At 37.9% G+C, this 72089-nt stretch overlaps 1 protein-coding gene and 1 long non-coding RNA gene across 4 annotated transcripts; one reads left to right on the plus strand and one right to left on the minus strand.

The window, feature by feature from the left end:
• Nucleotides 1-11239: 11239 nt before the first annotated feature.
• Ywhaz (tyrosine 3-monooxygenase/tryptophan 5-monooxygenase activation protein zeta) lies at nucleotides 11240-38095 on the minus strand. 3 transcript variants are annotated; one of them, XM_058585645.1, is made up of 6 exons: nucleotides 37966-38095; nucleotides 34024-34328; nucleotides 16899-17022; nucleotides 16180-16343; nucleotides 16004-16099; nucleotides 11240-13433 (listed from the first exon to the last, which is right to left on the minus strand). In XM_058585645.1, exons 2-6 carry the CDS (start codon nucleotides 34315-34317, stop codon nucleotides 13374-13376), a joined length of 738 nt encoding a protein of 245 aa, XP_058441628.1. In that variant the 5' UTR covers nucleotides 34318-34328; nucleotides 37966-38095; the 3' UTR covers nucleotides 11240-13373. The 3 variants fall into 3 exon arrangements, with proteins under 3 accessions (XP_058441628.1, XP_046320593.1, XP_046320592.1); XM_046464637.2 differs by lacking the exon at nucleotides 37966-38095 and adding an exon at nucleotides 37058-37332; XM_046464636.2 differs by lacking the exon at nucleotides 37966-38095 and adding an exon at nucleotides 36580-36834.
• Nucleotides 38096-43231: 5136 nt separating this feature from the next.
• LOC124106952 (uncharacterized) lies at nucleotides 43232-47938 on the plus strand. The gene is made up of 2 exons (XR_006856243.2): nucleotides 43232-43772; nucleotides 46921-47938. It is a non-coding gene; the product is annotated as an uncharacterized LOC124106952 (long non-coding RNA).
• The last annotated feature ends 24151 nt before the right edge of the window (nucleotides 47939-72089 follow it).

A 72089-nucleotide genomic window follows, 5' to 3' on the forward strand; every position in this document is an offset into this window, starting at 1 on the left:
AACAACATGGGTTCAAAAGAGCAATTAGCAAAACCATTATCTTTGGATCCCAGCTCCTTACAAATCCCCTTCTTGTTTGAGGAGGATATTCGACTTTAAATCCCATCATCAGAATTCTAAAATGAGCTCAGAGGCAAGAAAGTTGTCACCTGTGCAAGTGCACAGGCAATCAGTCGGAGGTGTGAATAAGGCCTGATCTTCTCTCCGATGGCCCATGATGAATGCTTAGCATTATGTAAAAAATTCTTTACAAAGATAGCTTTATCCACTTTTACCTATTATTCACAAACATAGATCAAAAATTCAAACTTTTTCCTAGCTATCCTTTTCATCTTTATCCCTGAAACATCCAGTTCTCCTAAGAGGCAACCAAATATATTTGTTTCTTAAATATTCTTTCACAGATTTTTTTTTATATAGGCCATTTTATTTCTTTTGCTTTTTTTTTTTAAACAAGTGGTTCTCGTCTAACTTATTTTACTTAATATATTTTGTAGGTTTTTTTTTACGTGAAAACATAAAGAGCTTCCTTCTTTTTATGGCTCTGTATATAGATAATTTCAAGTCATGTGCTCTTTTTTAAGCAAAGCTGTACTGAACAGCTTTGTGTGTATATTGGCAGCATACCCTCCTAGAGGTAGGATAACTAGTTATGTGCTGTAGAAATTAGATATTGCCAAATGTTCTCCCAAGCAGTTTTATCAAGTGGTACCCCAGAGGGATGCCCAAGAGCACTTTCTCTTTACCAACTACGTGCTTTCAAAACTTTGTGATCCTTGACAACGTCTCTCTGCCCTTATGGATGTGCAGCTTAGGCCTAACTAGACTCATTTCCTTTTATATCTAATATGACCTCCCAGTTAGTTTAAAACCAGATGTCACTTTCTGGCAACTAATGAAATATAACTTTCTGGGAAAAACAAATCAAATCTTTCCTGTAAGTTATACCCAGGCTATCCAAATAGCCATTACATTTTAAAGTATGTTTTATTCTTTATTTAACCAAATTCCTACTTGCAAGATCACATGGCTGTGTGTAGGATACGGCTCTGCCATGTTCTCCTAACACCGTACACGTAGCCACATGGGCACAGACTTGGGCCATAGTTTATTTATTTCTTTTTTTTTAGTTGTAGATGGACATGATATCTTTGTTTTATTTATTTATTTATTTTTATGTGGTGCTGAGGATCGAACACAGTGCCTCACACATGCTAGGCAAGCGCTCTACCACTGAGCTACAGCCCCAGCCCTATGTGAGTTTTGACAGAAGACCCTGTGATCTTCCTACAATACAGAGGCAGGGAGGCCTTTGAGGAGCTACTAAGAGAACATCTTGAACTTGCCTCTCATGTCCCTATGAGAGGGTTTCTCATTGCCTCACAGGTTCAGATGAGGTGTGGGACCTTGTGCCCAGCATCCCTCAGAACCGAGTTGCAGGACTTAAAACCCCCTTGCTTCAGGCTATAGGTGGCTCCTCTGAAAAAGAGGGCCATACACCTTTGATTGCAGTCAGCCAGCCTCTCCCTATCATTATTATTTCAGTGTCAACTTTTCTATGGGGAGGCAAGGATTTGGAAGCTGGCCCTTTTTCTTCTTTTTTGTGCTGTCTACATAAGTATGATAAACTGAATCTAAAAGTAATTCGTGGTATCTTTTTAAATCACTCAGACCTTGGTTTTGGTCCCGCCTTATGTTTTACATGTGACTTTCACACTCCGTAGCACTTCACATTTTATTATGCATTTAATAAAAAATATTCATACCACTTTCTTTAGGTCAGGCACTTTACAAGGTTCATTTAATACTTTCAACGACCCTATGAAGTAGATGCTATTCTCATTTTAAAAATGAGGAAACTAAAGCCTGAAGTGACTAAGAAACATGTCCAAAGCTGGGAAGGATAGTGCAAAACTGTAATCCTAGCTCTCAGGAGGCTGACCTGAGGATTACAAGTTCAAAGACAGCCTGGGCAATTTAGTGGGACACCGTACACATAGCCACATGGGCACAGACTCTCAAAAAATAAAGGGCTGGGAGTACTTCTGGGTTCAATTCTCAGCACTAAAAACAAACATAACACAAACAAACAAAAAAAATCCAACAACATAGATAACCTAGATCACATACTTCGTGGCAGAATCAGGACACAAACCCAGTTTGCTGTCGGTACTACAAACCACAGTTCTGCTGTCACAGAGTCTGCACCTGGGGCACTTTTTCTTAACTGCGTCTATACAACATATCAGCATCACCAGGATCAGCTCATTTGTCATGCAGTCCCCTGGGCTCCAAATCTATGCTATAAGAATCACTGATAATGGGTCCAGAAGTTCCTAGACACCTTGCAGCAATGATGTACCTGGAGGACAACAGACAGACAGGAGACTGGGTTTCTGAAGACTAAGGAGCCACCATCCAAATCCTCATCACATCCAGACTCTTGTATTTGGAGAAAAATGATTCCTATTTGGCTAAGCCACTGAAGTTGGGTTTTTGTTATATGTAGCTGATCATAATCCTAACAAATGCACATTGCTTTAAATAGAAATGATATATATATTTATTTACAATCTGATTTTCTGGAGCAGCACTGAAAAATAGAATTATAATGTAAGCCACAAGTAATTTAACATTGTCTATAATCACATTTTGAAAGGTAAGATTTTAGTAACACATATTAATCCAGTAACACATCTTTATCAAAACATTATTCATTTCAACATAATAGAAAAATTATAAGTGATTATTTTACATACTTTTAAAAAATTTAGTTATTTGTGTGCAAGTTATACATTTTGTTCATGGCACATCTCAATTTTGATTGGTCACATTTCAAACCTCAGTGGCTAAACACAGCAGTTGGGCTGATGTACCAAACAGTACAGCCCTTAGCTCCTTATCTTTGGCCTGTTTCATTCCGGTTCCTCAAATGTGACTGTACTGTATCGTCAGGGGAGCTTATAAGAACTATGTCTGAGTCCTAGCTCAGCTACTGTTATACAGCAGGACTGAGTACTGCGGGGAACTGGGAATTTCTTTAAGTTCTCTGTGTAATGATAACAAGCAATGAAGTTTGGCAATCACTGCCCTTGAGTTTTTATTTCATGAGTCTCATTATCAGTCTGGAAACAATTGGGAGTTTATCTCCAGACTGTCTCTTTCCACATCGGAACTAGCAGACTTACGCTGGGTCCCATCTGTGTCTGCTCCACCTCTCATGTACACACACTCACTCTGGGCCCCAGAAGTCTATTTGATATCACTGAATTTTAACAGGGAAATATAACTGTGATTCTAGTACCTGATCAGACTGTACCTAACCATCAAAAAGATGTGCTCTACAGTTGCAAAGAAAACCTAGGTAACAATAGAATCTTCGGGCCATGAATACATGAAGATGGATATGACTTCTGCTTGTGGCTGAAAAAGACAAAACAAGTCCCCAGGGAGGTCAGGGATCAGAAAAGCCCAGCTCTACTTCATGCATGTGAATAAGGGCAGGTGCCAGCAATGTGCAGCACAGATAGCTACCATAAATCTGGCTTTGGGTTAGAGCTACAGAAGCCAGCTGTTTGTCTATAACATCTCTTCTAAATTAACCAGTAACTCAAAGTGAGTATTATCATTACCCTGTGAAATGCTTGTATACATTAAAAAAAGCCATTAAATACAAAACAGAACAAGTTTATTCTAGAAATAAAGTCTTGAAAGCAAATAACTCCAGTGAGGTTCACTCCTTCCAACCCCAAAATACTTTTTGAGCACTTATCTGAGTAAGCCATGATATTACTTGATTGCAAAGTAATAAAATGTAGGCTTTTTATTAGTAAGCAGCACAGCTGTAGAGGTGGGGGTTAAAGGTTTCTTCACAAATTCTTGCTCAGTGTCCATTCTGTACAAGATTGTAGGCTGAGTGCTGAGAGAAGAATGATGAAGTCCTGTCTTCTGAAGCTGAAATTGTACTGGGTACAACACCTGGCGGGGGTACCTGCAGCATGTTTGCCTCGAGGGGCTGGCTGACAGCTTCATCATCAAGAGCCACTGCCTGAGGTAACTGCAACAAACGGGAAAAGTCCCCTGCTGGAAAGGGGTGCAGGTGTGGTGTTGGCAGTTTAGAAAATGTTGAATAAATAAGATATCTTCCATTTTCTTGAGAAGTAATTTTTCTTTAACAGCATTAGTACCAGGACAGAGATATCATGTGCTTCCTCTTGTGATGCTCAACACTACTTCAGTGAGACTCCTGAAAATCAAGTGTGTGACCTGAACTTAATGACAAAATATCAGGGTGGGATTGAGACATTTGACAAATTTACTGGCCCATACTCTTTGAGAACACCAAGAGCATGAAAAACAAAACCAAGAAATTCTTCCAGAATAATGCAAACTAAAGACTAAAAAGACATAACAAAATATAACTGGAGCCCATGATGAGATCTTGACACGAGAAAAACATTCTTTTCCCCTCTTGATACAAAAGGTATCTGGTGGTACAACTGGCAGATTTGAATAAGGTTTGTAATTTAGGTAATAGTATTACAATGGTATAAATTTTCTGATTTGGGTAATATAATTTGCAATTTGCTTATGAGAAAATAACACTGTAGATGTAAACAAGTTTTGTAAAAAATTTTAAACATGGAAGACTATTTAATTCCTGCTCATATAATTCAGAATATGCAGCAAATCCAAAGATAGTCTTTAACCCCAAATAACCTGAAATAACAAAAGTATGTGTCTTTTACTTAGGAACTCTCTAGGACACGCCAAATTGAGACATTTTTCTTAATAAATAAGACTTCATACTCTGGAAAAAGTAAACTTGATGTTTTGTGTCATTAGGTAGAAAATATTTTCTTTCCTAGGAAAAATAAAATTCTTCATGGTTAGCATTTTGCTTTAAAGTCTTTTGAAGGAAAAGAAAATTAAAAAAATCAAGTAGGGAGTGGGAATGTTTTTCAGTTAAGGTGGACTTTAATCGTATTAAATGACTTGCCAAACTGTTCACTTACCTATGAAATTATCAGTTACCAGTGAAAACATTATTTTCAGTATTTTTAAATTTTGGTTTCTATTCTTTCATCTTCTTAATAATATTCAACATTTGTTTTATAGTGTTTTTTCCTGTGGCTCTTCAGTTCAAGTTCTTGGTGTGCCAATCCTTCAGAGTTCAGTTCAGATTTTTATAATTCTTTTTTTTTAACTGTGATCTGAGACTGTTTTACAAGTGGGGATGAAAGTGTCTAGTCCCATACTGTCTAGTCCCATATGATAGTTAAAAGAGAAATTCTTAACTGCATTTCACATTGCAGACCCTCTTCTGTGTGGTCTACTGGATACCAGGACTTTTGGGTAACTTGGTCTCAAGGTCCTCACCTTGCCCACTCTTTCCTCTTCTGACTGCTCTCATTCTACCTGGGTGCAATGAAGTGGGAGCAGGAAAAGGCTAACTTGACTGGAACTTAAGAAAAATGGGCATAGGACTCTTCCAACAATGACAGATGTTTAAGCTGTTCTGCCTACTTTTCACCAGTTCTTCAGAAATTTTTGCTGATTTCTCTTGGAAACCATCTCCTGCTTCTCTGCTTTCTGCTGGTGCATCCCATGAACTCTTGCTGTAGAGGATCTCATCCAGGCAGCTCTCTAAAGCCAAGTTCTTTTTCAGATAGCAATAAGCTGTCTTGATCTTGGCCTACTATAAATATATCCACATTCTTTGCCTCCTTGGCTTTTAGGAGGGTAAACCAATTCTGATGCAGTTACTTCCCATACCACCATCTGTATGGCCAGCTAACCCCCATCTTTTGGCTTGAGACTTTCTCATTGGTCTGACATCCCCCCATATCACACAGATTACTTTCCAGAATAGCGTGTGAGGTCCTAGTGGCACATCCTCTCCTTTCCACCACTGGACAAGCAGACGATGGAGAGAAATGCCTGGCACTCTAGAGCTTTTCTCTGTAGAAATTTATTTCCAATCTTTTGGACTCTTCAAGTTTAATCCTTTATAAGACACTCTAAGTAGGAACTAAGGTTTTCTGGGTACCTTTCTTGCAATCCCAGAAGAGACAAAAACAAACAAACAAACAAAAAAACCAAGGACTATTTCTGTATGTTTAAGGATCAAGTAGAATTTGTATTTTTAAATCTCTGAAGTCTAAATTAGATTCTTCCTTCAAAAAGCAAATCGAGTTAAACAGAACTCTTGAAGAATCTCAAAGTATTGAAAATCTCAAGATTTGGCTACATGCAGGGTATGATAGGAGATGCCTAAGTGATTTGAAACAAACTCACTTCCTCAAAAGGTTCAGAAGCTAGGAAGAAATCTCAAGACAGGCTGAATTTGCTGAACTGGCTTTGCCTAGTGTGATGTGAAACTCTTCAGGTCCCATAGAAATAGACCAAAGGTCTCTAAAGATGTTTCTGGCTTCTTCGTTTCATATGGTACTTTCTGATCCATTTAGCATTTCATAATACATCCTTCATATCGCCATCTCTCCCCAGCCCCCTGACCAAAATTTCCAGGCCAATTTGGGGGCAAAGAAATAAGGTAGCAAAATTACATGTTCATTTTCCTGTCATAAAAAACAAACTCAGAGACTATTTTCCAGGTATTTAATGTCAATGTTATTTTTACTATTCAAGCAGGCCTTCAACTAATTTTTTTGGCCTGCTGGGCTTTCTTTTCATTTAGTTCTTTTCCCTTCAGTGAACTAAACTGAATCCCTGGATGCTCAGAACATGCCCTGTTCATGGCATGATCTCTTTCTCTAAGGAGCATTTGTAAGCCCCCCAGCTCAGCCCCAAGCTGAAATCATTACTTAAAATTATTGCTAACATATTTGCCCATGTCCTCCTGCCTTAGCCTGTCACTTCCTTTTCACTATAGGCAACCTCTAAATTAACAAAATAATTTTAAACATTTAAATAGTTATACATTACAGTAGACTGCATTTTGATATATCATACACAAATGTAGTATAAGTTCTCATTCTTTTGGATGTACATGATGTAGAGTTAAATAGGCCATGTAATCACATGTGCAGGTAGGGTCAAAACGTCTCATTCATTCTACTGACCTTCCTACTCCCATACCTCTTTCCCTCCCTTCACTCTCCAATCTAATCCAAAGTACTTCTTTTCTTCTCCCACCCTTATTATGAATTAGCATCTGAATATCAGAGAAAACACTTGGCCTTTGGTTCTTTAGGATGAACTTATTCACTTAGCATTTCTCTAGTTCCATCCATCTACCTAAAAATCCCATTTCATTCTCTTAAGGCTAATACTCCATTGTGTATATCCACATTTTCATTATCCATTCACCTTTTCAAGGACACCTAGGTTGGTTCCATAGCTTAGCTATTTTGAGTTGAGCTGCTATGAACATTGATGTGGCTGCATCAATGTAGCATGCTGATTTTAGTCCTTTGGATATGAACTGAGGAGTGGAATAACTGGGTCAAATAGTGCAACCTCTAAATTTTAAACTTATTTTTCATCACTTTGGTTGAAGAAATGTTTTATAAGCAAAAGATTTTATTTTTGGATTTCATAAGGATCATATTGCATATACAGTCATTTGGGGTTATTTTTTCACTCAACATTGTTATTAATGTTCAATCATGATGCCAACTAGTTATAGCTGATTCATTTTCACTGTGGAAAATTATGTTACCGAGTAAATAACCATCCATTTTCCCTTTCAAAGGACACTGGGTTATTTCCAGTTTTTTTGCTGATTCCAACAGTGCAGCTGTCAATGTTCTTTCATTATTTCCTGGTACACACAAGATTCCTAGGAGACATACTAAGAATTATTGGAATGTGAATGTTCACCTTTACAAGGGATGTACCAATCTGCTGGGAGCCATTAGCCAAGTAGGTATGACAATTTCCTTGCCAGCGTACCCCATGTTGCAGTGACACTGAATGTACGTGACCTTGCTCAAGGACCAAGGCAGATTAGGGTGTTCCCAGTTTTAAGATAATCGTGTTTAGGGCGTTCCCAGTTTAGGTTCCAGGTTTAAGGTTTAAGATTATTCCTGCTGGGAATAGGGCGTATCCTGCTGCCTGAGTTCCCCTTGAGTTCTCACGGGATTCAGACAATATATTTTGGAGATAGAAGCCCAGTGGAGGGGGATTTGGGAAGAGAACGTGGATTTCCCCAGAACGTGATTGTAGACGGCTGGTGTGAGTTTGGGAATAAAGAGTTGCTGTTTGAATCTACAAGCTGTGTGGTGGCTCGTGATTGTGTGCCCAGCCAGACTGCGGCATTTGTGCCCAGCCAGACTGTGGCACCAATCTTAACTCCTAGCAGCAATGTGTAAAAATCTAATTCCACTACATTTCCAACAGGTGATATGGCCAAAATACACTAACCTAATGGAGGTAAAACTTGGTTTGCATTTCCCTGGTTAAATCTCTTTTCTGTTGTTAATGGGGATTGAACCCAGGGACACTTTGCCACTGAGCTAAATTCTGTTTTTCTTGAGACATGATCTTGCTAAATTTGCTAAAGCTGGCTGACCTCAAAATTCCAATCCTCCTGCCTCAGCCTCTGGAGCCATTGAGATTACAGGCATGTGCCATCCTCTTGTCGTCTCAATTGCCTTTTCACTTTGATACCTTAGTATGTAGTTTAGTTTCAAGATTTAGAATTTATCTATTCTTTTCTAGCTGGTGCTTTGTGTGTCCATTTTAAAAACTTTTCTTAACACTTCAAATTCAACAAGTTATTCACCTACATTCTTATGAAATCCCAGTTGGATTTTTTAAGTCTTTCACCTGGAATTGAATTTTGTGCATGGCATGAGGTAAAGAAAATACACATGGCATTAATTTTTTGAAAATTTCCCAAATTGTTATCTTTTCCCTTTCAACATAGGAAAAGTTCTAAATAGCATCTGCTCCCAAACTAAACTAGGTGTATTCATGGTTCACAAACTTGTAGATTATTTCTAGTTTTAGAATTAGCCTTTTTGGCTCAAAATGTAAAGTCTGGCTCATATGGACTTCCCTGAATGTCATCTGCATTCCCTCTCTGCTTGCAGTCTTCAGCAGTGCATTAATATCCATGAGACTTCTGCTAAAAATAATGCACATTCCTGGGCTCTAACCTAAAATATTAGAATCCTTGAAAATGGAAATAGGTATTTCAAACAAGTTATTAAGTGATTCTAAAAGCATTAGAAATGAAAACTACTGTTAGAAGGGAGAACATAGTCCACTTCTTCACAATCTGAGTCCCCGAACATTTGAGTTCACACTGTTTTCTTAAATCGGTAGCTTCTCTTGATGCCCTTATACATGCTCTACTGTCTATGTGGAGCGCATTCATTCTGCAAATAGTAAACAAAAACATATATTTCTGAAGAGCTTTAATGGTGGATGGTTCAAGTCAACACCCAGTTCTGTTAGAAAATATAAGCACCTACTGAAAACATTAATAGGGCTATAATTTAAGTGCTGGGATTGAAATTAATGCTGAGAAGCCTTTGATTATATTAGCCTACTTAAGTTCGGGCTTTCTGAAATGTCATGGAATAAACTATGATCAAATATTTGAATCTCTGGCATCACCTAGGGTTAAGTATGCTTGAATATATTCATTCTTCATTTCTGCATCCCAAAGTCACATATACTTGCATGTCCAGCATGATTGAACATCCTCTCTCAAAATTGAATAGTTATAGTTATACAGGATGGGTACAAATATCTTCCAAATGCTTGGCCTATCAAGGATTTATTCCAGTAACTTCCAAATTCTAAAACACTTTGGGGTTCATCGTCAGCAAACAGACTTCAAAGCATTCAAATAAGTAGCAAAATCAGATTTGGATTGACACAGGTAGTATTAGGTTAAAATAGATGTACTCAATTACCACCTGGTTAGCCAAGTTCTCTTAGAGGCCTTTCATGGAGTTTGTTAAAAACCAAAAATTTACCTAGACCCAACAATCTTATTTTTAGGTCTTTTAACATTTATAGGGAGTTAGAATTAACTAATGATATTGTGCTTGTTAGAAGTAACACTAAAGATAAAAACATAGATTTACATTTGGGAAAAATGACCCAACTAGCCATTTTCCAGTACTTGGTCTCATAACACATTAAGACTGTATTTCTAAGCTACCATTGTAATTTCCTATATGATGTATATATGGCATATCCTACAGGAATGTGATAAGCTCTAAGTAAAACAGCATCAGATAAAAGTTTTTAACACATTGCACACTCTCATGCAGTGATTATGATGCACTTGCATTCAAATGAATTACTGTTTTCCCCCATACACAAATCATTGAAATGATGCTGTTAAATGCTTAAGTCTCTAAAACTTCTCAGATTTTTAAGAACACCTCACCATTAAGTTTCCAGTTATTCTGTTTCACTTTCAAGTTGAGGTGTGACCACAAATAATACTAAACTGCATCTTCCAAATTAGTCTTGATTAGTTCGAAAATATTTGGGGCTCTTGTGAGACTGCCAACTATTTGTAGGGAAGACAGGGAGGAAAAAATATTGAGCCCTTAAAATTAAGTCACTTAATATTTAATTTTCTTATCCTCTCCCTCCCCAACTCTTATGATGTATATAGAATAAGAAATAACAAAGCTGCCCCTAGACAAGGGCTACAGGAAATTCCTTCCTTTTCCCTAAGTAGAGCACTGTTTTACTCTCCTAGGACAACTGTGATCTTTCTTTTTAAAAAGAAGTTCCAATACTTCACCCACACAAAACATATCACTGGATTTTTCAATTTCCTGGTGTTACCATGTTATGTTAACAAAAACAGACATAAAGCCTTGATTTGGGACAATTAGGGAAATAAGTTATATAAACAAATTTATTACTCAAATTCCAAGGGAAAAAAATCTCAAGTTGGAAATCATTCTTCATTTATTGGCACTACTATGTAGAAAACATTAAATCACTATTATCAGTGAAGTACTATCACACTTATTTCAGAAATGAACTAATTTAGATGACTAATGCCTATAAATAGCTAATAGGCAAACTTTGAAAAGTTTTATATTTATTTATAATTTACTTGAATGAGATCCCATCCTTAAGTCTACTAGATTAATTCTCCTTAGCTATAAAAACAATTATTTCACCAACCTGGCCTGGGGAGTCAGGAGAAATCAACAGGTAAGGTAGGAACTGTGAAGAAGATGCACTGTTTTCCCAAATGCATGAGATCTTTTCTTCTGGAAATAAAAGACCCCAAGGCCTCCATTGCACTTTTATTTGAATGTACTATTTGGGAAAATAGTCCCAAAAGGCCGGTATTTCCCAATTTAATCTGAGATCATAATAAAACAAGCAACAAAGCAGTGTTTGGGATTTCAGTTTCTCACCCTTATCACCAAGACTCACTGCCTCCCATCATCAATATTTATTGAGCATTTACAGTGTACTAGGCACAATAGAACATACAGAAAACATTGTCCCTGCTCTTGAGGAGCTTACATTCTAAAAGGGGGAAAAAAATACAACTCTTTTAAAATGGAATTTTTGTTTGGTGTTTTCTGTAAAGTACTGAGGAAATATTCTGCAGGGTGAGCTTTGGGTATAACTTAGCCCCATCATTATTTAAAGAGAGGAAGAGGAAAGATTTTAAAGGCAGACAATGACAGACCATTCAGGATTGGTAGGGTTTACAGGGAGATAAACACAATCTCATCAACTAAGGAGAGATGTGCTGCAGTAAAGAGGATGTGGGAAATAGTTGGTGGGATGCAAGCAAAGGAAGCAGGGTGGGTATCTTAGACATTGAGTGGAGCCAGAAAGATCATGCGGCCTTTTCCCAAGTACACGGCCACCAAATAGGAATGGTTGGTGACAAGACAGAAGGCTAAAAAAGAAAGGTAATCTTGTGCACCTGACAAAGGATCAAAATTGAAGGCAAGCCATAGAATATCAAGAAATTCTTAAAATCCAAAATGATTTGGAAGCACAAAACTTTCAGTTAATGCTACCCAATGTCATGATGGGTCAAGAACATTGTGGCTTCCTAAGTTAGAAAATGCCATATACCAAAATTTTGAATGGAACACAATACTTTTTTCCAATCAATCTCACCCTCCCCCAGAAAACAATTTTTTTTCATTTTTTGGGGGGAGGAGGGAGGAAGGGGAACATGGGACATGGTTGAGAATGGTAGTTATATTAGTAGTATTCTTATAAATTTTGCATTTAAACTTGGTAAAAGCCCATTAGCTGCCAAGAGGGAATAAGGAATACATTTCCAAGAATGTACAATTTACTTTAGAGAAATTTCAAAACCAAAAGACTATAATTTACATGAAAAGCTGTAGAGAAGGTAGTTGAAAAGTCCATTCATAAAACTTTTATTCCACTTACATGAACTTAATACACGGGTTCTTAACAATTATGCTTGGATTGTTCATGAAAATTTCATAAGACATTAAACAAAGCTAGCCATCATCTCAAGTTATTTCCCTGTTAACTATTTTTACAGCACATGCATGTTAGGCAAGTATCAAAAAAAGAAAAAAAAAAATCACAAAAGCAAAAAAAAAAAAAAAAAAAAAAAAAAACCCTAAAAAAGTTAAATACAAGGGGTTTGTTTTGTTTACTGCTGTGCTTGATATACATGAAGTAATGGATATCAAGCAATTCATTTTTACTGCATCTTTACTTTTACATTTGTTCTTAGGTTGCCTAAAACATTTAAATACAAATAAAATGTGTAGCAAAAATAATGAAAGCAAACAGCAGGTAACTTTACAAATAATGGAATGTGAACCGTTTCTGCCCTTATCCAGAGTAAATTGGGTCACAACTTTGTCTAAAGGAGCACTTCTGCAGCTGTAGTCAAAGTTGTGTACACTGAGATTGACTATTCCACAGAAACACATGATTCACACATGTAGGATCCATGGGATATCTGTTTCTACTACAGCCTTGTAAGTGCTCCAATCCTTAAAGTACCCACAATAACTACACCTGTGACTGGAACCAATGATCCCTTTTATTCCCCACCAGGACAAACCAATATGTAGGCAGTTTTCTTTGCTTAGACATGGAAGCAGTTTTAACACTGGCCCTTGTGAAGCCACAATGTACCTAAAGTACTATGCCAAACATTTATAACTCGTATAAAAATTCCACATCCCCATATTGGCCACCTCAAGATGAAAACAGATAACTCCCTAAATGTTAACTGGCTCTACTCCCCTAATATTAAACATAAAAACCACATGGGAAATATAGAAATTCAAATAGAAGTAACATAAACCTGTCATAAATCGTAAACAAAAAACTATTTGTGGGACAGCATGGATGACAAATGGTCTACTGTGTAAATTTTAGAATGAGGCAGACAAAAGTTGGAAGGCCGGTTAATTTTCCCCTCCTTCTCCTGCTTCAGCTTCGTCTCCTTGGGTATCTGATGTCCACAACTGGTTTAAAAAAAAAAAAAAAAAAAAAAAAAGGAGGAAAAGGTTTTTCAGCATGTTTCAGTTTGGAGAAAAGGGAAAACTTTCATATGTATGCCAAGTCCTAGCATGTAACCATGTGTTTTAGTTGATGAGCATTCTTAAAAAGGTAGCTCTACTGAAAGCAGCTTCAAACACACTTCAACATAATACATTTATTTCCTCCTTACTCATCTTTGTAAGCATGATACATATACAACACAGTTGTCTTCAAATAACAAAGTCAGATGTAGCAAACTTTTGTCATTCATAAAAGGTGAAGTAGAATAAATCAATTAAAACAAAAAAATGAAGTATCAAAAACTATCAAAATATCTTGTCCAGAAGAAAAGCCCCAATCTGAGATGTATATATATATACTTGTTGAGTGCAACTAAAGCAGAATTAACCTAACTTGGCCCATGTTCAAGGAAATAAGGCTGTTTACTCTCCCCTCATAGAGCTTTGACTGACCTCCCACTCCAAAGAAAATCCTACATCATATAAAAGTCCAATCAGTATCTACTCTGGGTTAACTGCAAATTTAGCTTTTCTAACATTTTTAGCTTAGAAAAACATACCATCTATTTATATGACTCAAAATAAATGCTGAACCAAATAGTATGGTCAGAATCAAATATTCTAAGAGGCAAAAACAAAACTTGTTTCATAGTGTTGTAGATTGTTATTAACATTTTCACTATTATTACGGTCCGGCAACAGGTGAAAAAAATTCCATTAATTCATTTATTTATTAATCAAATATATCTCTGGCCTGGAAATAAGACTACTTCCAAGGTCACACAGCTAGCCAAATGACCTTTTGTAACTTGTGCTCCTGTTATATCAATAGGAGTTTCGCAGGACATGATGAAACTGTCTCTAAGGTCTCTTTCTAGTTCTAGCCTTCAAGGAATTTTGAATTTCATGTATAAATGTTAAAAACTTGACACAAGATAGTTCTCTGGGATAGTATGTTGATAATTGTGGTCAACCAGATTCAGACTCAAATACTAGGTTAGGTTTGTGCAAAATTTCTTCAGTTGAGGATTGATCAAATCAACCTACAATTTTATCAGCTGATGACAATAATAAGGCTCAGCGAAAACATAGTAAATAGTGACAATCAGAATGGGAACATTGGCTTTCTTCTTATTCAGTTGTTGCAGTCAGTATACATTTTAAGCTATCCCGACACCAAAATTCAGCTGCCATGTGTACATTAGATTAGGCCCTCTTGAAAAAGTAATGAGAACACAGAACAGTAATTCAGGTTCCATCTCACTTCCAACAAGAAAAGAACTGTTAAGCTGCCTCTCAAAAATAAATTAATATTAAAATTAGCTAATAAAGTGAAGTGTTTCTTTCATTTGACATAAAGATTCTTTCAGATAGGCTGGGTTGATTCACTGTGGTACTGGGGATTGAACCTAAGGTCTCACACATGCTAAGGAACTGCTTCACCACTGATACCCAAAGCCTTTATTAAATTTATTTTGAAGACACAGGGTCTTGGAGAAGTTTCTCAGGCTGGCCTTGAACTAGAAATCCTCCGGCCTCAGCCTCCTGAGTAGCTGGGATTACAGATGTGCAGATACCATGCCCAACTCACTCAATTAAATAAAATACAGTGAGTTTATAGGTAGCTCCAAATCATACTCACTCACTAAAATAATTGTAGCTATTTAATTGGCAGTGGACTACAATGAAGTTGGAACTGAAACATAAAACAAAATGTAGTTCCCAAGAGAAATGCCTTAAAACTAACAAAACCTAGCAATTCTAGACTACTATGTCTAATTTCTACCCCTCTACCTGACACATAGCAGATACTTGGTAATTTTTTTCACCTGAGAATCAAAACTTCAAATTTAATATTTATCTTAAGAAGAAAAATGGAAAAATCTAAAGAACCAAGGATACATATAAATTAATTGCTATCTGTGGACTTCATTTGGATCCCATTCAAATAAAAAACTTAAAAAAAAAGAGAGACCACTGAAAATGAATTTAGATACTTAATATCACTTAAGGAACTACTGTTCATTTTTTGTGTGATGGTACTGGGGTTCTTTTTCTAAATATGAATATAATTAGACAATTATAGTCTTCTGTAAGTCATTTTATTTTTTTAAAGTAAGAGACTAAGCAAAGTAGATTTCCACTTGGATTCTGCAAAGTGCCTGAAAATTCCAGCTGATGTTATCAGTGCCTTATTGTATTCTATGCAAATATGGAGGCAACTTAATAAGAATAACTTTTGAAGAAATTTTAACAGTCTCTATTTTTGATATTAAACTGTTCAGTGAGTAATATGAAGACACTCAAGATTTGAAATGGAAAATGTCATTTAAAAGTTAAAAATCATAGATTCACAAAATTTTGAGGACTAAAAATTTTACAATAGATCTGTAACTAATGGAAAATGTATTTCCGTTTCTTATTATATACTAAGAGTTTTCTTCATATGGGCTTTTTTTTTTTTTTTTAAAGCCAGGAAAAAGTAAATTATTTCCTCATTCATATTAATCATTAATGATGCTATTTGTACTTACTGTCAAGTTGTCTCTCAGTAATTGCATTATTAGCGTGCTGTCTTTGTATGATTCTTCACTTAATGTATCAAGTTCAGCAATGGCTTCATCAAAAGCCTGTGATTTAAAAAGAAGTAAATTTCAGTGCTCAAATAATAAAGATTGGTAAATCTCCACATAATAAGTAAAATACATACTGTCTTTGCAAGAGAGCAGGCTTTCTCTGGGGAGTTCAGAATCTCATAATAGAACACAGAGAAGTTAAGGGCCAGACCCAATCTGATAGGATGTGTTGGCTGCATTTCCTTTTTGCTGATTTCAAAAGCTTCTTGGTATGCTTGTTGTGACTGATCCACAATCCCTGGATAATAAAACACCAAAATGTACTGATAAAGTAGTCTGCACTTAATCTTTACTCCCTGAACCAAACCTTTTATTTAATACCCTGTATGTTGGCTGAAACATAATCTGTAATGACCTCAACTGAACAAGACTTAAAAAAAAAAAGGTGGTGGGGGTGGGGTTGGAGTGGAGGGTCTTTTAGATCAGATTAGCTATTTGTTAATCTTGAAACAAAACAACCTTGTAATCTCACTGTTCCATTTTCAATACTTAGTTTGTACTGCTTCTCAGTTATGCTGTGGCCTCTATTATTTTGAACCAATTCTGGAAAACCATCCTTGTACACAAAATTTGCTTTTCAGAAAGCATAATTTTAGAATAGCAATATTAAGCAATAGATATATATATTCTCGGCACTCAAAAACAAAATCTGCCCAAACATTTCTGCTCATTATTCAGTGCTCTAAAGCAATTAAAAAACAACAAAAAATTGTTTTTATTTCAGAAGGCAACTATTTCCACACTACCACATTTATACAAGTTCAGCCAAAGGTTTAAAACAAATACAACATACCTTTCTTATCATCACCAGCAGCAACCTCAGCCAAGTAACGGTAATAGTCTCCTTTCATTTTCAAATAGAAGACTTTGCTCTCTGCTTGTGAAGCATTGGGGATCAAGAATTTTTCCAAAAGAGACTTAAGAAGAAAAGAAACAGAAACAGACATAATTAGAATAAAACATTTACAAAACAATGTAACTGCATTTCTTAAGCATATACTGTTGCCTAAGAACTTTCATACCCAATTACTGTCATTAAGATAGCTGAGAATGCAAAGGGTTCATGAATTTGTGGCTTAAATATTAGAATGCTTTGGGCAGCTTAAACTTTGAAGTTAGTACTTGGTTTGTTATTTAAGAATAAAACTAAATATAGGTCCTTAACAATATTTATCTATTCACATGATGGTTTCAATGAATATAATGCATGACAGTTAATATTAAAGAACATTTTCTAATAAACTGGCAAACTTTCCATTTAAATGCAATCATGACATGAAAATACAAAGAACTTCAGACAAATCTTTTGAGACTCTAGAAAAATAACTGAAGCAGAAATCATAATGACAGAACCAAAGCTCATGTCAGAGGAAGCAGAAAAAAATTAAATTCATTTATAAGAACATAATTTGAAGTAATACCTCACAAAAGGTTATACCCTCAAGTAAAAGCTTAATTTTCAAAAGCAAATTAGACAGTAAAAGGATGGAAACTTAAAAATCTAAGCAGAACTTTAATCTCTTTAAAATGATCTTTTACCTTATAAGATACATGCTTAGAAATCACAGAAAAGCAGATAAAATTAAAATGTCATCGTACAGTTCTGTTTAAAACTCTTAACAATTAAAGCTTATTTGAATCCTAACAGTAAAAATCACCCTCTACAACCATTTTAAAAAAAAAAAAAAAAAAAAAAAAAAAAAAGTGGTGACTATACTGGAAGAGAAGGCTCTTAAACAGACAAAAATACGGGCCACTCTCACCCCACCCATTCCCTTCTTATAAGTGTTAGTATACTCTAGAATTCAAGGTGAGGTCCATTTTCAACTGGACTCAATGAGCCCCAGACAAGCCAAATTCTTACAAGGAAAAAAAAAAATGATCTAACACTTTATACTCCATAAGGTAGTCGCCTAGTAGTGTATATTTATAAGCACAATCATTAGAAAAATGTGTTTTAATTGTAACTCTGCATGTGTTTACCCACTATGTTCCAGTAGTGGGTAAGTAAAACACTTTAACCCAGCTACTCATTCTGTATGTAGAAATGAAGACCATAAGCAGATACTGTTAGTTAAGAGTTAATCATTTAAGAGGCTGAATTTTAAACTGCACCAGAAAACTAAACCTCTTTAAAACAAGATGTCAATAAATGTTTTTAAGAATGAGTCATCTATTTTTGTATTAACTTATGTATTCCTAAAAACCTCTTATTTTACACTGGGGTAAATCATGCTAAACTAACAAATAACCTGCTAATTAAAATAACAGTTAAGCACCTTTTTACTCAAGTTGAACTCTGAATTAGCTGCAAAACAGTAATAACCAGCACCCACAAGAAACAAGCGTCTACAGTGGTAAATGTTTCTGGTGAAATGCTGACCCTACCAAGTTGATTTTCTTTTCTTTTTTAAAATCTTTTTAAGTTGTAGTTGGACACAATACCTTTATTTTTATGTGGTTCTAAGGATTGAACCCAGCACCTCACACATGCTAGGCAAGTACTCTACCACTGAGCCACAATCCCAGCCCCCCAAGTTGATTTTCTTTTTGTTCTTGGAGCCCTGAACTATTGTGTAAGAAGTTAAACTATCCTATTAAAAAGAATGACATGCATGCCACCCCCAGTCACTGCAAATGCAAGTGAAGCCATGTTAATTAAGATATTTCAGTCTCAACTGAAATCGTAGCTGAATGTAGCAATGAGTGGTTCCAGCCAATGCCAAGTGAAGAAATGCCCATTGAGAGTTCAGCCAAGCTGGGCTCAGTGGTGCATGCACCTGTAATCCCAGAGGTTTAGGAGGCTGAGGCAGGAGGATCAAAAGTTTGGAGCCAGCCTCAGCAACTTATTGAGACCCTAAGCAACTTAGCAAGATCCTATCTCAAAATAAAAAAGACTGGGGATGTGACCCCCCTGGTACCAAAAAAGAAACATGAGGGATCACTTAGATGGGATTAAAAAAATGCAATGGTGCATGCCTACAACACCAACTACCTGGGAGGCTGAAACAGGTAGATTGCCAAGTTCCAGGCCAGTCTTGAAGAACTTAATAGAGACCGTGTCTCAATAATGTTTTTAAAAAGGGCTGAGAATGAGGATATAGCTCAGTGGTAGAGTGCATGCCTATCAAAAACAAAGCCCTGAGTGGTGGTGGGGGTGAGGGGATGATAGATGGGGTCTTTTTCAACTGTAAGGGAAAGTAGCGTTCATTGGATTACGTTAACTGAAATTACAAAAGAGGCAACTAGGTAATGTTGTCAAACTGAAAGAATAATGAAAGCTAATTTTCCAGATTTGAAAGACAGAAGAAAGCAACAAATGCAGAAAGAAAAGAAGGAATAAAGCATAAAAGGAAACAGCACTGTTCAGAAAGCAGTGGAACAATGAAGCAAGGGAAAAGATGAAGGCAAAGTAGAAAACGGAAAAGTAGAAAGGAATGAGAGCTATTTTCAAAATGCACACAAAAATTAAGAGAACAGCCTATTAAGTACACAATGAAAGGTTCTAAAGTTTGTTCAACTACAAAAGTACAATGAAAACAATGATGAGAACCTGAGTTTAAAAGGAGTGGTTGTGGGTACAGCATTACACAAGGTGTCACAACTTTCAACTATAAAATGAGGGCTAGCCAGGCACAGTAGCATATACCTGTAATCCCACTGGCCTGGGAGGCTGAGGCAGGAGAAACGAAAGTTCAAAGCCAGCTTCAGCAACTTAGCCAGACTCTGTCTCAAAATATAAAGGGCCGGGGATGTGGCTTGTGGCTAAGCATCCCTGGGTTCAATTCCCTGCCGCCCCTCCCCACCAAGAGATCTATGCTGATTATTACCTAAATTCAAATCCCAGTTCACTCCTTACTATCTGTGTTGTCACTTTTACAGAATTCTGCAATTTCTCTGGGCTGCATGTTTTTCATCTGTTAAGAAGGGGATTATCAATAGGGCTGGAAGGATGATTGAGTTAGTATACAGTCTAGAAAACACTTAGTAGAGTCTGCCACGTAATAAGCAACAAAGAAATGTTGTCTTCATTTTTCTTGGAAGGAAAAACAAAAAAATCTAGTATGAGCCACGCTTTTTTTCCCCTTTAAAAGTCCTGTCCAAGTTAATTAAGCAAATTACTAAAAGAAAATATGCATACCATAGTAATTTTAAAACAGTTCTCTAACTAGCCAACTCACCTACCCAGAAATTACCTTAGCTTTTAACTCATTTCCTTATATTTTAAAAATACCATGGTACTTATTTCTCAACTGGTACACTTTCCAGAAAGAAAAATATTAACAAATAGTTTCATATTTTTGGTTAAAATATTTTTGCTCAAGACACCTTTCTATTCATAAAAATTTACTGGAAAGCTGTTAAGGTAACAGTAGGGAATTGTAAATTTTCCAGAGTTCTCATTTTTATCATTGTCACAAATACCATTTAATTTCCTTGAAGTGACTGGCTTACTTCACTGATTTTCATGTTTGCCAAATACCCAAATCTGAATAATCAGTTTGTCTGTAGTTCTCTGTAAAAAGAACATTCCACAATGATAGCTAGTTTAATACACAATTGACACAACTTTTTTTTTTTTTTGGTCATTATTCTCTATTCAATATAATAAAATAATTACTTACAGAACATTTTTTTTTTTTAGGTATTAAGTAATCTAGCAATGATTTAAAGTATGAGGGAGAACACTGATTGGTTCATCATTTTATTTTATGTATGGGACATGAACATCTGTTGATTGGGGGTGGGGGGAGCAGTCCTAGAACCGATCCCCATAGACAGGAGGACAAGTGTATTTTCCATTCTGCCACACAAAGATATCTATGTAAAGACTCTTATAATTAATTTTATTGTTCCAAGGATACTAAAAGCATTCTTTTTTCATTATGAGTGCATGGTGGGGAAGAATACAATGATTACCAGTACATTACAGAATTACTGCCTAGATTCGTGTTGGGTAACCAGATTTTAAGCCATCCTTGCTTTTTACATCATCAGTGCTGATGTCAAAACAGGGACAGGGACCCAATGATTATTTAATATTGTCATGACCTCATGGAGCCACTCTATTAAACTTCCAGGACCTCATACCACTTTTAAGAACTGTTGGTTAAAAGGAAGTTTTGCTATATCATACACCTTAAAATATATAATACATTTCTCCCCCCAATCACACCTCAGTACAACTGAAAAGAAAGTTTGTTCTAAATACTTAGTTCTAAATGCTATGTTCTCCCCAAGGTTAATTCTCGTAAGATATTCAGCTTCCTCTACACTGTCTGTACCATTAATGTCTAGTGGAGAGCTTTTAGTTTAGTTAAAGAAGAAAATACTGATTTCTGTTAATAAGAGATAGACATTAAAAAAACAAGGTGTCTGTCAATATAGTAAGAAGCATTAAGGGGGCAGGGGGATAACACCAATTACAAAACACCAAGTAAATGACACTACTCCTCAAGAATATAATTATTTTCTTGGCACTGAAATTCCCAGAAGGATACTAAAAGGACAAATAGAATACCTCTGATGAAGTGGAATGAGGTCACAATAGCTTCATTTTTTCACTCTCTATCCTATGTTCTATAATAATCTGAATTACTATCCAAAGCAAATATAATTTATAATCTTTACATTTTTGCACCTTTAACAGCCTGCTGCCCAGGCTGACCTTGAACTTGCTGACTCAAGCAATCCTCCTGGTTTTAGTCTCCCAAGAAGCTGGGCTACAGGTGGGCACCATCCCCTTATACACATGGATTCTTAACTTACTTACAAGGCTCCATAAAGACATTTTACACAATCAAACATTAAATCCCAACTGGATTACATAAAGATAACTTTTCAAAATAGTCTTCATGATCAAAAACTCAATACGTACACCAAACTTCTAATAGTTAAAACATGATAGAAATTACTGGAGTTGATGGTATGTCTGATAATGAATATTTTGCTAGAAGAGAAAAAAGCATTTATCTGAAAACCTAAGAAATTGCTCTTTTAAAATGACAAGTATTTGGGCACTATACACTAAGCACATATGTTCAGAAACAGTAGCAAAGGGCAGGCTAAACACCTCCTAATTACGCTTGCATGACCCTTGGAAAATTGCTTTCTATGCAATGATTCTGAAAGATGAGGAGAGCAAAGAAAAACCCAGTGGTGGATGGGAAGATAGTGTGAGGCAAGTGAACTTGTTTGAAAGTCAGGAAACCTTATCAATTGCCACAAGAAATGTGACAAGAGTTTCAAAGACAAAATGATGACAGGACTCTGAAAGTAGGTACATTAATGCAACATTAGTTTCAAAACTCCCTTCCCATTTTATCCCAGAAAAGCATTTCTAAAGCACCAAACACTATCTACTCTACCATTATCCCTTAGATTTCCTTACATTCAAGGCCACTTTTTCCTTTTCCTTTCTTTTGAAAGGGAATAAAAGTTCATAGACTAAGCTTTTTCAGACTAGACTCTTAAAATTAAAAACAAGTACTCAGTAAAAGTGCTACTGGTTAAATAACAGAACAAAAATCACATGCCTTCCAATGATTCACTGAGGAGGACATAGTATCAATCCCAGGACCCCTGCCAAAAACAAAATTATGAATTTAATGGTGAGAAGTAACCATGCAAATATAAATCAAGGGAAAATCTACAAAATAATTGGCAGGTACTCTTGAAAGAGTGCCAAAATCATGAAAGGTAAAGACTGAAAAACTGATCCACAATAAAACAGAGTAAACAAAATGCAAAGTATCTCCTGGACAGAGAATTCTGGAGCCATCCAGGAAATATGGTGGTACAATTTGTGAAATTTAAATAAGATCTGCAATACCTTACCTATTATTTTTTATTACATTCCTGGTTCTGAAAACTACATGGTGGTTATATAACACAACAACATTTGGGATAAATCAGTGAAGGACATATGAGAAATTCTTCTAACCATTTTAGGCCAATCTTTCCTAAATCCAAAATACTTTTTAAAAAGTTGAAAAATAAACTGGTCAGAAAGACAACTACCACATGTAGAGAAGATATTTTTCTCTCTGGTTATTTAATATTACAATTATTAATCTAAAAACAAATTTTAAAGAGAAATTCTCTTAAATAGTGATTACTTCTGGAAGATAGGCTTAACAGTGTATACATACCCTCATATTCTTTTGTACTCATGTAGTTTCCTATTTCCATACTGTGCTGGTATTACTTTTGAATTCAGGAAAGAAATGGCACAAAAACAATGATACATTTGTAAAGAAAAACAACTGGGAGTTAAATTTTATAGAATCATTTTAAGGTGGAGGGGAAAAAGAGTTCTCACTTTGTCTTGATGAAATTTGTCACCAACTGGTTATAACATTATGCTTAATTTTCACAAAGGTAATTATGCATACAAATCATTAGCAAAACAAATCAAACCCTAATGAGACATTTCTGGGAGTCTGAAAATATAGCTGGGCTAACTGTGACATAACCTTGCCAAATAAAGATCAAGTCTCCATAAGCATTTCCTCTGAGATTTTACTACAATGGCTCTATTCCTTGAACAAAACAAATCACAATACAAACATACCTATTTTCAAACAAAGCATGCATGCACAAACATACAAAAAAAAAAAAGAGAGAGAGAAGAGGGAGCAAAAAGAAAACCCCATCAGTGGTTGAAAAGAAGCAAAAATGGATGTACAAGAGCCCTCAAATGTGATTCTCATTAAGTATAGAACCCCCAAAGTCTAACACAGAAGCGATCATCTTTATAGTAAAATTAAGAGTGTATACTCACAAAATCCCCCAACCCTCTTATAGAAGAGGAAAAGTTTCAATAAGGTGGTACTATGTAAAGGGCTAAACATATTAATGCTTACTATATGACCTAACGTTAAGTCATGAAATCCTTCATCTTTCATTTCTCAGTCCATTAAAATGAGAAAGCTAGGCTGGATAGTCCTTCAACTCTAAAATTCAATTACTCTGTAAAATTCAATTCTCAATTTATAAACTCACAAAATACTCCAATTTAGTGAGACCCTGTCTCAAAATAAAATAAAAGGAGCTGGGGACATTGGTAGAGAGCATCTGAGTTCAATTCCCAGCACCACAAAAATAAATAAAACATCCTCCTTAACAGGAGATAATGTAATTCAAATTTCTTGTCATGTATAATTATTCCATGCATAGAAAAATAATATTTACACAACTTTTACTTTACTCTGTAGAGCTACTCAGCTGCATATCATTCCTAGATCTCTTAATATTCTTTTTTTTTTTTTTTTTTTGGTTAGGGCATTAATTTGTTGCCAACAGAGCCCATTAATCTGGAAATTAGTCTCTTACTCCCCCTTGTGGCTAGAGTGGCTTCCATTCATCTCTGGAACTGCAACTTCCTCAGCTGATTCCAAACAACCAGAGAAAAGAACTTCATTAGAAATGTTAATGCCAGCCAGGCCTGGTGGCACACACCTATAATCCTAGCTAACCCAAGAGACTCAGGCAAGAGGAGAAAGATCCTCAGCAGTTGGGTGTGTTGGTGCATGTCTGTAATCCCAGCAGCTCAGGAGGCTGAGGCAGGAGGATTTGGAGTTCAAAGCCTGCCTCAGCAAAAGCAAGGCACTAATCAAACTCAGTGAGACCCTATCTCTAAATAAACTACAAAATAGTGCTGGGAGTGTGGCTCAGTGGTTAAGTGCCCTGGCTCCTAAATTCAATCCAGCCCCCAGTCCAGTCCCCAGTACCAAACAAACAACAACAAAAAACCCTCAGCAACTTAGCAAGACACTGTCTCAAAAAAATAAAAAAAGACTGGGGATATAAGTTTACTGGAAAAGTATCCCATGCCCAGTAATTCCCCAATGAACTAATTAGTAAATAGGTATTTCCAGATGTTTTTACTTTATGTAATATTTGGCCTACTGGAGTAAATTTTAAGTGTTCTATGAGGAAATCAAAGTTAAGAGAATTTTTGACCACTTAACTGAATACATCTTCCAACAATAAACAGATGGTAAAATCTTCATCATTTTATTTATTAAAACCAACCAGATATTTGATAAAGCAAAGGCACACTTGAGAAATATCAATGCTACCATAAAATACCATAATTCCTGCAAAATGTATTGCTCCCTAATTTATATGCCAAACAAAATAAGATAACTAACTGCACAAAATAATGAAGACAGAATGCTTGGACTGTTATTTACTGCTGATTTTTAGAAAAGTCAATTGGGTAAAATGGCTTACAATAAGTGGGACTAAAAATTGCTAAGTTAAATCAGGATCAGGGAATTGCTTGCCTCTGGCTCACAAAGGCTAGCAAAATAACAGCAGGAAGTATCAAAAAAGTTTTTTGATATTGTTGGGTACTGGGGATTAACTCAAGGGCACTATACCTCTGGGTTACATCCCTAGTCTTTTTTATTCTGAAACAGGGTCTCACTAAATTGTTCAGTCTGGCCTCCAACTTGTGATTCTCCTTCCTCAACTGCTGGAGTCGGCAGGATTACAGGTGTTCACCACTGCACCTGGCATAAAGTACAGTGTTTTTAAAAACATTTTAAAAAAATATTTGGTCTACTGGAGTAAATTTTAAGTGTTCTATGAGAAAAATCAAAGTTAAGAGAATTTTTGACCAGTCACTTAACTGAACACATTTTCCAACAATAAACAGATGGTAAAATCTTCATCATTTATTAAAACCAATTTGATAAAGCAAAGGCATTTTTAGTTGGGCTCACATCTGTAATCCCAGCCCTGGGAGGCTAAACTGGAAGGATGACAAAATTGAGGCCAGCCAGGACAACTTAGTGAAACCCTGTTTTCAAATAAAAATAAATGAAAAGAGCAGGGGATGTAGTTCAGTGGTAAAGTGCCCTTGGGTTCAATACCCAGCACCACAAAAGAAGTATAAATTCCCTAATAGGATTACGTTTTATTAGAACCTTTTTATTTTATGTGACACTGGGGGTTGAACCCAGGAGCACTCTACCACTGAGATACATCCCCAATCCTTTTTATTTGAGACACAGTCTTGCTAAATTGCCCAGTGTGGCCTTGAACTTTCAATCCTACCTCAGCCTCCGGAGTTGCTGGGATCACAGGCAGTGGCGCACTGCTTATCAGACCCTTATAAAAAAGTCAGTTGAAGATGACTCTTCAATGTACAACCATATACAGTACTTTTTAACCTCTCATAATCTTGTTATTTTAAAAATTTATTTGGTGGTGCTAGGGATTGAATCCAAGGCCTCACATATGCTAGGCAAGTGCTCTACACCTCTGAACTACATCCCTAGCTCTTTCTCTTTCATCCTGAGACTGGGTCTCGCTGATTTGCCCAAGTTGGCCGGAAGTTTCAATCCTCCTGCCTCAGCCCCCTGAGTAGCTGGGATTACAGGCTTGTGCTACACAATGCTCAGCCTAATTCATATTCTATTACTTGTGTACATGTCTTTTTCCTCTCCAGGATGTCAACACAAGAGCAGAATTATTCTATGGCAAAGGGCTTACAAAATTGCAGGTAGTTAATAAACATTTAACAGAAAAACAAGAGTTTCACAGTTAAGCCTGCAGAACCTGTACGAATTCACCTCACTAAAATAAAGTAGCACACACTGTTAGTTTCCTTTTTAGAAATATTAGATGTGAATACCCTTCAGGTTTTATTCCTGTGATCCAGAAAGAAACAGTCTGGCTGGGCCCGATGGTACATTCCTGTAATCCCAGCTACTGGGGAGGCTGCACCAAGATGGCAAATTTAAGAACAGCCTGGGTACTTTAAATTTAGCAAGATTCTGTCTCAAAAAATAAAAAGGGCTAGGGGAGCCAGGTGTGGTAGTGCACATCTGTAATCCCAGCGGCTCAGGAGGCTGAGGCCAGAAGACCATGAGTTCAAAATCAGCCTCAGCAACTTAGTGAGGTCCTAAGCAACTCAGCAAAAAAGAAATAGGGATATAGCTCAATGGTAAAGTACCCCTGGGTTCAATCCCTGGTCATCCCCGCCCCCCTGCAAAAAAAAAAAAAAAAAAAAAAAGGACTAAGGGATACAGTTCAGTGGTAGAGCACTTCTGGATTCAATCCCCAGTAGAGCAAAATCACCACCACCAAAACAAAACAAACAAGAGCCTAAACATCATCTCTTATCAGATGGGAACAATTAGAAAGGAAACTAACAGGAAGCCATGACTTGACAAAATAGCAGGATGATTTTGGGATGCTATTCTTTCCAATATCTTCCACAGTATTAAAAGTATTCATCACATTGAACTGAGAACTTGCTTTTACTATGGTACATCCTGTGTAATTAGAAGGTTCTCAATTTTAAATAATGTATTTTTGGTGGATTTTCATCAAGTGTCCTGGGTTGAATGAGGTCCAAATGTGTCATTCTAAACTCGGGCGGGCAAGGGTGTTTATTATGCTTTAAGAAAAGAGCTAACATTTCTGAGAAAAGCAAGTATAATGAATGAGAATAAAGTCAAATAAATGAAATCCCAATGTAACAAAAATTAGCCACTCCCTGTAAATTAAATGTGATACAGGGAATTACTGAATGGAAAACAAGTTGACTATGACCTCTTATACACAAATGCCCCTAGTGAAATGGGAAATGCTGTATTAGGCTGACCTGGCATGATATTCCTCCCAGCCCAAATTCAAATTTGTGCCTGAAAAAATTAAGTTTATCATATTCCTTCAGAGTACTTTCATTACAAATTAAATACCACAGAAGTCAATGGATCTGTTTTCAAGAAGCATGAAGAAATGGAGCCAATCTTCTCTAGTTGGAAAATGACTTACATATCAAGATTAAAGTAAGTTCTAAATCAGAGTATGAAACAAACCCCTTAGATCAGAAAGATGAGAATTAGCAATGGCTTGAATCAGGGACAGACAGAAGAACAAAGTACAGCTAAAGACTTTATGTAGGGGACTTTGGCAAGGAAGGAGCAAATGAAAGCAGCATTTTAGAAAGTTACAATGAGAAATATGTGCAACAAAGAACTGGGAAGTAGCAAGTTCAAGTGAATGACTAGTAGCAACTGTAAAAGAACATTTATAATTTATTTTTTGTTCATTAAAATCAGATCAAGTTTATCTTTACAAAATCATTTCTTATTTGGCAATGTACACTTCTCTTTTGAGTCTAATTCTGGGAATACCAATGGGGTGTATCATAAAAATGAATATCAGCATGAATGTAAACTACTGAAAACTAATGATCTAGGGAACATAGCAGTAGCAGTTTGTAGTGAGAAAAAAATTGGGACAGGGAGCTTCAAAATCAAGACAAACTACGGCCTTGAGCATACTGAAACTGACAGTAATTCTGAGTCCCCTAAAACTTACAGCACAGTTTATTCTCAGTGTAAAACTATAATAGTACTATAAGCTATGGGAACTAGGATGAAATCACAATAGGGATCCAAGGAATTCTAGAAAAACTCTTAAAAAGGCCTACTAGAATTTCAAAGGAGTGGAAGTTATTTAACTTAGTTGACATGAGAGAAAACCCATAATTTGAACTTTCAAAAATTTTCCTCACATTCCTCAGTACAAATGCACTGAAATTTCATTTATTCTGAAATTGAAAAATTTATGGCGGAATTAATTTGATTTGTAAAGGTTATAAAGGTAGACTACTTCCTAATATTGGGCTTCCTGTCCTGTAAGTGCTAGAATCACTTTCAGACATGAAAACAGGAATATTATTCAAGGGGAAAAAAAATCTTAAGTCTTTCACAGGTTAAAGATGCCCCAGAAGTCAAAACCAATTCTGTAAAATGAGAGTGTAAGCAATGATTAACAAACTGATGGAAGGCATTAAGAATCTATTATTAATAAGAAGCTCTAAATTTCTTTATAAAACAGGATAAAGCAAAATTTGGAGCTGTTTCCTTTCCATAAAGTGTTTTCCATGACCTTAAAAGTTCCCATTTCTACTACATTTAGAGCATTCAGTAGGCCTTCATGATTTGACTTGTATCCATCTCTCCTTCTAATCTCATCTCTTCCAAAACCGAAAAAGGCTTTTAATTCCATCAAGGCTATCCCTCCCTAAAGTTCTGATAGAATGATCTTGAACATAACAACTCCCTTAAAGAAACTCCAGTTAATTTGCTGGATTTACCAATTCCACTTAATAGATAAAGACGTGTTTATTCTAGGTTCTTCATTCTTAGAACACTGATCCCCATAAATTGGGCTCAGTGCTTGAGGCTGTGGGTTTTCCAGTCACTCTCAGGAATATCCTTCAGCTTCTAAAAGCAATTACATGCTTACCAAGAGTGTGCTATTTGTTTACAAAATTATGCCACTAAACCAGCTAGAATTACTTAAATGTTAACTAATGAAATACAGTTATGAAAAGATGTGGATGAACAACTAAGATCAGAAAAAACAGCACATGGGATTCTGAACCAATGGCCTATTTACTTTCTCAATCCAAACTGCATTTTATGGAGGATGCATTTGTATTTAGAAGGATGGCTTATGCAAGAAATAGAGGAAATGATTTCCGAACTGTAGATCTACACATATTTAAAGAAAATGTCTTAATCCCATGTTAAAAAAAAGGCAAATAAATATGTTTTCATTTAAAATAAATGTTTAAAACATATGAGCTTCTTTTCAAATAGCTAACAAGAAGCTTCTACTCTATCATTTTAAAGGTGCTGTAGGATTTCTTCAATGACCAATTGACTAGTCTTAAAAAATGAAAAAATTACTCATTGTAAGTTATTATAACCCTAAGATAGCTTATTCCCCACTTTTTTAGTTCAAATATACAAGATAAGGCTAAAGATTTTTTTCTTAGAATAAAAGAGTTGGGTCATTATTTCACAAGTGTCTACATTCTTATATTTTTGAGACTTCTCAGATTTTTCATTCTAATTTCAATCTCAAATACTATAATTTTTCCCTCTTAATTCACTTTTAACTATTTTCAAAATTTATCACTAAACAATCTTCAGGTAATCCAGCATCTCTCAGAAGTAGGATCTCATTCCTAAGTATTGCTTAATATAAATGGGCAATGTGTTGCTCTTGATCACATTAATTGGTTACTCCCTTTTACACTGAAAAAGGAACTCCTACCTGCCTACCTTCATCTTCATTTATTTTTGTCACTTCCACTTTATATAACTCAGACTGCCCAGCTACACAAAATACCTCACCTGAGTGCCAGCACTTACCATTAAATGACTACTGAAACTCATTACCAAAACTGACCAATTTATTATTTCCTGGAAGGTACTATAGGTATCTCCATCACATAAATTCCTAGTACTTTAAAACACATCAAAAGCCACATGTGACAGACATGTATATAACTATGAAGAATTCAATATGGGTTGGCACTACAGAATTCTTTTAAGAAATGCTTACTCCAGGATATAAACTATACCTAATAATTTTAGGCTTAAAAACTAACACTACATAGAAGTCTTTTTAGAAGCCCAAGGCATATACAGATGGATTCTAACTAGGTAAGACCCAAACACTGCCTAGTTTCCTATCTTGACCCTGTTCTGCTTAAAAGCAGTCTGTGGACTGAAGACAAAAATCAGTACCCAGTAACCACATCTTAACACTGTTCCAGGCAAATAAAATACAGCAGCATAACAAAATGCAATTCAGTCAAGTTAACTGAATCACTATTACAGTACTTGATTACTTAACTACATTGCCAACTGTTACAAATGGTAGATAATTTTACAGCTTCCTATCTTAGACCTCCTTTAATAAGGAAAGGAAGCTGTTCTTTGCCTTATATACCAGTTTTCAAATTTTTAAGTGATACATTTGAAAACCTGATGGCTGGCATGAAGCCTCTGCCCCAGAGACACACACAACTTCTTGGATCACTTAAATCCCATCCATGGACTTGAGTTGAGAGACTCCTGTACTAGTAAAGGCAGGTTCATCACTGCTTTTAAAACAGCCACAAAGCTGAGGACACAGAGGGAAGTCAAGGTGCTTTACCAGATCCTCCTCCTCCACAACAACCCCATGGTTCTATTTAATTGAGCTCTGTATTCAAGAGGGACTGAATGGTTTTCACATTGTACAACTGTTGTTTTGATTCAAACTCTTGAGCTCATTATATTCAATACAGTGAATTGAGTTTGAATTAGGTTTTCTAGTATGTATTCCTTCATACTTTAATTTCATCATTATTTCCAAGATAAAAACTGCCTAATTATTGGCTGCATATTTCAGATTTAAACAGCAGTAGCATGAGATTATCACTAGCATTAAGTCCTTCCAACCACCACAAGAGCACCTACAGAAAAGGCAGACTGCATTAATTCACATAACTACATAAGTTATGTTTCAAATTAACACATAAGAAATAATTTCAAGTTCTACTGCATAAGGAAAAAATGTAAAGATTATTCCAGTGACCATTTCCCACAGTAATGATCCCTAATTTCCATAAAGTAACACTGGTCTCTTTTTTTGTCTGCTTCTTAAATGGCACAAACTAAACACCTGACAAATGCATGTAACCAGAATGTTATGTTAGGGATCCCTCAGAAAAACTGAGAACTCTAGCAATTAGGCTGCTTTTTGGGGGGGAAGAAAGGACACTGTCTAAACAATTATAACACACATGACTCAATATAACAATGCAATCTGGTTCATCCCTGCCAACATTAATTCTGCACAAAAATTACCTGCTTTTGTTCCTCTGAAATTAAGAAAAAGTACATGCTTTTATTAATCAAGTACAATGGTCCAGAAAAAAATATTTAAGAAAAATATCAGATCTGCTATGTTTCTTCCATTTTACTAGAAAAGGGAAAAGGAATTTTATGTTTCCAAGTCAACCTCACCTCTGAAAAACATGATAGGGAACTGCCCATATGTAAAGAATAAAGTTATCATGAATAAATGCTGAATTTCCCTACTAAGTTGAAACAGAAAATGCCTAGGAAAATTAGCAGTACTGCTGACTTAATCCTACTATCCTCTTTCCCAAAAATAAGCTAGTTTATTTAACAAATACTTGAGCACCTACTCTACATTATGAGCCATGGAAAGATCACTGAGAGATTATTCTTGCTAAGACCAAGCCTGGAAGCAAAGCTTAGAATTCTCTAAGCCATTTATATATAAAGGAATTAAACTTTCAAAGTGAAAACTGTGAAAAGTTAGTGCTATCTCAAGGAGGTGAACATGTCATGCCTAGTGATAACCAATGACCCCCCCTTAATAATCTTAGAGGCCATTTAGAGATTAATTTGATCATCTTCATCAAGTGCTTCTAATGTAGATTTTTTTTTCCTCTCCTTGATAAGGAAACCAAAGTCAAAACTGCTACAGTTTTTTTTCCTAGGAAAATCCTCACAAGAGCTTTGATACTTTGTGTGTGAAAAAAATGCAAATAAATACCAGGGATTGCAAATAAGCTTGTTAACCATATTCCCCCCTTTATTCCTAAAACTGAATTTTGTTCTAAGGGAAATTACAATTTGTAATATACACCTTTGAAAGTAAAATAAAAATGAGTACTTGGCAGGGTAGACACCAGAAGGAAGAAAAACAGAAAGAAAAAAAATTAAAACCACAACGTATGTTTTATTATAGAAAAAACAATTTCAAATTTTAAGTGCTTAATTTAGTAATCGTAAGTATAAAATTAGCCTCAATGAAAGATTAATATTCCTTTTTTCACCTTAGAAATTATAGCTGTGATAGTAAAGATTTCAGATAAGCAAACAAGAAAAAATATACCCAAGACCTTAACTGCCACATAAGATTTTGTGAATGTGAGCTCACTTTAAATTAAAAAAAAAAAAAAAATGCCAAGAGAAAAATACAATTTAGGAATTGAAGCTTTTCCATTAATGAAGACTGGTGTGTAAATGAGTTGTAAAATTATAACAAAAAACCCACAACTACGTAAAAAATGATCCTATATTCCTCATTACAGTAGTTCTTCCATGAACACAGTTCAAATCCTAAATACTGCACACGTGAATTTCCAGAGTCCGAGATTTAGTAACCTGTCCAGAGAATTTAGGATACTGCCCGCTTCTATATATCAGAGACCTGCCATATTGAGACCCAATATATGTAACCTGAAGTCCTAGAACTATAATCATTTGGTAAAACGTTAAGTATTATTCCAAAAACTCTCAATTTATTAAAAAGGGAAAGTATTCATGTATGTAAAATGTTATATGCTAACTGGCTGGACTCTCTAACTAGATTACCTCAAATTTTTCTGGATCAGAAAACCATAGCTTATAAAAAGAGATTAAAATTAACGAAAATGCAATGTCTAATTCTTTTAGGCTTTTAGAGAAACACAGTGCTATAACACAGTAAGTACTACATATTTAAACTACTTCTTGAACCAGGAAAATCAAGCTGAGTTACTCATAACCTTTCATGTGGATGCTGGTATTCAAAGGTGACTTCCAACAAATAAATGCAGGAAGGGGAAGAAACAACTGAAGTCAAAGAGTTTTCTGCATGGCTGACTCATTTCATTAACATTATAACAGATAATCCAGAGAAGAGCATTATGTGAGTATCCTATTACATTCCTTCCATAAAACAAAGTGTGTAGAATTCCTATATCCACATACATATATTTAAGATTTCACTTTTGGAATTACTAGATATTTTAACCGTAATTGAAATGTAACACAATCCAGTTCCTTTCCAACTAGCACGTAAGATACCTACATAGCTTACTGTTTTTAGCAAAACCGAACTGATAATCATTACTCCATTTATTTTACACAAATTATCTATAATTGTTTCCACACATTTTAAGTAATGACATCCTGAAGACTTCTAAATTTAGAACAATTTTTCAAAGGAAAAGAAAAACCAAAGGAGGGGTAGAGTCATACAAAAACTGATGCTCATTTCCTATGCTATAATAATGAAGCTAGACAGATTCTCACCAGTACATCATTGCAGATGTCTCTTAGCTCAGTCTCAATTTTCTCTCTGTATTCTCGAGCCATCTGCTGCTTTTTCTCAGCACCTTCCGTCTTTTGCTCAATACTTGAGACAACCCTCCAAGATGACCTACGGGCTCCTACAACATTTTTATAAGCAACTGAAAGAAGATTCCTCTCCTCATTAGACAATTCAGCTCCTTGCTCAGTTACAGACTTCATGCAGGCTGCCATGTCATCATATCGCTCAGCCTGCTCGGCCAGTTTGGCCTTCTGCACCAGCTCATTTTTATCCATGACTGGATGTTCTGTAGGGGGAAAAAAAAAGGAGTATTTAGAAATGTTTTCCCAAATATACAGACTCAAAAGTTATATGTGCTTAATAAGCCATATTAACACCTCAAACCTAGTTGTCTGTGAAGGATTCTTCACATGGGGAATTAAAATTTAGGTCTCTTAGGAGAATGATCATAAATTGTTTCCAATATCACTAAGTAATCCAAAACTTATGCAGCTTTTCTTCATTTGGTAAAAACAATGCCTAGAAAGAGCATTAAAATTTCTATGCTTCCAGAACCATGAGTCATGCCAGTTTGACATAATTCATATCTTTTAACTTTCATCATACTTACTTCTGTCAGGAATGATTAAGTTTTAGTTGTTAGTATCCCCATCCCAAACCTACTAGATCTTGCCAGCTGATTATAACATGATAATTTTCTGGGAAAAACGAACAAATATGGTTCTTCTTAGACATTTTGATCATTAAAACATCAAGGAGCAACATCTAATGCTAAGACCTCATCTATCTCTTGCTATATGCACACTACTTTTTTAAGTCCTATCTGTACACACTAAAATATGTCACACTGGAAGCACCCAATGTCACTGTGCTTAAAAGTTTAAATGTAGGCTCAAAGCATTTTAATTCTAGCAGTCACAACTTTATTATGTTATCAATCAAGCTGCTCTTTCCAGTCTTTTCACCTAATTCACTTTCTTTAGACTTCAATTTATCTCTGCTGGTCTTCTTCAAGAACAATCCTTTTTAAAGGGTCTGCAACATAGAGAAAGATACTAAACTATACAGGGATCCCACAGAATGATGCCAGAAATGCACTATTAAATTAAAAGGTGGAGAGAAGAGCCACTGCCACCCACACCATGAAAGTGACATACACTTTACCTTCCCACGGAAATCCCACTACACTTTCTTTTTTCTGAACAGTTACCACTATTTAAACAAACAATCACCTAGCTTCAGTAAGAGCTGTACTGTTTCAATGAATAAACTAACATTTTTTATCTCATTTTCCTCCTGTTCTCGAAATATTAATTTTTCCCCTAGGAACTCTGAGATGCTCTCTGATTAACGTTGCATCTAATGAAAAATATCCTAAAAACCAATATAAACGTTTCCCTATCCTCTTTGGTACAAGAGGAAGTGGATTAGGTTTCTCATAGAATAACTTGGGTTCCAATGCCTCGCCTCTACACTGCAGAGAAGACTCGCCGCACCCACTTAACCCTCAACTGACTTAAGACATACGGTAGGGTGAAAGAAATCGCGCAGACCGTGACTTTAAAGTGCAAATCCCACGGTCCGCGCTGTCGGCAACCACCTCCCCTCCTTGGCTCCGCCCAGGCTTGCGCCTCCGCACAAGTCCCCGACTCTCTTTGTCACGGCGGATCTGTGTCAAGGAGCCCAACCTACCGCTGCGTGTTAATTCCACCCCCCTCCCCAGCCGCAGCAGAGCAAGAGGGAGGAGCAGCCCGCGCGCCCGCCCAAGTCAGAAGTGGGGGGGAGCCGCTCGCCCCACCCGGGGGCAGAGTCGCCAGTGCCGCCCGCAAAAGCGGAACCGCTACCAGTCCCGTTGCGGACACACCCCGCTCTCCCACCGCCGTCTTTCCAGCCACCGGACACCACCGGTGTCCCAGCAGAGTACAGAAGCACCCAACAGCTGCGGCAGGTGGGGGAGGGGGCGAGAACCACACCCAACCCAAAGGGGACACCACCGGCTGTTAAGCTCAAGCCTATCCGCCCCGCAAAGCAGGATGTGAGTCTCAATACCCGGAGCAGGGACCTTCTAGTTTTCCCCCCCGGGATGAGTTTCCGACGCTCACCGCGGTCTTCTCCAACCCCTGTTCTAGCCCCAGGGACTCGGCGCCCCCATTCGCACTTCCCGCGCCCGTTCCCCAGTAGGAAGAGCCAACCCCTCCCCCACCCGACCGGGAAAATTCAAGTCCTTCCTCCCACTGCAGAACCCAGGAAATCCAGCCCTAGGTCCCAGGAGAGCCCCACCCCAAACCTCACCCGTAGTGGGTTTGCCCTGGACACCAGAGAGCGGTCTCGCCCTGGTATACCTGGCGATACGCTGGTCCGGACAGAGCTCGGCCCGCTCTCTGCCAGGCCCTCCCCCCGCCCAGGTCCCCGCGGTCCCCAGCCCCTCCCCGCCGCCGCAGCGCGGGGCGCGGAGGCTGCGCCGCGGAGGAGGGAGAGGGGGAGGGGAATGGGAGGCGAGGCTAGCAAGGGGAGCCGAGGGGAGGGGGCGACCTCACCTGCGCCACTGCAATGTCCGCGGCCGCCGATCATTATCTCCGGCGGAAGCGAGGGGGCAGTGGGGCGAGGACGGAGGGTGTGAGGGGCCACCAGGGCAAGGGTGGGGACGGATCGCGGCCGGTAACGTCTTGGCTATGCCTCATCAGCCCTCCAGAGCTGGGGGACCCCCGGGGATCCCGCGCGTGGGCACCTTCTCCACCCGGGGAGGAAGAGAGTCAGGGGAACGAACGCCGATCGGTGCTGAGGCGTCGGTCCGGAAGCAAGTAGCCGGAGGCGGCCGCGAATGCCCGCCCGAGCCAGCGGAAGAGGAGCCGCCGCCCGTGTCTGCCTAAGGAGACTCCGCCTCAGCCCAGAGCCACTACCGCAGGCGAGCGGCTGAGGGGACGCCGAGCCAGGACAGCTCCCACGCCTTCACAAGGCTGACTTGGAGCAAGAAAGAGCGGGGCGAGGCGGCGGCGGCCGCGGCGGGTGCCTTACCTGTATCCGGAGTGGGTGGCGGCGGACGGACGGGGGCTCAGCAGTCTCTGGGCGGCGGCGGCAGCGGCAGCGGCAGCGGCGAGGCTGAGACTCTGTCCCTGGATCTCGCTGCTCACAGGCTACAGCCGCTCCGCAGACACGGGGTTTCCTCCAATCACCAGCCCCGGCAGCAGGGGCACCACACGCACGATGACGTCAAACGCTGCTATGGCAACCGTTGATTGGTGCCCACAGCTCTCGGAGCCCAGCGCAACCGCCGCTCCCCGGTGCGCGCGCCCTGCCCGCCCGCGCTAGAGGGCGAACGGAGGAGCGCGCGTTCTCTCCGCTACCAACACCCCTCCCCACCCTGCACAGCTCCCAACTTTTCTGTTCTGGTCCCCAGTGCGCCTGGAAAAGGAGCCGCTTTGTTTTCCTCCCAGCCACTACCCTTTTTCCTAGCCTCCCCTTTGGCTTTCCCACACTCTCTCCCTGGCGACCTCCCCCGGCTCACTCTAGCACTAAGCCTGCGGGAAGTCAGTCTCTCCCCACCCCCACCTTCGCCGTAGTTCGGGCCTTCTGCGCCGGCGCCAGTCACTCCCTCTAGAAGGGGCTCCGGTTCAGCCACATCCGGGATCTTTTACATCCCCCCCCAGCCCCCCTCCTCCCTGCTGCCTGGCCGCCCCGCCCTCCGAGCTTCGCGGTGTTAACTGCCCCAGGGCCGCCCCAGGGCGGGATGATGCGTGGAGAGGCGACTCTGGCATTATGTGCAGGACTGGCGGTGGGGGGCCGGGCGCGGTCAGACGTGGGGTGGGGGCACGGCTTGGGGCGCTCCCCGACCCCCACCGGCCGCTCCCCGTCGCCAGGCGGGACGGCCCGAGCACGCGGCCCCTCCCTTCCTCCTTTCCTCCCTTCCGCCGCTGCGGCTTTACCTGCTGGCTCGAAGGAAACGGCCTTAGACCTTTTAAGGCTCGGAAAAGAAAGCGAGGCGTCCGGCCCCCGAATGTGGCTGAGTGACGCGGAGGCTTTCCAATCCGGAGCTCGGGATCTGTGCGCTGTGACAGCCGCGAGGGGACAATGGGTGGGCGCCGTGGTGGGGGCGAGGTGGGCCGAGCCAGGCGGAGCCGGCGGGAGGTGAGGCCGCTTTCAGAGAGCCGGCAGTTCCGAGGGGTAAAGGGGCGTTAAACGGAGGGTCGGACGTGCTCCTGGAAGCCTTAAGGAAGCGAGGCGATGAAACAGGCTTGGACGCACAGATCGGTTTTTCGTGGGCTAATTTTTTCACCCAAATAAAGCTTTCACTTGAAGACCTCATACTGTATTGACTTAAAACATGAAAACCATTATCTTTTTGTCTTCTGGAAGCAAGGTTTGAGGGCGTCGTAAATCCCAGGGCCATGGCCGACATTGGGAGTGGGCCGCAGGCTGGTTGAGGAGCGGGGACTGGAGTCTGGAAGAGGGGGAAGGAGAAGGGCGGAAATTGCAGGTGCGGGAGATGGTAGGGTTTCCACCCAGTCCACTGAAGGAAGTTGGAGGAGATACATTCTCAATGTTAAGTATCTGCCCCTTCGCCCTTTAAATGTGCTTGAGTTAAGAAAGACCAGTGCTTCGTGCCTTGCAAGACCACTTGAAAAGGTCATCGACTTTGTAGTTGGCAGTAAGAAAACTCGGAACTCTTCAATTACCCTTGTTGGGTGAACAACTTGATTTTTTCCTAACATTACTGAGCACCTGCTAGGGGACTGCACTAAATACAGCAGACAAAAGTGCCTCAGGAATTCAGCCCCAAGATTTCTAGAGGATTCAATTTCTCACTAGCAGACACAAAATAATTCCTTACCCTCTCCGAACTTTGTGATGGATACAATGTCTGGATGACAAGACTCTTCCCCAGATTACTCTTTGCTGAAATGACGGCTGAGCATAGTATGGACCTAGCATTTCCAGTGAACGGTTCAATTTCAGTGTTAATTTTCCCCCAAGTTTCTATGTCAGCATAGATTCGTAGTAGAGTGAGTGGATGAACAAATTGATAGAGGTTTTTCTTCTGAGATGTTGAAGTCGACTTGCTTTGACTCCCAAGTAATTTCAAAACTGTTTTTTAAGAAATTGTTTCCAGTCTTGGAGTAGACGCTAGAAATCTGACAGAAGCTACGATATTAAATCTTTTTTGACGAAGGAAAGTGGTGTTTTTTTTTTAAATGTCTGAAATATAGAGATGTCTATATAGAATATATGCCTTTTGTTTTAGAAAATTAAGGGATTCCTCTGCATAAATAAATTGCAGATTTAATTTGGGAAAGAGCTGTCTTTTGCCTCATGCTTTAAGTAGCAAGGTATTTTTTAGTGAAACAATAGGCGCTAGTAGGTTTTACAAACTCAACACATTCACATAATAAAGATGAAGCTATGAAGCTACAAGGAAACAGGAATAAGGTATGTCATGACTACCTCAAGAGAAGTAATTTGAGCAATTAAGGAATAACTATGGCAAAAACAAAACAATAAGTAGAACCTATGGACTTGATTTCTGGGAAATTACTAGAGACTTTCACTTATTAGTCTGACCTGTTTAATTTTCTACACTGCTCAACTCTTACCTCAGTCAAGTTGATAAACCTCTCTTGCCTTGATATTCACAGCAATAAAATATTAGTAATAAAAGCACTTAACTCATTAGCTGGTATTGAGGGTTACGTGAATACATACATACTCACGTATATTTCTTAACACCATTCATGGTCAGTCATTTAACTATCATTTGTAAATGGATATATCTGATGGATGTCTACTGTTCAAAGGGTAGTAAAAATAAAATGGAACTATAAAATTTCTTTTTAAAATGTGCAGTCTAAAGTTCACTCTGAAAATGAACATTTGTGTTAGTCTGTTAGCACTAATGAGACATAAGTGATGGCACTAAATATTACTCCATTCCTCACAGAAGACTGTAGTGATCTCTTCAGAGCTGTGCCATACATTATATCAGGAAAGAATTCAGGTAAATTAACTTGAATCCATCACTCCAACTGGAAAAAAAAACTCTCAAAGGATGGACTCTATTGAAAATGTGTCAGTTACATGATCTCTTAAGTGTAATCAAAATTCAATCAGGCTATAATCTCACTTCAACATCATTTTAGTTGTAGAAAGCAGTGTTGTGCATAGGGCTTTGCAGTCAGAAGTAGGGCCCACTCTTGGTTTGCCATTGAGAAATATGTAAACTTAGGCCACTAAATTGGGCATACTAATTCCCAATTCCATCATATTATTGCAATGATTAAGTGAGAAATTAAGGAAAGGGCTATATATAGTGCTATAGATCCTGATTATCTATTGCTGAAATAACCTGGAGTTTGTGGCAGAGGCTCACTCTTCTCCAAACCATTTTTCTAACACTGCCACAGCTGGATTCCACTGCCCAATTTCCCTTATAGTGAGGTATGGTCCTGTAAGTAAGTGCTAACTATTGAGATATGACCAAAGTCATGTGCTCTGCCTGTGGGACTGGTCCATAAAATTTTCCCTGTTTGAACTCTCTTAAGTTCCTAATGTGCCTGCTGAATGGAGAACAGTTGAAGTCTTATAAGAGGATGGGATTATAAAATGTGTCCCTGAAAGTCTAGAAGACCTGTTTTTCATCAACTTGTAGTTTATTGAGGGGGTAAATTCTATTTTTTAAGCCACTGCAATTTAAGTTTTATTTGTTACAACTGCTAGAATTGTAAAGTTTAGATGTCCTTGTCAAGTCCAAAGCATGCTAAAAACTTTTAAAAAAGCAAACAAGAAAGAAAATGGGTAAGAAAAGAAAAGGAGAAGGAAAAGAAATGAAGAAAGAAATAAAAGGAAAATTGATCTTTTGATAAAAGTGAAAATAAATATAGATATTCTGACTAATATGTTGATGTCTAGAATGACCTTAGAAAAGGAATATTTCCTCACTTAATTGTTAATTGCTCTGATAAACTCACTACTTACCACCTCACAATAGCTCCATGGACTGGAGACCAAACCTTGAACACATGGGTCTTCTGGAAGACATTTTAAATCCAAAATGGAAAAACAGGTAAATCATGGTTCCTCTTTGAAGAAACTCAATTATAGTGCAGCACTGTGAAGTAAGAACTAGTAAATATGAATTTGAGAAATCTGAGCTGTGAGCTCTTTTTATGGAAAGGTGAGGAAGTCTCTCTGAAAAAAAAAATTCATTCTAAAAATTACTGATTTGATTATGATCATAATGCTTTCTTGCATCCAATGGCATTTTAAATTCTGCAGTTAAATTTTTAGTCTCCTTCCATTCTTACCTTATGGGTCACTGTTTGATTGATAGCATAGGTCTTCACATTCTATTAAGGACACAAATAGGCTTTTCTAAAATTTTTCCTCTTTTCCCATAGTAAATAATAATTTTGTCACATATGTTTTTCCTTGGAGTCTTCAAACGTATATGTGTTCTGTTTCCTTGTATTCTAGAATTCTGCATAGCTCATGTTGTGGTAGTGATTATTTTCCTATTTTATGTCAATGAGGGAGGTTCCTGCCAAATGATTACATTTCCTCCACTTCTTTTACTATCCTCTTGAAAACTGGTATATCTAACATTGTAGGACAGGTCAACTATGTGCTCCCTTGCCCAAATTCTGAAATCAAACAGATGTTCACATTTATCATTTACTGAGTGGCCTCCGTGAAACAGAATCTTTCCCTGATCCAATTGTCCAGTTGTCTGCCACGAGAGGAATTTATGTTGTCAAGAATCAGAGGCTATCTGTGGTTCTTCTTTAATCAGCTCTGATAAATGGAAAAACCACAAAGTTAAACACTGTGGGCTGTCAGCGTGTTTCCGAATATGACCTTATCTGTGGTTCTCTATTCCAGGGATCTATCCATCACTTTTTGTAACCAATTGTCTCCCAGTCTTTGCTATTTTTCTTGTGATTTCTCCTTTGTACATTCTGATTGAATAAATAGTTTGAAAGCTTACAACTTTTTTTTTTTTTTTTTGAGACGAGGTCATGTTATGTTGCCTGTACAGGTCTCAAACTCCTTGGCTCAAGTGATTGATCCTCTCACCGTAGTCTCCTAAGTATGTGGGACTTAAAAGTTTAAACTTTTCCCTATCAAATTTTCTCTTCTTTTTTAAGAGGACAAAATATATAAAATAGAATTTCTTGATTTGGCTTCTCATATAATGTAGTCAGTGGAAAGTCTTCCTAGACTCTTGCAAATGGTTTGTACTTATTTTTCAAAAACACACGATCTTTCAATGAGAAGAAAGGAAAGGTTATAATAAGAATCTTGGCATCATTTTAACGTTTTAACCTTAAATCTTCAGTCAATGATAATTTTACTATTTTTTTTTCATTTTATAACCAAAGGTGAAGATTTTAATTTGGTATGAAGCATTAGGAATAGATTTTGGAAGTGACTGTTGGACCAGAAATGAAGGTGTTGGTTTGTAATACAAGTTTGTCTGAATTTGGGAATCATTTCTATGGAGAAGTAGGAAAAAATAAAAATGAGAGAAAGTATTGGTGCTACACTGTCTGCTAGACCAGTGGAGCTTGCTACCATGTGGCCATGCCTTGAGGCAGGTAAAGACATGTGGGAGTTTCAATTTTGCACTCGTTTAAAATTCAGAAGTGATCAGTTCACTTTCAAAAGTAATCATGGAGTGGAGAGGTCAGAAGACCACATCCCTTCTTTGTATGGATTTCAGTCCTGAATACTCAAGATTAAGTAAAGTGAACATTTGGAATTCATTGTGGGTTTAAGATACAATAAAAATGCATATGTATCAGAAGAAAATTTTTGTTTTATTTTTCCCCTTTCTAGCAAAACACACATCTGAAAAAGGAATCAAGCATAATGTGAATTTCTGGCAGTTTTCCTGGGGCCTGGTATAAAATTTTTCCTGGACCTATGAGTAGAATTTCTGTATTCTAGCTTCCTCTGTCATTCCTCTGGGGCAATTACTCTAAACTTGAACTTATTTTTTAGGAGGAGTTCTTACTCTTTTTTAGCCATAAAATCCTCAGAAATTCCTGAGCTATTTCAGTGACTTAATAGGAAATGTAAACCAAATCCACTATATAGAACATGAGACAGTTATTCTGGGCAAGTCAGATGTGTTTTTGACATGACTGACTTTCACACAATTAATGCCTCACTTATTTGTTAAACATTGATTTTTTTTTTCAGTCAGGCTAACACTGTCAGTAGGCTTTAGGCTTGAATAATTGAAAAAAAAAATTGTAGGAACATGTTAATTTGGTAAGTGACCAGTGGAAGAAAAGCATGCATGTGGGATTGGTTTTCTAAACCACCATTTGTCCAAAGATCTATCTAAGCAGTTCTGAGGTCAGCTTTCTTTTGTGACTTTCCTAACACAGCTAGCTTATGCATGCAGATGGCATAAATAAGTTAATGTCTCAGGTAGGCAGCCTCTATAGAGGTTAGGGACAGAAAACATTACCAAGGTCAAGCTTTGGAAAGGAAAATTAACCCTTGGCTACTGACAAAAAGGCTTGATTGTTTTATTAGAGGAAGCTGAGTATAAGAGGACTGGGAAGAGAAGTGGCCATTGAACTTGACCTGAGAAGAAACAGACTACCAAATCCAGAGAAAGTGCCAAGACTTGATGTACAGAAACAGGAGTGCACAGCATATTTCACCATGAGGCTTTGATTATGACATTCTACAGTTCTTTGTCAAACGTCCCAGGGTCTTTTCTGGAAGGGTAAGTAAATAGTATCAGGACCAGGTGATTCTGGAATGTCAGTAAAATGGTTGTTACCCCCAAGGATGATTGTCCTCATTTTTAGAAAAACAGAACAAAGCCAGGCTCAGTGCTCAGTGCTACAGTGCTGGCCTAGCATGCAGGAGGTCTGGGTTCAATATCTGATACTAAGGGGGAAAAGAAGAAGAAGAAAAAAGAAAGAAAAGAAAAAGCAGAACAACTTCAATGGATATGGGTCCTGGAAAGGTCACATTTATTCTTTAAAAAATATTTATGAAATAGCTATTTTAGTTATTTTATTTTATAGATTGAACCCAGGGGTACTCTACAACTGAGCTAGATCTCCAGCCCTTTTTATTTTCTATTTTGAGACAGGGTCTCACTAAGTTTCTCAGGCTGTCTTCAAACTTGTGATCCTCCTGCCTGGAGCCTCCTGTCCTTGGAATTACAGTGTACACCACTGTGCCCAGCTGGAATAGCTGTTTAAATAACAGATATATCAGGTGCCAAGATTGGAAAGATGAAAACCAAAAAGACACTTTTGGACCACAATATAATCACATTTTGGGAAGGAAAAAATATACTGGCCACCTCTTCATAGATAACTGGAAAAGACTGGTTGATGGAAGAATTATGAAACAAAGTAAGTGGCTTTTAAAAGAGGAAAACATTTTGGTGACTACTAATACCTCTATATATGGATAATAATATGAATAAATGAAGTATTTAAACTTGGAAATAGAGGGGAGTATTTTTTATTAGGAAAAAAATGAATACATTTTATTATATTTGGTTTTTTGCAAAGGACCCTGGTCTAGATTTGGTAACAATAAAAATGAGATAGGGAGTAAAAATGGGGAAGAGAAATAAGACTTGAATAATCCAGTTATGTTTAAATACTAACAATAAACGGGACATTGTGTTTTTTGAAACATTTACTTAATTCAGGGAACAGACTCAAGAAATCAATTAAAAGAGACTATTAAAATTTAAACATCGTCTTTAACTGTATTTATGAAAATACAGAAAAAGATTATATAGATAAACATATGGGATTAAATAGAAAAACAAAACCTACTATTTTTAAAAGACAAATTTTAATCCCTTGCTGCATTGATCAAATTTATAGAAAATTTCAAGAAAGGTATATTTTAAATATCACAGATTAGTAGTAAGTTTTTTTTTTTTGGCATATATACTACCAAAGAGAGTACATAAATTTTTAAATTGTTATTAATAATGAGGTTTTTCTCCCTCCACGTGTTTCTTTCCCTCAATAATTTTGCACTTAGTACAATTTCTTACAAAAATTAAGTGTGAATAAATGCAAGTCAATTCATAAGTGTTGGATGTTTTAGCATTTTTACTTTTTTTTCCCCCAGTGCTAGGAATTGAACCCAGTACCTCACACATGCTAGACAAGTGCTTTACAACTGATCTACTTTCCCTGCATGTTGGATGTTTAGATTTTTTTTTTAGGAAACTCATAATTCTTGTTCAGACTTATCAAGAATTAGAGGCTTGAGAACATTTGAAGAAGCAAATCTAAGGATGGCCTGTGCATGGATCTGCAAAGTTTGTCCTGTATACTTTCTTCCTTTTAAAGAAATTTTTCCCTCAATTTTTAACTATAATTATGATCATATGTTAGTTGCAAAAATTATTGGGATCCACTGTGATATTCCCTACATGCATACCACGTGTAGATTGTGTCCACTCTTAATTCTTCCTTATCCCTTCCCCCTCTCCTCTCTTCCAACACCTATCCCTCTTTCATTTTCAGGTAATTTAATTTTTCATATGTGGGAGAACATGTACAGTACTTGTCTTTCTGTATCTAGTTGATTTTATTTATCATCATGTCTTCTGGTTCCTTCCATTTTCCTACAAATGGCAGAATCTCATTCTTCTTTATGGAGGAATAATACTCTATTATGTATATACACACAATATATATATATATATATATATATATATATATATATATATATACCCCATTTCTCAATTCATTTATCCATCAACACTACTTATCTTGGTTCCTTATCTTGGTTATTGGGAATACTGTCCCTTTCTTCTCATTACTAATGGAGTTTCTGATACTCACCTGGGTATGTGGCTCCCTGAAATAAAGACTATATTTCTTTCCTTCCTTCCTTTCCTTCCTTTCTTTTTATGAACAGGTGCATTTCTTATTTTATTATACATTTTTACTGGTGTGTTGTAATTGTACATAATGATGGAATTTGTTGTTACGTATTTGTACATGCACAGAGTTTGACAATATTATTTGGTCAATATCACTTCCCAACATTACCCGCCTCCCTCCTACCCCTTTGTCCCTTTCCTTTACTCATCTTCTTTTGATTTTCATGAGATTTACCCTTACCTTTCTTTTCCTGTTTCCTCTCTAGTTTCCCCACTTGAGAGAAAATATATGACCCTTGACCTTCTGAGTTTGACTTATTTTGCTTAACATAATGGTCTCTAGTTCCATCCATTTTCTTGCAAATGACATATTTCATTTTTCTTTATGGCTGAATAAAACTCCATTGTGTATACAAACCACATTTTCTTTATCCTAGGTCTGTAGATAGACACCTAGGCTGGTACCATAGTTTGGCTATTGTGAATTGTGCTGCTATAAACATTGGTATGCATGTATCATCGTAGTATGATGACTTTCATTGTTCAGGGTAAATACTGAGAAGTGGTATAGCTGGGTCATTTGGTGGTTCTATGCCTAGTCTTTTGAGAAACCTCATACTGATTTCCATAGTGGTTGTGCTAATTTACAATCCCACCAATGGTATATAAGTGTTCCCTTTTTTCACATCCTCCGGCATTTATTATTGTTTGTATTCTTGATAATTGCCAATTTGACTGGTGTGAGATGGAATCTCAATGTAGTTTTGATGTTCAGTTCCCTAATTGCTCATGAGGTTAAATATTTTTTCATATATTTGTTGGCCATTTGTATTTCTTCTTTTAAGAAGCGTTAAAGACCTCATTTCTTAGCCTTCCATCCAATTAAGTGTGCCATGTAAATAAGAAATGCCCAAAGAGATGTAAGGAGATATTTCATGTGAGACCTCTGGAGATTGTCCTTAATGGGAAGGTTTATACTGTGCTTTGTCTCTTCCCCTTCCAGAATGTGGACACAGTCAAGAGCCTAGCAAGCCAACCTGTGTGAGGCAGAATGCAAAGGAAAGCAGAACCTTGAAGCTGAAGGCAGCTGGGCTCTCACAACTTAGGACTGCCAGACCAGCCCTGACCTGTGAACCTCTGCATTGTCATTGTTGTTGCTGAGTAGAATTTTATGTAATTAAGCTCCTGCTTATTTGGAATTTCTGTATATGCAGTTAAACCTAATCCTAACCAATAGTGACCTAAATAACCCTAAAATTGTTACATACTTTACATACTTGTTGTGGATTCTATGGCTCTAGAGCATTTTCTGAGTGCTCTGGTATAGCATGAGTCTCTTTTAGTAGATTATACTACATTTTTCCTGGCTAAATGGATAAATGTTAAAATAATCCATCACCATATTTTGTCATATTCATGTCCACTATGTACAGTAATTCCAATGTCTCTTTTCCTAATTTGACAAAATTATTTTATTTTGTTTTGTATTTTATAAAAATGTATAAGTTATTTAATAAATGGTATAGAAAGATTAAGAATTTTTTCTTTGATTTATGTATTGGGGCACTTTTGAATTTTTTCTAATATATTAAAATATAATTTACATATACTAAAATTCACTAACTTTAGATGAACGGTATGGTGAGTTTTGATTAAAACTTGCTTATGTTACATAATCATATTACTCTCTCCAGAATCACAATATGCAATAAAACATTCCCACCACTCCAAAATCTCCCTCCCCTCTCCATCCCCCTTTCTTTATTTCTGATTTTTTTTTCTCTTTCAATTGTGGATGTCTTAATGTCCCAGTGTCATTTGTTAAAAGTAATTCATCCTTCATTGAATTACATTTTCACATTCGTTAAAATGTGTGGCTCTATTTAGTCTATTCCTTTTAATTACAGAGTAATATTCCCTTATATGAATATACCAGAATGTGTTTATTTACTCACCTGTTGTTGGACATTTGGTTATTTCTAGTTTTTGACTAGTGTGAATAAAGATGCTGTAAACTTGCACGTTTTAGTTTTTGTGTGAACATATGCTTGTATTTCTCTGGGTTAAATACCTAGGAGAGGGACTGAGGGATTTAATAGTAATTTTGGGTTGAACTTTATAAGAAGCCATTTCCAAAGTGGTACCATTTTGTATTCTCACCAGCAGTATTCAAGAGTTCCTGTTCTACATCCTTACCAACCCTTAGAATTGTCAGTGTCTTTGATTATAGCCACTCTGGTGGGTGTATCATGATATCTTTTGTTTTTAGAATGCATCTCTCTAATGGCTAATGATGTTGGGTATTTTTTTCACATGTGTTTGTCATTTCCCTTTCTTCATTTTAATTGGTTTCTTTGCTTTCTTGGTTATGTTTTTAAAACAACAAATAAATATTTTGAGGGATATGACCTTCAAAGGAACCTTGAAGGATCTTAGGCCTTCAAGAAAATAAAGGTTATTTCTCATTTGAGTGAGAGAAGAGAGGGGACTTTCCTGGTTTATTTGGTGAATATATTTGAATATCTATGTATAGTACTCAATTATTTAAAGGAGAGTATATAACAGTAACTAAAAAATGTAATATTTTTACTGCTCATGCTTTACTGAGTAAAAGTGAACATGATATTTTGGTCATTTATGTTGCTGATCCAAAATGAATGGCTTAACTTCTTCAAGCCACCATGTTATCATTTTAATGAATTACTCTTAATAATTTTCTAACCCTTCTCCAAAGTAATCATTCATTTCTCTAACTTTGAAAAGCCCCTCGGTGTCTTATGGAATGGTAGTAAGTGTCACAAATCCAGAAAAGCTATGACACCGCAGGGGAATGGAGAGTGGCCGAGTCTTCCATTTTTGTTTTTTGTTCAATCCAGTGGGTTCTTTAAGACCAGGGTCCACATGGTACTCTAAGAGCCATGATGCCAAAGCAGGAATGTAAATTAATCACACTGTGAAAGTTGTTGAAATGCTACTGAAACAGAAGGCAATTCCTCTTTTTTGGTGCTGCAAATCAATCATTAGAGCACGCATCACTTAAATAAAGGAGAACACTGCAAGTATCAAACTGTTCAGCATTGAACTGTACTGCCTCTGAGAGAGTAAGCTCCTCACCCTAGGGAATATCCAAACAGAAGTTCCATGACATCTGACAGGTGTGATATGGAAGTCAGTAATTGGTTTTGCTGTTTAAAATATGACATTAATTTTATTTTCAGTTTAATTTGATTTCATCACAATTCTTATAGGCAATATAGCATAATAAGCAGAGATTGGGTTATTGAGTTACTTGCAACCTCTATGACCTTTGGATCTTCTGTTTCCTCATTTATAAAAAAGAGATAATGATACCAGACATAATGTGAACATTAGGAAAAGATAAAGTGTCTGGTACTATGTTTGGCTCATGATAGAGGTTCAATGAATGATAACTGTAATTCTTGTATTTCACGTTTCCTGCTCTACAACTTAACCACTTAAAAATTAGAAATAGGGCTGGCAGTGTAGCTCAGCAAGCATGAGGCATTGAGTTCCATCCCCAGCACTGTTAAAAAAAAAAAAAAGATGTGATTTTTATTTTAATTTTATATTTTATTATAGATCATTTTCATTCTCATATAAAATTAGACACTTACTATGTACCAGGCTGTGTGCCAAATGCTTTACATGTGAAATCTTACAAAACCAAAATGGAATAGGTTTCCTTATCCTTATTTCAGAGAAAATAGAGACATACAAAGGTGAGGTAACTTGCTCAGGAGTCTTCAACTGGTAAGAGGCAAAACTTGAATTCAAACTAGAGCTGGACTCTGACCTCGGTATTTTTAATCCTCTGTCCCCTTCCTCTCTCTTTTATTTTTATTTGCATTTTAACGTTTATCTAATCTTAAAATTCAACTTGCCTTAAACCCACCCTCAGCTGTGTTTGCAGATATTATTAGTTGACTCATCTAAATTATGAGAGTTATAACAATATAACCTGAATATATGTGATCTGTTTAGCAAATTTAACTTTTCTACCCTTAGCGTCTAAGATCTAGAAGCTGATTTCATCTGTTCCATTCTATTCAACTAAAAAATTTAAAGTTTCTAAGGTTTATGATAAAGACAAAACATGAGTTTTTGTTAATATAACTCTGATTTTTAATTGAAATAGTGAAAAGCAATGAACAAGTCCGAATTTTATTCTTGAAACCTTTTCTTATTTCTTCTTTATTTTTTAAACCTTTGAACCCTTTAAAATTTTAATTTTCAAACTAAAGTTTTTTGTTGTTTTTCTTTTGGTGGTACTGGGAGTTGAACAGGGCTTCATACATGCTAAGCAAGTGCTCTCCTACTGAGTTACATTCCCAGCCCTTTCTAAATTTCATTTTGAGACAGAGTCTCAGTGTATTACCCAAGCTGGCCTAGAAATTGAAATTCTCCTGCCTCAGCCTCCCAAGTAGCTGAGATTACAGGTGTTGACTACCATGTCTGGCTTAAACTTTTGATTACTGTTTCAAAAATTAAGATTTCTTGCAACGCGACCTCTTAATGGTTCCCTGTTTCCATTTTAAAACTAGCTTCTACCTGGGCAAAAGCTCACGGAAATAGATGATTCTTACTTCATAACCTTAAAGTCAAAGAATTCTAATCATTCTAAACCTGTAGCAGGGAGAGAGGATTTCAGGAACTAGAGCTCTTCTACTTCAGAGTTGTGTGCATATGTGTTTAGCTCAATTCTAATTTTTAGGTATGCTTTGAAAGTTCCATATATTGAGAGAATATACAGAGATTTAGTATTGATGAATTATTGAGATAGTATTTCAAACACTTTTGTCACTTTTGTTTATACTGCATACCTTTAATTAAGGTCTGCATAAAATAGGATCTTGTTTATTAAATTGGGAACTATTAAAGTCAAAGACAATTTTCTATAACCCGCAGCAAATAAAGAATAGAGAATTCATGCCGGGCGTGGTGATGCACACCTGTAATCCTAGCGGCTTGGGAGGCAGAGACAGGAGGATCAAAACCAGCCTCAGCAACAGTAAGGCACTAAGCAACTCAGTGAGATCCTCTCTCTAAATAAAATGTAAAATAGGGCTTGTGGCTCAGTGATCGAGTGCCTCTGAGTTCAATCCCTGGTACCAAAAAAAAAAAAAAAAAGGAAAAGAAGAAGAAGAAGCATATTTCATAAGTAGAATAACATAAGGTGCTGCAGCTTGTCAGCAAGAACTTTGCCCCTGAGATGGCCGGCAGAGTGGGAAAGGCTAGGCCTTTGCAAACTCTCCTGTTCAGTCATTGATTGGGGATCTCTCCAAGAACAGCGTGACTATTATGGTTTGAATGTTCCCACCAAAACTTGGGTTAAAAGGTATTAAAAGGAAGGCCCAGGTGGGCCCTTTAAGAGGTAATTAGGACATGAATATCATAGATTATAGATTAATGGATTATCTCTCTAGAGTGTGACTATAATAAAAGCCAGTGTGGCTCTGTCTCTTTGATGCATCCCTGTTGCTCTGTAATGTCCTGTGCCACCTTGGAACTCCATGGAGAGTCCCCAAAAGCAAAAGAGCCCCTGACAGATGCAGCCCCCGAATCTTGGACCTCCCTATCCCCAGAACCATGATCTGAACAAACCTTTACTCTTTATAAGTTACCCAGTCTGTGGGATTAAGGTATGGCAACAGCAAACCAATGAAGGCAGTGACCTTAGCTTGAAAGCTGAGGTTGAGTCTGAAAAAGCTGACAGTTAGAGGCCATTGGTAACCACATTCTTATAAATGGGCAGCGAGTCAGTTCTTGAAGAAGGTTTGGAGCATCGTGTTTATGCCTGCCCCAGGAGGGCAGGAAGAGAAGAATCTGAAAGACATTTTAAAGAAGTCTTGACAAGTTTTGGTGACTGGACAGATAAACAGAAAGGGAAGTCAAAGGTAACCCCATAAGCAGGAGAGCATTACCATTAGCCAATGCAGTTTGGCTGGGATATGGCCCACAGCTTTCTTTTACTGAAAGTAGCTTATTATTATTATTATTATTATTATTATTATTATTATTATTATTTTGCAGAAATGGCCATATCTTGTGCCTTCTGTTTTTACTGACCAACCACCTTCCTCAGCTGCAGCTGATGGGGCTGGCCAAGAAATTGACAAGCCTCCGTATCAGGCTAGAGGTGGCTGAATATGAAACTGCCCCTTTTGAATGGGACAAACCAACTCAATATTTTTTTCGTAAGACTCTAATGAGAGGTTGAAGCACGCGCTCAAGCTGTCTCCTAAAGGATGTAGAGTTATTTTTCTCCTTCTCTTCTGTTGCCCCAACTGTCCAAACAGTAGTGGGACCTAGAAGCCCCATCACTGACCAAAGAGGCAATGTGTCCTTTGCTACCTGATATGACCTTGCAGTAAACCCCAATCATCACAGGTGATCTGGGCATGCCACTTTCTTAAAGACTGTGTCCTTTAAATTTGAAGGTGTTAATGCTGATGTTTATTTCTTCTTTGTAAGAACTGACTCTGAGCCTCTTGATTTTCCTTTGGGCAGGCTCGAGTATGCACAGCTTGCCTCTGCACCTCCCTGGTTATTTTTCCCATAGTGGGAGCTGTCACTTCTCTAATTTTTGAATGTCAGCTTGATCTGTCTGCTGCACTTTGATGGCATTCCAAAAAACTGTCAGGCTACCGAAAGTAGCCTGAAGTGCTTATTCTCTACATAATATTTTTCTGCATCATTTCACTTCCTCACATTCAGTTCCAAAAAGATCGAAGGACTTCTGAAGTGAATGTCTACTTCTGTGTTGCCATACGACAGTCCTACAAACTGTTATTTCATTCATTTACTTGTTCATTCATTCCTTCACCCAATTTTGTTCCCCTCCCCCACCCCATGTCATGTATTCTGCTCAGAGTTCAAAGGCAGTGAGTGAACAAGTGCATTTTAAGACCTTTGTGATTGCCCTTTACTGTGAACCAGGGTTTCACACATTGAATCATGTCATTTAAGAAGCCAGATGTGTCGCTTGCATATAGTGTGAGTGGGATAAGGATATGACAGTATAGAATAAGGAATAATTGCTTACTTTGCAGAGAATTCTTTTTTAATTTTAAAGGAAAACTATTCAAAAAACTATTCCTAGACCAAAAAAAAAATTGTCTTGGATTTTCTCCATAATGAGTTTAAACTCTTTGCTTTATAATACTTGAATTTACACTTTACTTTTCTCAAAAAGTAGTCATAAATTTAACTCTACATTATATGCCCCCAAATAATTCTTCTTCACAATTGTAGATGACACATAGTGACAGCTTTTCTATTTTCTTTTTCTTTTTTTGCTTATGCAGTAGTCGCTCTCTATCCAAGGGGTGTACATTTCAGGATCCTGGGTGGCTGCCCGAATTCATGAATAGTTCTGAACTCTATGTGTACTGTATTTTATATATACTTGTGGTTAACTTTAATTTATAAAGAAGGCACAGTAAGAAATCAGCAATAAGCACTAACAAAATGTGGCAATTACAACAATCTACCATAATAAAAGTATCATTATTATCCAAAGTACAGGTATGAAGACACGAATTGGTGTGAATATACTATGTATCAACCAGAAATATGAAAAATTGTGTAATAAGAATTATAATGCTTTCTTCTGTCATATGTAAAAAAAAAAGTTATGTTAATGTGACCTCTTTCTTCTCTCTCTCAAATATCTTATTCTATTCCATTCACCCTTCTTCTTGTGATAATGTAATATGATATAATGTCAACATGAGGACATAAAATGGGGTGAATTACACAGGCATTGTGACACACACTCTGTGATACTGTGATAGGTGATCTGAAAACTGAAATGGTATATAGTGACTAGTGGGTGGGTAGCATATACAGTGTGGAAACACTGGACAAAAAGATATTTCACACCCCAGGAAGAAAGGATTAGGATGGCATGGGATTCTATCACACTACTCAAAATGGTGTTCAATTTAAAAATTAGAAATTGTTTACTTCTGGAACTTTCCATTTAATATTTTCGGATTACTGTTGACTGAAAACAGAACTACAGATAAGGAGGGACTACAGTGTGTATCTGAAGAGCCTTAAAAAAAAAAAAACTGAAGAAACACTGAAGCATGACTTAAAACAGGTTAAACAGCTCTCAAAATAAAGAATGACTATCCCAAACAATCTGTCATTTTGTGAGGTGCAAACAATAACAATGAGAATCAGTTTTATGATAAAAGTAAACAAAACATTCTGAAAATATCCTTCAAGAATGCTAATCATGTAAAGTAATGTGGAGATGGTAAAGTGTTCATTTTTTGCCTCCACTTAGGGGAAGGAGGGAGCTGGTCATGTTTTTCTTTTCCTTTTTATTTAGTTATTATTTTCACATGATTCAAATCTCAAAAAGCACAATACAATATGCAGTGAAGTCTCCCTCCCCAGAAATAGACCTTCATAATTATAGTTAGTTGATCTTTAATGAAGGAACAAAGACAGTACAATGGAAAGGATATTTGAATAACTGGACATCCACATGCAAACAACTGAATCTATTACACAACTTACATGTTTCACAAAAACTAACCCAAATAGATCATAGACCTAAATATAAAATGCAAAACTATTAAACGTTTTAAATAAAAAGTTTCTGGTCAGGTACAGTTATACATACCTGTAATCCCTGCAACTTGGAAGCGGAGGAGGAGTATTGCAAATTTGAGGCCAGCTATGTAACTTAGCAAGATCCTATTTCAAAACAAAAAGGGCTGGGGATGTAGCTCAGTGGTAGAGTACCCTTGGGTTCAACCCCATTATATATATATATATATATATATATATATATATATATATATATATATGGAATTTTTTTTTAATCTGTGAAAGAAAAGACACTGTTAGAATGAAAAGACAAGACAAAGACTGGGAAAAAATATTGGCAAAAAAACATCTGATACCCAGGAGTGGTGATTCATCCCTTTAATCTCAGTGACTCAGGACACTGAGGCAGGAGGATTTGCAAGTTCAAAGCCAACTTCAGTAAATTAGCGAGGACTTAAGTAGTGATATCCTGTCTCAAATTAAAAAATAAAAAGGCTAGGCATGTGGCTCGGTGTCAGTATTCCTGGATTCTAATTCCAGTATGCACCCCCCTCAAAGAAAAGCATGTGATAAAGGACTGTTATCCCAAATTACAGAATTCCAAGAATTATTTTACTTTTATTATTTTATTTATAAAATATATTTATATAAATTATTTATATAAATAAATAAATCTATTTATTTATTTATTTATTTTGGCACTAGGGATTGAGACCAGGAGCATACTACCTCTGAGGTACACCCCTATCTCTTTTTATTTTGAGATGGGAGTCTACTTAAGTTGACTAGTCTGGTATTTCAGGTATGATGCACTGCCATGCCCAGTTGAGCTTGACTTCTAAAAACTCAATGGTAAGAAAACCAACAACCTGAGTATAAAATGGTCCAGAGACCTTAACAGATGTTTCTTCAAAGAAGATATACAAATGGTAAATAAGCGTATGAAGAGATGCCTCACATCATAGGTCGTCAGGGAAATGCAAATTACAACAACAAAGAGACACAACTGCATATCTATTAGAGTGGCAGAAATCCAGAGAGAAATTTGACAGCACCATATGCTGGCAGATACAGAGCACCAGGAAATTCCATTCCCTGCTGGTGGGAATGCACAAGGGGACAGTCACTATAAAAGACAGGTTGGAGGTTTCTTGCAAAACTAAATGTACTCCTATCATACAGTATGGTGATTACACTCCTTGTGTAATTCCAAAAGAATTGAAAATTTATGTCCATACAAAAACCAGCACACCGATACTTATATCTTTATTCATAATTGTTCCAAGTTCAAAGAAACAAAGATGTCCTTCAGGAGGTGAACCAGACAAATAAACTGTGATACATCCAAATGATGGAATATTATTCAGCGCTAAAAAGAAATCTGAGCCAGGCGTGGTGGTGCATGCCTGTAATCCCAGCAACTTCCAGAGGTTGAGACAGGAAGATCTTGAGTTCAAAGCCAGCCTCAGCAATGGCGAGGTGCTAAGCAACTCAGTGAGATTCTGTCTCTAAAATAAAATTCAAAATAGAGCTGGGGATGTGGCTCAGTGGTTGAATGCCCCTGAGTTCAATCCCCAGTCCCCACCCCACAAAAAAATAAAAAAATATTTTAAAAAATGAAAAAAGAAATCCGATATCAAGCCATGAAGAGAAATGGAAGAAACTTGAATGTTCATTACTATGTGAAAGAAGCCAATCTGAAAAGGCTACATACTGTATGGTTCCAGCTATACGGCATTCTGGAAAAGGCAAAGGTAGAGAGACAGTCACAAGGTGAGTAGCTGCCAGGGCTTAGGAGGAGGGAGGGATGATAAGTGGAGCATAGGGGATTTTTTTTTTTTTTATGGCAGTGAAACTATGCCGTATGATACTATAATGGCAGATACATGTCATTGTGTATTTGTCAAAATCCATAGAATGTTTGACACCAAGAGTGAACCCTATATAAACTATGGACTTTGGATGATAATGATGTGTCATGTAGGTTCCTCAATAGTAACAAATCTACCTACTGGTGGGGGAACTTGATAACAGGGGAGGAGATGGGGGCAGGGTATATATGGGAAATCTCTGTATTTCTGCCTAGGTTTTTGTGGACTTAAAGCAGCTCTAAACAATAGTCTCTTTTATCTATAGCAAGTTAAATCAAAGAGAATGAAGAAAAGAATGATTCATGCCTATCTCTGTTGAAATCTACAATATATTGGTTCCATTAGTTACAATTACAACTTTTATTGCAGATAGCCAGAAAATATGCAATTTCTACTTTAAGGAATTGGTTGATGTTTTCTGTGGCCCTAAATATGATTGTCATTATTAGTTGTCTTCATGTTTCTAATAAAAAAAATTGGTACTTAAAAAAAAAAGTCTCTTTTTTTGTTAAAGAAGTCTTCCATTCACCCCAGTCCCCAGAGCACTTTGAGACTTCCTTGGCATTTAACCTCTCCTACCCACTGCAAATCACTTTTTCCCCCCCTTTAACAAATATTTATTAAGCACAGACCTGGAGCTCGACGCCATTTCCTCATGCAAGGAAACAGTAGAAAATAACACGAAATCCCTGCTCTCTGGAGCTGACACTTTAGCAGGTTAGAAGCAGACAGTAAAGAAAAGCTGAATACAGAGAGTCACTGGCTTGCGATGGTGCCACTTGCAGTTCCTCAACTTTATGACAATGCAAAAGTACTACTCTTTCAGCAAAAATATCTGTCATAGCTTTATTCAGTTCTAATTTTGAGTTTTGATCTTTTCCTGGGCTAATGATCATGCAGTCTGATATCGTCGCCTGATGCTGGACAGCAACAGTAAGCCATAGCTCTGTCATCTGGCCAGGAGCAGAGAGTCCAAGGCATACTCTGTTGCTAAGATGCAATGTTCTGTGAGGTGTATTACATGCATTTTCAACTTTGAATATTTTTAATTTACAATGGGACATAATCCTATTGTTAAGTGGAGGCTCATTTGTACGTTGTCTGTCTGAATGTGCTAAGCCCTACGGAGGTAAGCCGAACCAGACCAGGGAGGGTGGATTTGGGGAGGCCTTCCTGATTGAGGAGCTATTTAAGGGTATACCTGAACAACAAACATAAAAAAAACAAGTCACAAATCCAGAGGTTAACCTTGAGCTGGTCAAGTTATCTCTCTTCACACTTACAATAATATATATTAATCCAAACATGTTTATAAGAAAAGATTTTTTTTTATACTAGGGATTGAACCCAAGGGCACTCAACCACTAAGCCACATCCCCAGTCCTTTTTTATACTTTGTTTAGAGACAGGGTCTCCCTAAGTTGCTTAGGGCCTAGCTAAGTTGCTGAGGCTGACTTTGAACTTGTGATCCTCTTGCTTTAACCTCTCACAGGCATGTGTCATGGTACCTGGCTAGAACAGAATTTTTTACTTTGCATAACAATATTCTTTTTATAAAAAAAAAACTTACTTGATCAGATCTTTGTAAATCAAATATTTTGTATTTGATAAGGATAATTTTTTATCACCTTTGGACCCAGTATTGTGGATATATCCAATCTCTCATCAATGATAATTTCAGGGCAGTGGCTCTTAAATCGGGGTGATTTCTTACTGCAGGGACCATGCTGCAGTGTCTGGAGACATTTTGGTTTGTGACAAATTTGTTGGAGGAAAGGATTGCTATGGGCATCTACAGTTGGAGACCAGGGAGGCTGTTCAATATCCTCTAGCAATGAACAGTCCTGATCCCCCCAAACAGTTGTCTGGCTCCATATAACAATAGTGTGAGGGTGGAGGTTTCCTCCTGAAACCCTGCTTTAGGGTCCTATGCCCAAGCCAAAACTCATAGTACTGAGATGTCTGTGGCCATGCATATCAGGCTAAGGCAGAGGTGTGTGGCTCTGTTTTATGTTGCTCTCAATTTAATTACTCAATTATTCATTTGTTCACCAAACAGTTACTGAGTGCTGATATTTTAAAAATGTTACTATATACAAATACTTAAGAACTTAGTAGCTTAAAACTACAATAAACATTATTCTTTTCTTTACAATTTTTATGCATCAGGAATTTGGAAGCAGTTCAGCTGGGTGGTTCTGGTTCAAGGTGTCTGATATTTGGACATTTGCAGTGAAAATCACAGGGTGGGGGCATCTTGCAAGCCAGCCAACGCACTGCCCCACGATGGCCAGGCACCCTCCTAGGTGTGGGTGATATGATACAGTAGTGAACTTGATGACAGGTAAGTACCCAATTCTCATGGAGCCCTCTCCTAGCCTGGGGGAGATAAGTGATTGATAAGCTGATAAATTAACAGGGGAAGGGCAAGTGCTAGACAGGAAATAAAGCAGGGTAATCCAATGATGAGTGATGTACAGGGGAGGCCTTGCTGAGGCCTAAGCAACAAGAATGATGGCTCTGGGAACAACCAGTGACAGAGTGTTCCAGGCAGAGAGAACAACAGGTACAAACTATTATGAATAGTAACTGGTAGAAACTTGGTTTGTACGAGAAGGCTGAGAAAGTAGGGTTACCAAAAGAATGTGTTTTGTTTCACAACTAAAATTTACCCCTACCCATTTAAGGCAGGAAGTAGTATAGTCATATGAATATAAATGGTACAAACACCTTATAAAGTATTCAGCAGCATTTGCTAAAACCTGAATGTGTGTCCTTTATGAATGAGGAATTCCTTCCAATACCAGAGAAAATGAATGCACAGTTCACCTAAAGACAGACAAATGTTCAAAGCATTTGAACTGTTATTCCTAACAATCCCAAGCTGGAAACCACCTAAATGTGAACAACAAAGAATAGGTAAGTTGTGATGTATTAATACAATGGAATACTGCCAGGAACAAAAGGGGACAAACTGCTGTTATATACAGCAACCTGTATGAATCTCACAGATAGTACTGAACAAAAAGAGCCAGACACAAATAAGTACCTACTGTGTGATGCATTGTATACAAATTTCAAGGGTGTGCAAAACTAACTCATGATGACAAATGTCAACAATGGTTTCCAGTGTGGGCTGGGATGTTTTGACTTTGGGTGTAAGGAGACTTTCTATGGAATTAAAAATGCTCCTTATATTGAACTGGGGGTGTAGCTCAGTGGCAAAGCTCTTGGCTAGTAGGCTCAGGGCCCTGGGTTCAATTCCCAGCATTGCAAAAGAAAAAAAGAAAAAGGAAAAAAAAAAATCCATAGCTTGATCACAGTTAGCTACAGCTGTATCCATTGGTAAAAATCCCCAAACCCAATAGCAAATTACAGACATAATTCATATTAAAAACAGCAATGCCAGGTCCAGATTTATATATGGTAACATTGAAAACACATATGCCCAAACAATCAGTTCAGAGTCTCCGGTTTACCGTAAGGGTCCCCAATTTCATCTAGTATTCAAGTTGGCAAGCTGGGAAACTGAGGATGTGGGGGGAAGTGTGGCCTTGGGAATGCATTTCTTTCAGAGGACAATCTTTACACTTACTAATCGCCCAACACCCAGGGACCCACCCCCAGGAAGGCCATCCAGACTGGGCATCCTGCTGGCTTTCCTGCTAGCATCTCCCTTCTTTCTCTTTTATGGTATGTCTCTTTGTTCCTTTCCTCTCTCCTAGAGAAAAGGTGCTTTCTTCATATATTTAAAAACATGTTGGCATGCATTCAGTAAAGGAAAAAACAAAACAAAACAAAACAAAAAACAAAACGGTTTAAGTAGATGGCTATAGCAACTTGTAAAATTGTGGATTAAGTTTTTTTTTTTTTTGCTAAAAGCTTTTTCAGAGGAAGTAATGGCCAGGGAAGGGGGCAGTGAGAGGGGAGTGAAGAGGAGTGAGCACAGGTAATGACTCAGTCACCCGGGTAACCAGCTCCAGTGGAAGGAAATCAGCAGGGCTCCAGGAAGCCAGGGGAGGACCAGCACTTAGTCTCTCCCCCTTTTCAGTTCCCTATGAGGTTTGGGAACATCTGGGGATGGGAGGAGAGTAATATTGATTGGCACCTAAATTGTGTTAAATGGTTAAATTGTGTTAGATTCAGTGCCCCTGTATAGGAATAGAGAGCAGGGAGAAAACTGACTTAGTACTTGAAATTATGTCCCATAGCAGTGGTGTCCTGGCTTTCAGCAATATGGATACACCAGGGCTTGGGTTCTGGTTTTTGACTTTGTGGACTGACTGTAAGAATTGCTACATTTTTTTTTTAATTGCAAGCTGGGCAGGCAGGTGCTGTGTTAAATACAACATTCATTTTCTCACTTAATCTTTTGGACAACCCTACAGATCTGTATTATTATTCTTGGAGGCTGAGCTCTGAGAGGTAAGGTCGGATGTTCAAGGTCACCCAGCAGAGCCAGAAAACAAACCCAGAGCCACTTCCCACACTAAGTTCTTAAGTCCCTCCCGCCTACCCCTGCCTTGGCCTTGTGTGATCCAGGTTTCCTTTCCTGTTCTAAGGAGGTGCTGAAATCTCCCTGTCTTCCCCTTCCAAACTGAAATGCAAGCGTTGTTAATACAACTCCCCGAAAGGAACAAGCAATTTGATAAACTTCTAAGGGTGGAAAATATCAGATTTCCCGTGCACCACAAATCACCCTAGCAGCAGAAGACCAGGTCTTTTCTAAATTCTTTGCTATTTTATTTCCTTTAGTCTCCAAAGTGTCAAAATACCTCTTTGAATTCGCATGCATAGGGACTTGCGTATGTGCACGCAAACACATGGGACTCTCAGTTCCACGTGGATTCCTATTCATCCCAGGCACTTGGTGCACAGTTCTGGTATGCATTCATCACACCACACTTCACGCGTTCGGCGCAGGTGTGTGAGCCCTCTGCGTGCCTGGCAATGTTCAGGTGCTAGTGATGCTGCTGTGATCAAGACACAGAAGGCCTTTGCCACAGAGCTGGGGTGAGACTGACAATTAAAAAAACATACAGGGACCTCAGATGGCAGCGAGTGGCATGGAGAAAAATCAGGCAGGCAGAGACGTAGGAAATAGGGGAAGGAATGTCACCAATGGGACTTTTTATTATTTGTTGACTCCTGTGTCTTTTCTAAGACTGCATCATGGTTTCTCAAACCCATCACCTTTCACTCTGCCAGGCCTATGACCTCAAGAAGGATTTGTTGGCTGAACAAGGATCAGTTTCCTTGAGTTCACTGGTATAGAAATAGTTTGCTTTTCATAGCTTTTGACAAAAGAAGTGCTCCTTGTACTACTTACTAATGGCCCTTCCAAGAAGGAAGTGACTTGTTTATTTTGGGGGTGGGTTCTTGCTTTCTATGGTTTTTAATCAGGGCTCAGTGTCCACTGCAGTTTTGAGCAGAACTTCAACAGGAGCCCACAGAGAAGAAAAAATAGACAGACTTGGTCAGCAATGATGAAACTTATTCCTTTTATGGAAGAGATGAGAAATAGGAAATTAGAAGGCAAGAAATGAGGTCTGTGTCAGAAGACAAGAAAAGGCAATGAAAGGAAACGAGAAAAAAGAGCAAGAGAAAAATATAAAGGGAATGCATTGGCAATAAATAAATAAATAGCCAAAACCAAGCTCAGAAAACTGGAAGGAGGGGCATGGAGCAGAGAGGAGGGAGCGTATCCAGTAGTGAACCCAAGTTGGCAGATCCCAATTTATTTCTATTTTGAATTAATTGTAACTATTCCTGAAAGTCTCCAAAGAGCTTATATGTCTCCTCTACCTTGTACAAGTAGCCCAATTAGCCTTCACAGTCCTGAACATTAGATGGATGGGCTTCTGAAAGAAACACCTCAGACACAAACCTTTTAAATGACGGAGGGTCCAGAAAGCACCATGGTCTCCATGCAGTGGGTTCCAAACAGTGTCAAAACATGTCCTCTTGCTGTGGGAGGTAGTGCATGCCTGAAATCTCAGTGGCTCGGGAGACTGAGGCAGGAGGATCACGAGTTCAAAGCCAGCCTCAGCAACTGCAAAGCACTCAGTGAGACCCTGTCTCTAAATAAAATACAGAATAGGGCTGAGGATGTGGTTCAGTGGTTAGTGCCCCTGGTTACCCACCCCCAACAAGACAAATAAACAACAACAACAAAACAAAACAAAACAAAAACCATGTCCCTGCTTGTGGAAGTTCACAGTGGAAAGCATAAAGAGGCATGTGCAATCTTAGTAGGTCCTCAAGGAGAACTTTTCTCATTCCACATAAAAATAATGGAAAAATGAAGAGACAAAAGTCAAGGTCTCTTTCTAAGACCACTTCATGGGGGCACCAACACACCTATGTTTTGACTCCTGGAAGAGACAAAGAGATGGCGAGTGGTTGTAATGCAGGTGGCAGTTAGTGAGTGGCAGCTGACAGCCAGGTGGAGGAACCCGAGGATCATGGTGAGTAAGCATGTGGGCTTCACTTTGCCCACTTCAAAATTTTAAGGACTACTCCAAACTACAGTATTTAAGTTCTCTTTTTAAAATATTTTTTTTTAGTGTTGCTGGACCTTTATCTTATTCATTTACTTATATGCGGTGCTGAGAATTGAATCCAGTACCTCACACAGGTGAGGCAAGCACTCTACCACTGAGCCACAACCCCAGCCCCAAAGAGTTACATCAAAGCTGAGTGCAGTGCCTCATACCTGTAATCCCAGCAACTTAGGAGGCTGAGGCAGGAGGATCACAAGTTCAAAGCCAGCATCAGCAATTTAGCAAGGCCCTAAGCAACTTAGTGAGACCCTGTCTCAAAACATAAAAAGGGGTGGAGATGTGGCTCAGTGGTTAAGCGTTCCTGGGTTCAATGCCCTATACAATAAAAAAGGAATTACATCAAGCCTGAGGCCCCTAAAGAAACTCCCCACACCCTCTAGAACCATCACTCTCTGGGAAGGACAGAACTGGCACTCACTGTCTACTGTCTAATTTATTCCAGCAGAACTAAGTATTTTCCTTTTTCTCATTCTCACACTCCAGGAGTCGATGGAGGCAGTAAGTTGTTAGACAACTTGCTTGGGACGCCATGGCTAGTAGGGGCTGGAGTTGGGACTTGAACCTGACTCTGACCTTTTGTTTGCCCTCTTCTCACAGCACCCAGCTGCTCAGTGATGTTCAGATGGGGGCATCCACAGGGCGCTGAGAGGATACAGCTGCAAGATATTTGTGGTTGTTCTTTCCATTTTTCTCCATTTTACTTTCTCCTCAAATTAAAAAGAGAGAGAGAGAGAGAGAGAGAGAGAGAGAGAGAGAGAGAGAGAGAGAGAGAGAAAGGGAAATATTTTGTGTTGGAATACTATAAAATAATAAATACAATTTTCAATAAGATATTCATAAAGCTTTTTCAGCTGTATTTTTGACACAATAAAAATTTGGAAGGTGATCACCAGATCCATGCAGTGAATAATATCCTAGGTCCATCTGTATTTCTCTTCCATATGTAATTGATCCAATGTTCCTGCTGCTTATTTCTTTAAAAAAATCTTTTTTTTACAAAAGCATCATTGCAAGGAGCATCTAATCATTAACCTCAAGAAATTAAATATTCAAAGCTATGAAATAGAAATTCTCCCCACTTTATTGCTGCTCCAAGGGGTGGGGTGGGGGTAGTAATTAGAGCAATCTATATTTTCTGGAACACTCAGAGTCAACAACTGAAAAATGCATCCTGGCAGGAAGTGTTTTAATTATTAAGATCAGCATAACATTTGTCCTGCAGACGTGCTCAGAGAAAAGCCTCTCCTAGAGCCCGAGTATGATTAGGAAGAGAATCTGCTCAAGGAGCAACCCACATAGCTTCATTTTCCAAAATGCTTACAGATGAATGGACAAAGGGGTCATGGTTTGTACAATCCCAACACCCAATGAGGTTTTGGTTAGTTTGTTTTATGGACAGTAGAAGACAACAGAGATCGAAGATACCAGTTATCAGTGCAGGAGCCCCCACAAAAGACAGAGAGAGGTGTCTGTGGTTTGCTGACCCTGCAGAAAACAGGGGGCCAGCAGAGGAGACCATTAGGATCAGTGGTTATTCACAGAGACACTCTTTTCATAGCCAAAACCTGCTTCCTTTGACATCACCAAGTTGAGTGCTCTCCAGAGCTCTAGGAAATCCAAGAACAGGATAAGGAAAACAAAAAGCTGAGGTGGTGCATACCTGTAATCCCAGCATCTTGGAAGGCTGGGGCAGGAGGATCGCAGGTTCAAAGCTAGTCTCAGTAACTTAATGAGTCCCTGAGCAACTTAGTGAGACCCTGACTCAAAATAAAACATAAAAGGGTCTGGGGGTGTTGCTCAGTGGTTAACCACCCTGGGTTCAACTCCAGTACAACAAACAAAAAAACATTATTTCAAATCATGAATTTACTTTTTCCTGGAGCCTCAACTCTATGTTTAAGAGTTTTCACTTTAGATGAAGTTAAGCATAGTCACAGAGATATCTGACAGATTCAAATAAGAATCATTTAACTTTGTCTTCCCCAAACAAGCTGCAACAAGAGTAGTGTATTATGAATTAACCTTCTAATAAATTCTGTAATTATCTCGCCTCATTATGCAGTATTGTATTTTTGTATGTGTATACATTAAGAATTTTCACTTGTTAAAACTATGCATTTAAAAAATATTTTAATATTTTATCCTATTTTGGATTGTTCTCATTACAAGAAAATGAGACCTGGAGACTCAAAAGGAACCTTCCTTTCCTTTGTTAACCTCTCCAAGACTTGATCTTAAAAACCGAGTATCCCTTTGCCAGCCATGTCTCAAGCAATGACCTTGACAAATACAATTTTATTTTTAAAGACTTCAAGTTCATTTCCACTTGGAAGGGATGAAAGGAAGCAAATCAAAATGCTTATTAAGAAGCAGGAAAGACTCAGCTGAAATGGCTCAGCTGGAAGAGGGTTAGACTGAAGAAGCAGGAAGCAGCCAGAGTGCTAAGAAACTCTTGGATTCAAAGCTATGCCCATAAATTACAGTGCTCCTGAATTTGTTGGAATTACAAAGCATGTCTGGCCATTGATGTAGGGGATGTGGTTAAGTTTTGCAGAGCACGGAAAGGCTTGGTGCAGCTTGGCTTCTGACACCTTCAATTGGGCTCTAGAAGGAACCCATCTCCACCTGTCCATGCTTGGAGGAAGGACAAAACCATCTGGCCTTTAGAAAGGTAAAGCTGTGTTCCAAGAGTATTTCAAGGTCCTCTGAGATTGAAATGAAGCAATAGGTATAAGGACTCTTCCTTGAATAGTTTAGGAAAATGAAGGATCTGAGAAAATGTGCTGCAAACGTTGTATTTGAGGAGGCTCCTCAGTCTGTTTCTGAAATGAATGGGTACTTCTTGTATCTTCAGGTTACTTGAGGGGCACACACACTTTTTAAAATAATGCTGATGGTTTATTCTTGACTTAGCTCCATTTTTCATAAATTGGTAAACCCTAAAAGACTCTATGAGCACCATAGAACTCCTTTTGTGTGAAAAAGTGCTAACAATTTTAAACAAAAAGCAATCAACAAACTTGTAATTTACAATGATTAATTTAATTTTTAAATTTCAATTATTATTACTATTATTTTTGATGGTGCTGGAGATCAAACCCAGGGCTTTGTACAATGTAGGCAAGTACTCTACCACTTAGTTATACTCCCATCCAGCCCCAATGTTTAACTTTAAAGGAAAAATATGCTAAGCTTAATAAGTTAGTGGTGAAATGAAGTTAAACTTAATACTCTATGTGTGTGTGTGTGTGTGTGTGTATGAGAGAGAGAGAGAGAGAGAGAGAGAGAGAGAGAGAGAGAGAGAGAGAGATATGCTGGGGATTGAATCCAAGGCTTTATACATGCTAAGTGGTAGAACTGGGGCTACACTCCTGCCCTTTACCCATACTCTTAAATAAGTTACTTTTGATTTGTAAAGTATTAAAATTAAACACTGAATTTATTTAATTAAAAAAATTCCACCTCCTAGGCTTAGGCAATTTTATTTCTTTTTTTTAATATTTTATTTTTTAATTATAGTTGGACACAATATCACCTTTATTTTATTTATTTATTTTTATGTGGTGCTGAGGATCAAACCTAGGGCCTCCAACACGTTAGGCGATTACTCTACTGCTGAGCCACAATCCCAGCCCCTAGGCAATTTTATTTCCATAAAAGCTGAAGAACTCTTGTCTGAATGCCCCTCCCCACCTCCTCGAATCTTTGGTTCTTTTTGTTGACATGCAATTTCAGCTTCTAGTGATCTTGTAAAAACTCAGAATCCTCAGGCAGCTGGGGCAGCCACATGCCTGTCTCCCCTTTAAATCTAAGGCCTCTGCAGAACCAAGAGGGGGCCTGATTTGTCTCTAACCACAGCCACATTCCGGGTGAATGCCAAGTAAATATTTGTTGACCGAAGTGTCTGAATGCAAGTCATTCTTGAGGTTCTCTGGAAGTGTGCTTGTTATTTATTAAGCACCCACAACGGGTCAGAGAGTCAATGAATTTCAGAGCTGGAAGGGATTTTAGAGGTGACCTGGTTCAACCCCTTCATTTTATAAACAAGGAAATTGAGATCCAAAGGGCCCTGCCCAAGGTCAAACACATAGTACTAGTTAAGCTGGAAATGAAACTCCCAGCCCAGGCCTCCTTCCACCTGCCACAGCTGCACTGCCCTGGGTCCGACATTACTCCTGCTCTCTAAAAAGTCGTAATTTAATTATAGCAGATTTTTTTTTTTTTTTAGTTTAAGGTATTTGCATAATAAGAATGATGGTGATAGAATCTACATTTGGATTTAGGGGAACACTGATAGAGAAAGGAGAAATGAACACCTCTAAGCATATATTTTAAAAATGATTTGACTTGATTTATATTCTACTTCATTCTAAAAAGTTATTAAGAAGATTAAAATGGGGCCAGGCTTGGTGGCGCAGGCCTGTAATCCCAATGGCTTGGGAGGCTGAGGCAGGAGGATCTTGAATTCAAAGATAACCTCAGCAATTTAGCGAGATGCTAAGCAGCTTGGTGAGACCCTGTCTCTAAATAAAATACAAAAAAAAAAAAAAAAGCTTCAAAAGGGCAAGAGAGAACAAGTAAGAGGAACAAAATAGGTTTAAAAAGTTGACATAAAGGAAAATAAACGTAGTAAAGTAAATTGTGTACTAGAATGAGATTAGTGTAGAAAACACACCAGGCAGCCCTCAAGACTTGCTGGAGGGGACCACAATTATTTTGCCAAGCCTGATCAGAAGAAGAAAAGTATGAACTGTTAACAATTCTCAAATAAAAAACACACCAGCCCTGAAAAAGCACAACTCTTTTTATTAATGAGGTCAGAGAGAAAGTTCTCCTCCAAGTGCTCACATATCCTGAAGTATAATAGGATCAACTGGAATTGGAGTGGAATCACAGCCTTTTAGAGGGGTTGGGGATCATCCAGTTCAACTCCCTCCCCAAGGACTGGAACAGACTTCTCAAGGTCCCCACATGTGGTGTCTGGATTTGAGGAGGGCATCCAGGGAGCCTCTTCCCACACAGCAGACCTCAGGAGAAGGTGAGCAGGATCTGGATGTAAACATTAGTGCCCTTTTACCTGACTGTGGAGTCCTTTTCCTCCTCTTCCAGGGTCTGGATCCCTAAGGGCTGGCTGAAGTTAAGGATCCTCCAAATCAGTGGCCCTCCCCACATCTGTCAGGTTCCTCAAGGCTCCAGAGGGTTCTCACAGGGAGGGTAGAATGTGGGACCAACTTCTAAAAAGCTGTTTTCTAAACTGACTGGCAGGATTGGTAAAAAGATATGGAAATTATTTCCTTGAGTAAAAGGCAGATCTCGAAATGCCCTGATATCTCTGAGGCTGAGTTACCATACCTAAAGGGAAGGGAGGGGAGGGGAAGTTTTGGAAGGAACAGAGGAGCCCATTCTACCTTTTCCTCCTTAGGGAGAACACAAAAGAAATTGCTTGGGTTTTTTTTTTTTTTTTTTTTTTTTTGATCTTAAATAAAAAGGTTGAGCTAGTTTTCAAAAAGTTCTTTGTAATTTTGGGTTCTATTTCTCACTTGGTCTTCTGGTCCACCTAGGAAAGTGCTATTGAGAAAAACAAATTAGAATTTGATCAGCTAAAAAATATTGGGATAATATTCCACTACACAAGGGAAAAGAAATACATGTCCATATAGAAAAATATCATGTTTTTACTTTTAAACTTTGCTCTTGATTTCCAACCTATTACATAATCATCCTGTAGAAAATGCAAGACATTTTAAAGAGTAGAAGATAAATGCCCCTATTATCTTATCCATCCAGATGTTTCTTTCCATTTTGTTTGTAGGCATTATTTTATACATAATTAATTCAGTTAGAGAATTAACTAATTTGGGAATCAATTTCAAGTTGCAAGACAGTTTCTGAATTTGCTTCTGGTCATCATTCTCTAAGCCAGATTCCATTTCTTCCACAAAGAAGTCTGCAAGGTTTGAGTATAAAGTAATGATGCAGATACAGCAAATCTCCCACAACTTACACATCTAAGTGAACATCTTCCCTTGAACGTAACTTGGGAGAAAGTGAAATGATACCATCATACATTTATTTTAATGCTGCTGACTTTGCTTACAATGTTTCTGGAATTTCTCTTATGATATTATTTTCAGAGCCTTGAGCACTTTCTTTTATGCATTATCAGATTGACAAGTTCTCCTTTGAGAGTGGGTTGGATATTTAGAAATGGCCAAGTTATCAGGAAGGTTAGGTTGAATGAATAAGGTGAGTGATCTCTCAAGCTGGGCAATATTGTTTGGGGTTGAGAACATGTTGAGTCCAAATTGTAACAAAACTTATTTTCTCATTCAGTAATAGGGTTTTGAAGAGGAAATGTTTTAGTAAAGGGAGATTTACCCTCTATGAATCCCAAGGAATTCTATAGTGTGGAGTAGAAAATTGTCTCCATAGGACTAATCCATATCGAGTCCTCTGACTTGTAATTACATTTCTGGTGGCCAAAAACTGTTTGTTTTATAAGCTGCATGATAATTCCATCCTCAGTTTCTGGAAAACCCAATGTAAGACAGTCACTGAGGCAAATTGTTCTTAACCAATCAATTAACTAAAACCACACTTGCTGCTACTATTATCTCTAGATGCAAAAGACTCTTTCCTGCTTTTATTTCCTTGTTACCCATTTGCTATGTTCTTTACATTTATTTTGGCCTGAATGTTATTTCCCAAGTTGCTACCTCAATCTCGTCGCATAAAAGAAAATTAGATGGCCCTGTTGTCAGTACAGATTTCTAATATTGCCAATACAGAGTCATGTGTAGCTTTCTGAATCCTTAAGCTTGCATAATATTTTAAGTACAAAGCATAACTTTTCTCAATGTTCTTTTATTATATTTCTTATATTTGAAAGATTGCAAGCTTTTTAAAAAATATAATTCAAGAATTTTAGTAAACAACTAGAAGAAGAGCTCAAAACATATCCCCTTACATGTTTTCCCTACGAGTTCCTCTTTCTTCCTGAGACATTGGGTTATGTAAATGGTGTAGCTGGGAAAAATAATATACATTTTATGTATTAATACATCAATGTATTAAAATAATACATATTTTAAAATGTTTTTGCTGACTTACTCGTCACTATTTTTTTCTTATTCCTTGGATACTAGTTTCCTTTTTTTCACTTAAAATTTTTTTTACCCCTTTGCATTCATCAATTCTGAGAATTCTGTAAACAGTAAAACAAAATACTACCTATAATCTATGTGTAATCATGCTGCCATTTGACTCAGGAAAAAAATGGCACATGGGGAGCTGTACATATGTATTACTCATCTGTGCATAGATTATTTTTGGAAATATACACAAGGCCTGTTTACATTGCTTGACTCTGGGAGAGGAATTGTATAGCAGGGGTGGGAGGGAAAGAATCTTGGCTCCATATCTTTTCTTTAAACTTTCAAGTTTTGAACCATGAAGAATGCAATGCCAATTACTAATTAAAAACAGACTAAGACAAACTATCTGTATGTTTATAAAAAGAAAAGAAGAATCAAGGAAAAAAAGAAAAAAAATCTTTTTTTAGTCTGGACTTTAGTATGAAAATCAAAAGAAATTTATTCTAGTCAGGCGCAGTGGTGCACACCTGTAATCCTAGCTATTCAGGAGGCTGAGGCAGGAAGATGGCAAGTTCCAGACCAGCAACAGCAACTTAGTGAGACCCTGTCTAAAAATAGAATAAAAAGGGCTGGGGATGTAGCTCAGTGGTAGAGTACTTGTAATACGTGCAAGGCCTTCAGTTCAATCCCTAGTACAAGGAAGAAAAGAAGAGAAAGGAAAGAAAGAAAGACAGGAAGGAAGAGAAGAGAAGTAAAAAGAAAAGAAAAAGAGAACCATTCCCTTTCTTTTTAACTCCATCTCTTCTCTACTTTTTCATTCTGGCCAACAGCTTATAGCTTCTATTGATCCACTAAGAATTGACAGCACACAGGTACCAACTGCATTAAGTGTCCTCAAGCTGCCCTTAAACCTTGTAGGATCCTCAGTAGACAGACAGGGTCCTTCGTAGAACAGGGGCAGAGATCACCCTCTGCTTCCTCTTCACAGCCTGATTCTGGCTTTTGTTCAATGTGTTCAAAGCCACATCCTTCCTGATGTTCTCCAGAAGTATTCTTGTTCTTCACTATTCTTTAAGTACTGTGTTTCAGTCACCTCTTGGCCTTGCAGCATATTGTTCCTTTGTCTTGATAACTTTTGCCAACCTTTGAGGTTTAGTGGCTGGTTAAATGGGCTGCATCCTCCCCAAGTGGGAGAGGATGCCTCTGACAGTGGGGGAGAAAGGAGGAGACCCCCTTGATGTGTATTTCCTCTTTTCCCCATCTACCCCCAGAACATAATTTAGGACCCCTGTTTTATGCTTCCCTGTTGGACAGGACAAATGCCTGTAGAATGAATAGATGAATCAATCAGTGAAGTCCCTTTGCTCTACCCTGCTTCCTAGCCAGAAGAGATTGTGCCACCTCAAAGGCTGTCTATTTTTCCAGGGTTTCTAAGAAGAGGATTTTCTTAGGCCCTGAGCAGTACAGACCACATATATTCAACCTTCTTTAACTGAGTGCCCATTCAGTTGAGGGGTGCTGACATTTTCTTGCCACAGGATGGGAAAACACTCTTAAAATTGAGTTTGAGTAGAAAGACTGTATGAAGATAATAAACTCAAATTTGACCTTCTAGGACTTTTATTTTCTTGTCAAGGCCTCTGTTTTCAATGCTTGTTCAACATCTATAATAGAGGCAAAGTAAACAGCCATCTTTTGAGAGCTAAACCATAAAAAGTGCATTCTGTGGGGCTGGGATTGTGGCTCATCGGTAGAGTGCTTGCCTAGTACGAGCGGGACCCAGGTTCGATTCTCAGCACCACATAAAAAATAAAATAAAAAAATAAAGGCATTGTGTTGTGCCCATCTAAAAAAAATATATTCTCTCTCTCTCTCTTAAAAAAAAAAGTGCGTTCTGTGGAAAGTGTACTTATTAAACATGCTTATGCAAGACAATCAGGAAGACTGATGACAAAATAATTATCCAAAGAGCATTTGTAACATTGTGAAAATTTGAAGGTAAAAAAGATGATGTTTAGTAGGAGTAAATTAAAACTCTGCATTTGGGTTTAAAAAACTCAA

This window comes from Marmota monax, unplaced genomic scaffold, assembly GCF_021218885.2.
Source record: "Marmota monax isolate L192 unplaced genomic scaffold, Marmota_monax_Labrador192_F-V1.1 WCK01_AAM20220418_F8-fsc00003, whole genome shotgun sequence".
NCBI classification, from domain to species: Eukaryota; Metazoa; Chordata; class Mammalia; order Rodentia; family Sciuridae; genus Marmota; species Marmota monax.

Coding starts and splice junctions, on each gene's coding strand:
- Ywhaz (XM_046464636.2), bottom strand. CDS start 36,613: ATGATCGGCGGCCGCGGACATTGCAGTGGCGCAG. Junction 17,023..34,023: donor ACATCTGCAATGATGTACTG/GTGAGAATCTGT, acceptor TTTCTTCTTAAG/TCTCTTTTGGAAAAATTCTT. Junction 16,344..16,898: donor TGCTGGTGATGATAAGAAAG/GTATGTTGTATT, acceptor TTTATTATCCAG/GGATTGTGGATCAGTCACAA.